We start from the raw sequence: 72,089 nt of genomic DNA on the forward strand, positions 1-72,089 counted from the left end.
GATTGTGGAGATCAGAATAAAACTAATTTGAACTGCTATTTCTGGTTTCTAGCTTTAAGCTCTTTGGGAAAATTTTAGGGGCTCCTAAATAGCATATTTGTAAATATAATTCTTGAATGACTTAATATGAAGTCTCTCTTTACCTAATTTAAGGTGTTTGAGAATGGTCAGGTGTGGGTTGGCCAATTGAACCAAAGCACAGATTCCACTCCAGTTGGCCAGTAATATCTTCAACAGTGGTCTTCTGCAATACCACCAGATATTTTGCCTGGCTATTATTAATGCTCATTGCTCATCTCAAAGGGTTGGCCTTCACTACATCCAGGTAAGTTTCCCTGAAATGTCAAATTTTCCCCAGGTATAGTTGGCCTTGAAAGAATGGAGCTGGTCAGTTTCAGGGGTTTTTGAAATAGACTCTTGCTTTTGAGATGAGCAACAGGGTGTTCCAAGTTGTCTTACTGACCTATCATGCATTTCATGCCCATGAAGTCTGAGATCCAGGACAGCACAAATAGGACCACTTGTGTGGCCTTTCTGCCACACAGTCATAGCAGTACTTAGAATGTGGACACAATCACCACAGTATTTACCTTGCTTATCCAGTCTCAATTTCAGTCCTGGTAGACTCAAAATTGGAAGTCATACACAGAGTGTCTGCTTCAAGACAGAAGTTGCAACCATACTGTAGGATTAACTAGAGGGTGGATTGAGGCCCTGGAGCCAAGCATGGTCACCATAAGGTCATTAAAACTGCAGTTCCCCATGCAGGATGTTTTCACAAGTCAATACCTGACAAACATTAGACACTTTTTTGGGCATTATGAAACTGAATCAATTTGATGAGAAGCCCCCTCCTTACTAGAAGGCAATCTCTCTCCCAACTAGAAGGGAAACCTGCTTTCCTGATAAACAGAAACCCCCAAGACTCCCTCCCTCCTGGTAGGAAATCTCTTAGGTGTAGCTTTTTTTTTTTTTTGGTAGGTTTTGGGGCTGAACTATGGGCCTGGTGCTGTCCTTCAGCTCAAGGCTAGTGCTCTACCACTTGAGCCACAACACCACTTCTGGTTTTCTGATTGGTTTATTGGCAAAAAGAGTCTCATGGACTTTTCTTGCCCAGCTTGGCTTTGAACTGTGATCCTCAGATCTTAGCCTCCTGAGTAGCTAGTATTACAGGTGTGAGCACCAACACCTGGTTTTTAATATTTTCTTTTTTTTCGGTTGTGAGGCATGAACTCTGGACCTGGGCATTGTCACTCAGCTCGCCAGCTCAAGACTAGCACTCTACCACTTGAGCCACAGCGCCACTTCTGTCTTTTTCTGCTTACATGGTGCTGAGGAATCGAAACCAGGTCCTCATGCATGCAAGGCAAGCACTCTTCCACTGGGCAAACTTCCCAGCCCTTCATCTGAGTTTTTAGTTAACTTACTTGCCAATGTTCAATTCTTCTAAGGCCTTTGTGCAGCACTGGCCTCCAATCAACACATAAACTCTTCCCTTTTCAGATAACATTTCTAGAACTAATTTTCCCATGCCATCTTACTAGAGCATTTAGTTTATGGGTTAAAAAAAATCGTTTTACAAACCTTTTTTTTTTTTTTTTTGCCAGTCCTGGGCACTGTCCCTGAGCTTCTTTTGCTGAAGGCTAGCACTCTACCGGTTGAGCCACAGTGCCACTTCCAGCCTCTTCTGTGTATGTGGTGCTGAGGAATAAAACCCAGGGCTTCATGAATGCTAGTTAAACACTTTACCAGCCCCAAAACTACATTTTTATTTATAGTAATCATAAGAATAAAACTGATTCATAAGCTGCTATTTGGTTTCTGGCTTTAAACTTTTTGGAAACTTTTGGGGAATCCTGAATAGCACCCATGTAAATATGAGATATGAGTGACCCTCTAGGGAATGGGTCTCTCGTTACCTAGTATAAAATGTTTGAGAATGGACAGGTGGGTGAAATGCTAGGGTGAAAGGGATGGCCAATTGAACCAAAGCACAGGTTCTTCTCTAGTTGGCCAGAAGTTCTCCAACACTGGTCCTCCACAATACCATCAGATATTTCCCCTGGCTATGGTTAGTGCTTACTGCTCATCTCTTCACAGGATCTGCCTTCACTCATCCTGAAAAGATTCCCAGAAATGCCAATTGTCCCCCCAACCTAGAGAGGCAAGAGGTATAGTTGGCCTTGGGAAGATGGGGTTTTTGTCTTAGATCCTTACTCTCGCGAACAGCAACAGCAGGGTCTTACAAGTTTCCCCAGCCTGTGTTTAACCAATAGATCATGCACTCCATGCCCTTGGGCGTCAGAGGTTCATCACAGTGGGAAGTGGACCATTTGTTTTTTGGCCTCTGTGCCACACAATCTTAACAGTAATGGTGGACAGAATATTAAATCCATTTCACCCAAGCATTTGTTTTGTTGTTGTTGGTTGTAGGACTTAACTCTGGGCCTGTGTGCTGTCCCTGAGTTTTTTAGCTCAAGGCAAATGCTCTACCACTTGATCCACAGCACCACTTCCAGTTTTCTGGTGGTTAATTGGAGACAAGGGTCTCAAGAGCTTTCCTGCCTGAGCTGGCTTTGAACCCCAACCTTCAGATCCTCAGCAGCTAGGATTACAGGTGCAAGCCATTGGCACCTGGCATTTAACCTAAATTTTAAGTCTACCCTGAAAGTCTGCTTCTGAAACAGTTTCCAATGCCATACATCTGTGGATCAGCTAGAGGATCGATCCAGGCCTCAGAGTCAAAATGGGTCAGCTGAAGGAGTTTAGTGAGTAGGACTTTTTGAGTTCTCCCTTCTGGATATAGGATTTAACACACACATGCAAGCACAGATATATAACTTTTTGTTTGGAGAAGTGCACATCATAGAGCTCAAAAATGAAAATCATTTATAGTGTTCTTAGATCTTTTTCAACATTCTCCTAGTGGATTATCAGGAACAGGTCTATGGATCCATTTTTCTTGGGTTTCTTTAGGTCTACAATTCTTATTCCCCCTTTTATCAGGTCTCTTGTGATTTCAGTTTTTGGTGCACTTAATCCTCCCTATTGTAAGTTTCTTGTGCAAATCCCCTTACTGGGGATTTGTCAAAGATGTCTTCCTCCAGCTCCCACATTTTTTTCTTGGGCCAGAGAATGAAAACGCAGGTCAAGACTCAAATTCTCTTTGTGCCTACGACATACTCAGCCCATGAAAATTCCCAACCAACAAGGTAATATGCTCTAGTCCAATTTTTCTTCTCATGGTCAATGCATGAGGTTACTTTTTATTGGGGTGCTTCCTTGGGCCCCTTCCTGACATTGCTGATAAACTTTCCATCTTCGGTTCATCATTAACCACAAGGGATGGTGTTTAACCCAAGCTTGAGCTACCTCAACCAAGTAGGATGTGTCTCCTCCTGAAGGGTTCTCAGGATCCCCTTGAGTAACAAGGATCCTGGACAAGTCCCCAAATTGTTGGGAATACTCCCATAGTGTACCCCAATATCCAAAGAAAGACCATCGACTTGAAAGAACTTTGCATGGCAAAATTTAGTTCTGTCAAAGGGCCTATTACTGACAGGAAGCCAAGTAAGCAAGCACTCTGAGTAGGAATCTGCCCAGGTTTTACCCTTAATGAGTTACTCCTTGTCTTGATCAGAAGTTGTGTTCACAGTCTTGCCCAATTGTCTATTTTGAAGCTCAGTGGCTATTTTCAAAGGGGTTAACAGTTTCAGAGCAACCAACTAAACCAGGACAACCAGGCCAGAAATTTTTAGAAAAATCTTACTCAGCTTGTGCTCTATGAGTTAATCTATGCCTTAATTCCCTAGAACGAGTCTAGTAACAGGATATACTTTAGTTAAAATAGCTTTTTGTAAGATGATGGCCACTCTTGGTTGCTTTACTTCAAGCAATCACTTTGAGAGAAAAAGATTCTAACTCCTACAGAGTCCATTCTCAGACAGAATTTATTGTCAGCAGCTCCCTCTTTGGAATGGAGGCTTTTGAGCTTCGAGGTGAAAACAGCTTATTCACATATTGCCTTGGTTCCCTTAGGCAAATTCACCTCAGCAGGTGGTTATGAAACCAACAGCTGTGTGTGGCTGCTTCATATAAAGAACCTGCCTTGATCTTCTGCTCCTATAGCTACTAGAAAGAGGAGGCATGTAGCTGTGGACTTAAGCACACATATTGAGCAAAGAGCACAGAGTGGGCTGCAGCATTTTCAGAGCTATAGATGAATCAGTCAGATCCTAGCTGCTTGGCTGACCACAGGGCACACTCTTGATGCCACATTTCTGAGGCAGAGCATTTCCAAGCTGCCAAGACACTATGGTAGGAAGAGGCCTGAAGGAGAATTCTTGGTGAGAAGGAAAAGGTAAAAGTTTGGATTTAGGTTTTAGAAAATGCAAGCCACTTTCTGAATTGCTTGAGGCAGCTAGCAGATCAACATGTTTTCTAGCCCTCTAATGAAGAGTATGAGAACACTTCCCACATCTTACAGTCAACCCTGCCTGCCTGGGAGTCTTCTATTCCCTCTTAAGGGAGTAAAGCAGTTTTTAAGAAGTCCTACACGGTGCTCATTACATTCTTCTGGGTTTAAAAAAATGGTAACACATTCTTGTTGAAACAATGTAGCACTAGATTCTTGTTTGAAGGATTTCACTTGTGGCTCTGCTACTTACAAGGCTTAATCTTAGTCAAAATAACTTGTCCGAGCCTAAATTTTTATTCTGTATAATGGAGAGCCTTATAGCATTGATGAACTTTGTGAATAGTTTACTACATGCTACAGAGGGGTATTTTTTTTCTTTGACCTCTCACCTTTTATCTATCTATAAGGTTGGTCTTCATTATTGTACTTCTATAACCCCATTTTATATAGAAAAACTGTAGCTTCAAGAAAAATTTAATACCCAGTAGTGTATAGAGAATTTTTACCCACATTGAATCTCCAAAGGGATGAGTGGAGATTCTGACTCAGACAAGCCCCATGAATAAGATAGGATAAAGAAAGTAATGAAGGCAAAGCAAGAGATGTTGTCATTAATCCTTTCCTGTAAAGCAAAGGAGAGGTAGAGTGTGGTAGCCAACCAGTGAAAGAGAGCAGAGTGGATCTAGGTATTGAAAGCAGTTTTATTTTTAAGAGCCAGCTTTAATTTAAATACACAGGTGTTATATAGATTGTCTTTGGTTTAAAAAATTAATAAAAATTATTCAGCAAATTGCTGAGAGATTCTATTAGTTTAAATTCTTAATTCTTGGACTGAGTAATTCACAAAATTAAGATCTTCGAGGTTCCTTGAGTATGAGACCATTTGGAGAAATCAAGAGTCAGCGGATCTGATCTATCTGGTAAGAAAGCATATCCTCTGGCTTTAGATCAACTTCTATCTCAGAACAAGAGGAAGAAAATAAACAACATTCTACAGAACTTAACAGCTTAAAGATACTGGATTGCTGCATTATTTTTTCATTGTTAGGTTCATACACGAAAATAAAAGCTGAGAATTCCTGGGCCCTTTGCTAGCCTAGAACTGGGTGCTTGTTGTTTTTGTTTTTTCCTAGTTCTTTAGAGATTCTAGTGAGAAGAATTGAGAAAATGCAGACATTAGCCTGGTTAGGATTCATCTTCAACCACAGAGCCTCATTAATGAATTTTACACTGCCCACTTCCAATCAGAGACCCGGCACACCGCACCTGGAGAACAAGGGCTGAGGTCCTGGGTCGGCCTGAAGCGCCCGCGGGCGCCCCTGCGCCAGAGCTTGGAGCGCCTGGTGGGAGCCATGGCCCTGCTGCCATGAGTCCGCACCCTGCCCCAGTGACCGCCATCTGCGCCCCGCGTGCCTGGCTCCGTGCGCTGCACCCGTCCGCTAGCAGCCCATTCATTTAGCGGCCTGCCGCTCTCCTCAGATGTGTCCAAGGCAGAGGGGATTGTTCCGGAACAATGCAATGCTGAAACTTGCGTTCCCACACCTAAGGTTTGTGGGCGCCATGCAAAAGGCATCCGCCAGGAAGGGAGGACGCGGGTCACCGGCCCAGGCGTCGGGGGAGCCCTTTCTGGCCACCCTTCCACCGGCCCGCGCGGTGGGTCGGCTACGGGCGAGGCTGGGACCCCGCCACCGCTGCCCGGCATCCCACCGCGTGCAGGGTGCCCAGCCAGGCATGGGGTGCCCAGCCCCGCGCCAGGTCGCCGAGGAGGGGCGTCTGGCCTGGCGCCTGCGACCCGCCCTGCCTTCCCTCTGGCCACTGCCTGCCGGACCGGCCCCTCCGGTGTGGCCTGGGCGGCCCATGGACACTGCCACCATGGCCCAGCCCCCTGCACGCCCTCCCCAAGGCCTGAAGGCCAAAGCTTCCCTCCCCCCAACATCTTCAGAATGGCACTATTGTCTATGTCTTGGGTTTGTTTTCTTTAAGAATTTTTCTGCTCTCTAATTCTTTTTTTAAAAAGTTTTTTCTTGTGAAAATACCTTACAGAGGGGTTAAATGACATGAGCATTGTTGTCTCCTCCTTTGTTTTTCCCCTACCATCTCTGCCTTCCCATCTCCAAGACTACACTCCCCCACCCCCATCCCACCTCCCCACACTTCACCCCCATCTCCCCATTTCACCTCCCCATTTCACCCCCACCTTCCCATTTCACCCCCACCTCCCCATTTCACCCCCACCTCCCCATTTCACCCCCCCTTCAAAAGTTGTAAAGTTTGTTTTTCAAATTAGCATCTTGTACATCTCATCTCACTGTAACCCTATTTAAACAATTTCTCTTTTTCCCTTCCTCTCCCCAAATTATACCAACATCAAATACAGTGAAAACAGGGGTTATACCCTGGGGGAAGGACAAAGCAAAAAAAAAATCACCTTATAAATACATTAGGAAAAAAGTTTTTTTTTTTTTTTTTTTATTTTATTTGAGAACATACTGTACAGAGGGGTTACAATTACATGGGCAGGATAATGCATACATTTCTTACCAAGCATTGCAGCCTCCTCCTTTGTTTACCCTTCACCTCCCTTCCCAGCCTCCCCCCTCCCCCCCCACCCAGTCATACCCCCCCTCCCCCCCACACACACCGACATTGTAGAGCTGGTTTTGACATGACATTTTGTACTTCTCATTGTTGCAACAGGTCCACCTGAATCCTTAAACGACTTGTTTAAAGCAGTTTTTTTGTTGGTTTTTTATTTTTTTCATCCCTTCCCATTTCCCCCTTAAAGCATGTTCTTTTGATTTTTTTGCATCCCTTCCCATCTCCCCACTAAAGCAGCTTTTCTTCAAAGCAAAGAGAGCAGTGAAAGAGACCCCTCAGCAAAAGGAAAAGCCAAAAGCTGATCCGAAGAAGCCGACATCCCTGAGGTATATGTAGAGCCCTTTGACTCTGCCCCTTAGGGCTTGTTCCTGGATTGATTGGTCAAGGGGAGGGCTTGAGCTGCATGGCATCTCGTGATTGGTTTCCCAGTCTCGGGGCATGAGTAGGAAGTTTCCTTATTAGATGCCACATCTCAGAGCACAAGTGGGGAAAACACTTTTGATTAGATGGTAGGTAGAGGGACACTCCCCAGACCATAGTCAGAAACAGCGCATGCATTAGCACCTGAAGTCTGATGGGAACAAGGTGTGTATTTTTTGCTGAGTCATTCATCCCCGCCATGTTTGAGCCAATTCCAACCATCACCTGTTATCCATAACTACCCAGCTGAAGTGGTTTAACTCCCTCTGAGTGGCACATCTACACTTGTTACTCACAGTGCGCTGGTCTCCCATGAAAGACTATGCTGACAGAGAGATTGAATGTCTGAATCGCTGTTTTGAAGCAGCAAAGCCCTCTGACTTAAACTTGCACACTTACCTTGAATGCCACTTGACTTCTACTTACAGAAGGCAGATTCAGTTCTGTTTTGAGCCAGCATGGTAAAATCTAGGGCAGAGAAATAACTGGACTGTATTTCTAAAGTCAGGTGGAGGAGGAGCCACCATTTCCGAGTGCTTGTATTGTCTTCATAGTCCTGCATTTTGATGTGGGAAGTAATTTCTCCTGAAGGTACATTCTGAGCTGAATTCAGGCCGAAGATCGTATTTGTGCATCTGTAAACATATACTTAGGAATCTAAACTGCAGATGAGGCAAGTTCTTAGTAGCAGAACAGTATGTTCAATATATAACTGGTAATGTTATTTTGGTGAACAAATGAAAGAAAAATCATAAAAGGACTGATAACTGACTTGTTGAGTGATGACCCTTTGTACAACTACTTAAAAGATAATATGTATGTATATATGTATGTATATATATATATATATATATATATATATATATATATAAGCAATACTATGTATTTTCTGTGAGTGCATATCCACAGTGTAGGTATCTTAAGGAAAGGAGAACTCAAATGGATTATAACAATGCAACTAGTAATGGTTTAGTCTCTTATCTGTTGAAACCCCAGAGGAAGACAGTAAAGGTATGAAGATTCCAAGAAGATGGAGGCATACCCCAACGTTAGGATGTAGCCCTCACTGTCTTGGCTCAAGGTGATGGCTAAAATGCCAGTAATCACTTCCAAGTTCCAGGAAGTGAGGTGAAGGAACAGAAAGAAGGAAATAAAGAAATACAGAACATGTGCAGACTGTCCTTTAAGACAATATTCTAGAAGCTATTAGGTAACATTTTTCTCTGTACTGTTATCTAAATATTATCACTATTGGGAAATGTTATCACTATTTTACTTAGCCTGGAGTTTGGTTAAAAGGACAGGTGTGTCTATTGATTCAGAAAGGAAGGGTGGATATTAGAGTAGGCAAGTGAGATGTTTTGCTATGTATATCAAGGGCTATCGACCTCACATGTAATGTTTTACTGTTTTGTAAGCAGAATAGATCCTGCATTTTGTGTACAACTAGAAAGTACTTTTAAGCTTAAGAAAAAGAGGAAACATATCTCAGATGCTACATATGTTATTATATTTTTAAAATGTGTATGATAGCACCCAAATTATAGCAAATTGACAATGTATTTTGTACAAAAGGGGTGATATCCCTGAGCCTTCTCTCATTACATTAAAAAACAGCTTCACACACTTAAGTGAGATATAGTTTTGAACCCAGGTTTATTGCTTACTGGCAATTTAAATTGTTTTCCCAACCTGTGGTTGGTTTTTTCTCTTTTTTTCAGTAATTGTGGTCAAATGCAAACAACTCAAAATTTATCATCTTTTTTACACTTTGTATTAGCATTACCTAGTTATATAAGTGGATTTCATTTTGATATATCCACATAGGAATACAATGTACCCTCATTATATCTACCCCTTCATCATTCTCCTTCTTCTCCTCTCCCAGGTTTTCTAATTATTTTGAGAATACAGCATAGTAGTAGTAAGTATATTTACAATATTGTACAAGTTCAATGTCCACACTCTTTTCATCCTCCAAGATTAAAATTCTATATTCATTAAAATAATTTTCCACTCTCCTCTGCTTCAAGGTCTCCATCAAGATGATTTTGCTTCTTGTCTCTATCAATTTGACTGTTCTATTAACTGAGATAAGTAGAATTATGCAATATTTGATATTTTTATGACTGGCTTTGAGGAGCCTGAGGCCTGAGTGACTCCATCTTGAGCTAGCTGTCATCTTCTGAAGTATGAGTTATGTAGCTCGACCATGAGCCTGGCCTGGGAATGAACAGAAGAAGCAATTCTTGGGCACTAGGAGCATAAACAATCCTTGAGAAAATCTCAGGCAGGCAGGTGCTGGAAGGCATGGTGAACCACCCCTCCCCCCCCCCTAGTCAGGCCACAGGTGGTGTTTGTTTAAGAAAGGAACCCTGCAGTTTAGCTGGAATCTCCTTGAGACTCCTGTGGTGCAAGCCAACCAGTTTAAAGTACTTCAGCCCTCTGATATAACCAACAACCTGTTTCTGCTTTGTGGTGTGCCAATCATACTATAGAATTGTATTATGATTTTCCTGCCATGTGTAATAATTTGTTGTAAGATGTTATGATGTGTACAAAGTCCCTGCTTTCCCTAAAAAAGTGTATAAAAAGTACTATAACTCTGGGCTGGGGTCTTTTAGCATCACCAGTTACTTGGTATGCAGAGGACCAAGCTCCAGATTGCAATAAAGACTCCTTTGCTTTTACATTGGTGAAGGTCTCTGATGGTCTTTTAGGTAAGAATTTCCAAATTTGGTTTTACAGCTTATTTCACTTAGCAGTGTCCCTAAGATTCATCCATAATATAGCATCTGTCACAACATAATTCTTTTTAAAGTTGAAGTAATATACCACTGTATGTATAAACCACAGTCAGTTTATCTATTCATTTGTTGATGGCCATTTGAATTGCCTCCATGTTTTAGTATTGTATAAAATGAATGTGAGTGTTCAAAGATTTCTTCAAGATCTTGCTTTTAGATCTTTAGAGTATAAGCCCAGAAGTGGAGTCATTGTATCATAGGACAATTCTCTTTTCTTTCTTTCTTTCTTTTTTGTCATGGGCTTGAACTCAGGGCCACATCACTGTCTCTGAACTTTTCCACAAGGCTAGTGTTCAACTACTTTAAACCACAGGTCCACTTCCTGTTTTCTACCCAATCTAGCTTTGAACCTAGATCCTTGGATTTCAGCTTCCTGTCCTGAATGGTTAGGAATATGGGCATGAATAATCCTGTTTTTAATTGGTTGAAAAGATGCCATACTGTTTCCCATAGAAAGGTTCCAATTTTACCACACTTTTGTCAGTATTGTTACTTTGTTTTTTGTAGTTATCATAATTCATCTGAAGTGGTCATATTCTTCATTGTTTTGCTTACACTTTCCTGGTGATTAGTGATGTTAAACACCTTCTTCATGTGCTTGTTAACACTTTAATTTTCTTCTCTGGAGAAACATCTGAGTTCTTTGCACATTGTAAAATCAGGTTGTTTGTTGTTGTTAGGATGATGTTCTTTGTATATTCTTGATGTGAACCACTCATCAAATATATGCTTGCAATGACTTTATCCCATTCTTTGTTGCTTCTTTGGACACTGATGATTGCATTCTTTGGTACATCCTGTTTTGTGTTTTCCTACAGTGACTGACCCTTCTCTGATGTCAGTTTCCAGTATGTCTTCTGGTCCTGTAACTATGAACCATCATATTGATTTGTACTCCTGTTTTTGTAACAGTGAACTAAAGCTATATAATAATGCTCTGGTTGCCTATTGGCTTCCATTTTTGGATCTCTTTCCCTCAGCTTTTAGTAAAAAGCTTTGGGGTATATTTACAACTTATTAGGTCCTAAAAACCCTGTAGAAAGTTGCAGCCATTAAATTTAGTTAGTTCTGATGGAAATATGTGACTTCCAATGTCTAAAATAGGGCAAATAAGTCATACAGATTTTTTTTTTAATTGCCAGTCATAGGGCCTGAACTCTGGGCCTGGGCGCTGTTCCTCAGCTCTTCAGCTCAAGGCTAGTGCTCTACCATATGAGCTACAGTGCCACTTCTGGCCTTTTCTGGGTATGTGGCACTGAGGAATCGAACCCAGGGTCTCATGCATGCAAGGCAAGCACTCTACCACTGAGCTGCCTTCCAATGCTTGATAGGATATGTACTCATTACCTTGCTCGTGTAACTGTAACTCCTCTGTACAGTATTTTTACAATTAAAAATATATTTAAAAAAAAAGATGAAAATTGAGAGCTTCGTAAAGTAGAAGCACACCAAAACTCTGGGTATATATTTTTCTTCATATGAGTATTTAGAATTGTATGAAGCTAGAAATTTAACCTACATGCAAGTTAATAACATTTTCATGGATGCTAGATGATTTGTGATACTCTTGGGTCAGAGACAAAAGGGACTTAATTTTTACAGCAATAGTGAAAGTTAGTGATGTGTGTGTGTGTCTATTTATATATTTGAAGTAAATCTCCCAGCCCTCAGTGCTAGTGAGTGAGGTAAAGATAGCCAGGTAAAACATATACAAACAATAGATTCTGAGTTTGAGCAACTGCGATCTATATAATGAGCAATAGGCATGCCTGAACTTTACTCTGGAGGATGACAATAGCTTAGATATAGCTTGTAAAAATATCTTTGTAAATATACTATAGAATAAAGAGCAGCTAGTGTTCACTTGGAGATATGCTAATACTTGAGACTGCTGTGGAATTGTTCTTTGTCTTTTGTTTCTTGAAAGTTCCTAGCTACCTAGACCAATACATATTTATCCTAATAAATACATAGCTCTCCTTAAAAATGAGGCATGACAATTTGTTGAGATTATTCTTTTCCTAGCCCTAAGCCTTAAGATGAAATAGGGACTTCAATCCAATCTAGAGTACAAATTCAACAAAAGAAATAGATGGAGTTCATATTTTACACATCTAGACACTTTTAGAGCCATTTTTTAATGCAGGCATGGAAGAAATTAAGGAAAAAATGGGACCACAAATATATTATATGAAGGTATTCTATGTATTTTAACAGTAATAAAGGATTACATTTCTGTTTTTTAGTGTGTGAATATTTACAGAGTACAGAAAACCAAAGTTTATTCCAGAGAGTATCATGGAATACAATGTAGCAAATTTTCTATATATTGCTTGTATATTTATAGAATTCCTCTGTCTGATGAATTTTGATAAACAGAGCACCTGTTTTACACTTTGAAATACATTTTTCTACCTACAGCATTCTAGACACTTTGCTGTCTACTAAATATAGAAAAGATTCATGCACAACCTTCACCTTCAAGGAGCAGTTCTCAGTATCCCAAGTAGCTTGTGTTTATCCCCACCCCTTTCCTCCCAGCTGTCAATCTAGGTGAGTGATGACTGAATTCTATAAGACAGAAAAACTCAGATAATTCACAGACATGCAGTTAGTATCCAATGGACCCTTCTTCACTTGGATTATTTATATATATATATATATATATATATATGTATATATATATATATATGTATACATACATATATATTTTTTTTGGTTGATCGATGGGCTTGAACTCTGGTCTTGGGAACTGTCACTGCACTCTTCAGCTCAAGGCAAGCACTCTACCGCTTGAGTCACAGTGCTACTTATAGTTTTCTAGTGGTTTATTGGAAATAAGAGTCTCATTGACATTCCTGCCTGGGGTGGCTTTGAACCATGATCCTCAGATCTCAGCCTCCTGACTAACTAAGATTACAGGTGTTAGACACCTGCGCCCGGCTTGGATTATATTTTATCACTATTTTTGGAGAACTTCAGCTTCCTTATTTGGAAACTGAGTTGTCGAGCTCACAGTGAGTACATGAATCTCATTATTTAGAATTTCATTTAACTTAACTGAAATTGGAAGAATTAATTTCTCAGACACTATTCACATTTGAGATTCAGTAGCTGCATGTAGCCAGTGGCTAGTCTGTTAGACAATACATATATAGAATATTTCCATTATCACAGATTTTCTGTTAGAACTGTTTTTGAGTTTTAACACCACGGTTAGACATTTCTGCCATGCATATATGCATATACATATTTTCCTACAACTTTGGGGTCATATATTTGTTTGATTATTCATTTGTTTATTGCCAAAATTGGAGCTTGAATTCAGGGCCTGCGCATTGTTCTCAGCTTTTTTTTTTCTTCTCAAGGCTAGCCACAGCTCCACTTCTGGCATTTTGAAGGTTAAATGGATTTTCCTGTGGGGCTGGCTTTGAACCATGATCCTCAAATCTCACCCTTTTGAGTAGGTAGGACTACAGGTGTGAGTGTACTTTATAACTTGACTTTTCATCGCATTATATCATGCATATATTTCCTATCTAATAACATCCTAAGAAATTGCACTGTTCTAAGAACATCATTTATAATGATTACATGGGAGTCCAGTGCTTATAAATACCATAGTTTATTGAACTGTGTCTACACTGAAAATCGTTGTTGTCTCCAAATTATTAAATGCATCATCAAAGTTGTTTTGAATTTTTCATTCTAGTATTTATTTTTTATAAATAGATAAGTATCTGCTAGTTTTTAGAAAGAACCAAATACAAAGTTTCTTCTTACATAATAATCCATCTTAACTTGGCTCATCTAAAAAAGTAAGTTACTCCTCCCTGTGAAGATATTCTTTTCCCAGCATGCAGTTCCAGTTTTGTACAATTTTATACATTTTACCCACTATAATGCCTTTTTCTAAAATCCCTCTTGCTATCACCCAGTTTTTGTAAAAAACTTTTTGAAGTTATTTCATTAATAGGAAGGCATAATTAACTAATACCAACTTAATGTAATCATTTCCATGGGTATTTGCATTTTAGCCTGGATCAAAACTTGATTCTAACAAGATTATACTTTAATGGAAGAATCAGAGCATCAATCAGGAGGTTGAGAGTACCCTCATGAACAAGTTTTATTATGCATTGTGTATTTTTGTTTTAAGATATGAAGGCTAAAGATTACCAGCTCATATAACCCTGGTTCCAGTGCCCTGCATCTTGTACATACATTTTTTTTTAATTTGGGGAGGGGCAGGGAAATAAAATTGCTGAAACAAGGATTCCAGTTGACCCACTGTAACAATGGAATGTACAAGACACTAAGATGAAAACGAACTTCACAACTTTGGGAGTAGGGGGAAGGAGGAGTTGGGGAAGTAGGGAGGGAAGGGACTGTAGAGGGAAAACAAAGGAGGGGGGTAACAATGCTCAATAGGAAATGTACTCATTACCTTACACATGTACCTGTAACAACTCTATACAATATCTTTAAAATAAATAATATATTTTTAAAAAGTTTACCAGCTCATACTTCCACAATGAACTTGCTATACACCTTAAATACTTCATATGGTCAAAATAGGAAACCAAAAAGAAAGCAACTTTCTATGTAGATTGTCATTTGATAAAAAACCAAGATGCCAAATGCTGTGCCCAGCGCACAGAAACCCAGAGTACAGTCATTAACCTCTAGAATGCTGAGTTGTCTTCTTTGGCTGGAAATCTATTAATTTTATTATAGACATTATGCAGAAATGTCCTGAAACAATATTCGTGGAGAATAAACAGTTCTACAAAATCAGGAAAATTTTATCAAGTCAAAAAGAGGAAAACAAGACAAGAAAAATTCTATTCCTGGTTATATAAAAATAGGATTGAACAAAAGTCTACCAATAGTCTGAAGAAGAGAACAATTATTTAAGTGAGTTGTTATTATAAATGTAATAATAGAGTGATATGCATGGTAAAATAAAACCTGATGATGAGCCATGAACTCTGTCTTGGGAGGTCAGGAAAATCCTTCTTGCACAGTGTCTTGATACATGGGAAGGGAGAAAAAAGTTTATGAAGTTTAGTAGTCTCCAAATAGTATGACCAAGGAATGCAAAGTATCAGGAACAGGGTAGCAATAAATCAAATTGGAGAGATGGAAATGGCCATGTAGCTTAGTGTTGTTGCACTTGCTTAATATGCACAAGGCCCTGGGTTCAATCCCCAGCACTAAACAGGAAGGAAGAAAGAGACAAAGAAAGATTTGTGAAGTGGACCTAGAACCATCATAGAAGTTTTATTCTCTACCCCGGATTTCATACTGTTAATTGCATATTATTACTGCATGGGAGACTTAAAAGTACAGTTGCCCAAGTCTCAGCCATTTGTATTTGAGTGGGTACAGATGTATCAACTTCAGCTGATATGATTGGGGGCAGCCAGGATTGAGATATCATGGTAGCGCATATGAGTTAGAACATGAAAAAAAAGTTCGTGAGCCTTTTATTTCTGCAAAAAAATAAATGCACATGGTATGTCAGCCTAATATGGATATAGTTTAGTCTGCATTTAAATGTACAAATATACCAATTTTGCAAACTTGGGTAAATTACCTATCTCTCTTTAAGACTTAGTTTCCTATTTTGGACTTGGGAGCCAATGAGACTATAGTGAGAGAGTGTTAATAAAGTGTTTTCTTGCTATACATTTTAAAATGTATTATAACTATCTTATTTGACTTGTTTATATAGTGTAAATTTGTACCAGGTGCTGAAGAGCAAAGCAGACAAGGATCAACTGTCCTGTCTTAGGTCTCTTGGATACGTGATGTCATTCCTTACATTCCAAAATTTTTGAAGTCAGAGTTGGACAAGAAGGCAGTTTTAAAACTTTTCCCTATGGAGCCTTAACATTTTTCAATATCACAGGGACTCTGGAAAGATGGAAAAATAAAATATAGAGAAAACAAAACAGTGCTTTTCAGCTGGCTTACTGTTTATCCTTTTGACCTATGATGACAAATTACCATACACTTTATTGGTTATAAACACTAAAATTATTTCTACATTCTGGATCCTGGAGGTCCAAGATTGCAATGCCAGCATAGTCAGTATTTTTTTTTTTCTGAGTAATGCTCTGTATTCAAGATCAGGAGTGAAATCTATTTGGTTTTGTTTATTTAAATCCCATTCATGAAAGCTTGCCACCATGACTTAATTACCATCCACATACACACAAAGGCCCACTTCTATAACATAACATTTGAGATAGGATTTCAACAAGTGAAACTGGATGAAGGGTGTAAATATATGCATTGTACTTATACTTTCATTTCCCCTCCCCCCCCATAAGATTGTGGATCTAAGAACAGTATGATCCAGACATTGAATGATCTTAAAGCTGACCTCTGGGCCACTCTATGATTTTGGAGTATTATATTGATCTGGCTTATTCAATTCTCTGTCTTCACTACAAGATTATTTGAAGAATACATAAGATAATTACACTGAGTAGTTATCTAGAGAATTATTTCATATTATTTACTTTTAATTTTTTGGTAGGTACTTGGGTTTGAATTCAGAGCCTTGCATTTGCGAGGCAGTCACCTTACCCCTTGAATCATGCCACATCCAGCATGCTTTGGTTGTTTTTGAGATAGAGTCTTGCATTTGTTTATTCCCAGGCTACCTGGATAGTGAACTTCCTACTTGGATGTCCAACACAGGTAGGATGACCAGCCACACATAGGCACACCCAGGTTTTATTGATTGGAATGGAGATCTCTTGTATGTTTTCCAGCTTGACCTTAAACTCCCACTATCCACAGGTCCATTTTCAGAGTAGCTAGGATTATAGGTATAAACCACCTCATTTGGTTTCTATTATTTATGTTTATGAAAAGTTTGAAAGCTATGAGAAAATCCCCTAGAGTTTACTAACCATATCCAGATTCTAGGTGATATACTCATGTTTATTGTGTTACAAACTGTGTTTTTCGTTCTGTTTTATATAGAGATATTTCACATCAAGAATAAAAATATTATTACTAATGCCAATTCAAACAGCTGTGACTATCTAATTTCTATGTGTGAATTTATGTTTTCTGGAAAAACATCCTCAGTACATCGGCCAAAAATCTGATAGTCCTAACAAGCAAATATTTGCTTCCAGTATGATCAGCAGATTGCAAATAGGGGTTCCATGCCTGTAGAGGAGACAGGTCAAAGGGGAATTCCTTGCTTGTGACCCTAAAATAATTCTGTCCTGTTCAAAATAGCAGAAAGGTAAAAATTTGTCAAAATTATTAAATGGGAACTTTCTCTTTTTTTTCCTTTTTTTTTGGGGGGGGGAGGGTCCGGTCGTGGGGCCTGAACTCTGGGCTTGGGTGCTGTCCCTCAGCTCTTCAGCTCAAGGCTACTGCTCTACCACTTGAGCCACAGCTCCACTTCCGGCTTTTTTCTTTTTGTTTATGTGGTGCTGAGGAATTGAACCCAGGGCCTCATTCATGCAAGGCAAGCGCTCTATCATTGAGCCACTTTCCCAGCCCTTGTATAGAATCTTGTATATACATTTTTCTAATTTGGGGAGGGGAAAGGGAATAACAAAATGCTGAAACAAGGACACAGGATGACCCATTGCAACGATGATACCCACAAGATTCTATATTGGAAATTAACTTTACTCCTTTGAGGGGGAGGTGAACCAGGTAGGGAAGGGAAGGAATAGTGGGAGAACAACAAAGAGGGAATAACAATGCTTGACAAGAAATGTACTCATTACCTTACTCATGTAAGTGTAACCCTTTGGACAGCATCTTTGCAATGAAGCAAAATAAAAACTTATTTAACAAAAAATAAAAAAAAAATAGAATCCTGTTTTTAAAACATGTAATGGTAGAAGAATACCACTAGATGGAAGTGAAATCCCACAATATATATGAAAAGGCCTATCTAGCTTAGTAAACTATGGAAACCACAGAGTTAGTGTTTTATAATCAACAAAGAGTCTCCAGACTTGGGTATTTGACTAGGACCAGGGACACTCAGAAGGAGCAGTCAGCATGCTGAATTTTGGGGGAAAGTCTTCTGTTTTTGGAATTTAGAGACTTGAAGCGTGGCTTTGCCTCTATTTCTTGCCTCATTTATCAGCAAAGGACATCTTTCAAGGATTGATTCATGTCCCCTGAGATATGTGTCCTTGGAGAAGTCTGTAACAAGTGAGTGAGGTGATGTGAGGTCCCTGAGACTGTATCAAGTCCTGTAGTGCTAGTGTCTTGAGGAGATGTGGCACTGAATGGCTCTGTCTCTGTCTCTGTCACAGGCATCAAAGTCCTTGTGAGGAAATTACAAGAAAGTGAACAGTCAGGAAGAGAGTCTAAAACAGATGACACTCTAGACTTCCTGGCTTCCAGAACTTTGACTTTAAAACTATTCCATAAATTTGTCTACCAATGCAAGATATCTGTGTTCTCCATGGCAGTGCAGGGAAACTAAATCACCAAACCAGCTCTCCCTGAGCAGGATCAGACTTAGGAATTGGCATGTAGTTTGGACATGTAGTTGCAGACTTGCATCTCTTCTTCCTGCTGCTGCAACCATGGTGAGGAAGCAGGACTCAGGTTCCATTCTCAGTGAGCTTGAAATCAAGAATGTTGCCTAGCAGTTGAAGGTGTAAGCCTGCTTAGTTTTTGGATAAGAATCAGAAAAACATCAACTAAATTGGATGCATTACTGGTATTGTTTGTAAATGTACATGTATTTTTTTTCTTCTGTAAGGCACTGAGAAGAACTTATTTATCCTAACATACTTTTCTCTACATGGCCCTCAGCACAGACTTTATAATGCCTCTCCTGACTTGTAAATGACATATCTACATACTCTGCGGAGTCAGGGTTGTGCCATTTCTTTGGATTCACAAAGCAAAGAGAAATCTATGTATGTAAAAATAGGAACTATTCTTTATTTGAGGAAATAAATTTATAATTTCAGTTTTCCCCATTTAGTATGATGGTGACAATAGTTTTGCCACATATCTTTTATTGGGCTGAGGTAATTTTTTTCTATCCATAGTCACTTGAGAGATTTTTAACAATCGCTTTTCTCTAATCCATGGCAACATTTAAACTTATTATCTTTATTTTCTGGTGCTTCTCTGTATGCAACTTGCCAAGAGCAATGACCACTACTGAGCCTCTACAACTACACACACCTGAGAAGAGCAGACCATCACCTGGTATGCAGTTGAGGGCAAATGGCCAGCAGGACTGATCAGCAACTTCACAATGTTCCAATCCTGAGAATGAAACCCTTCCATGCCCGGTTGTGTATCATGGGACTATGGTTCCTGAAGCTATACTTTGTCCTGTTTTGAGAGGAATTAATTCAAATCCTGGTGTTCTACAAGGCTTATGTATCTACAAGTGGCCAGTGCAGGTAGCTCATGCCTGAAAATCTACCTACACAGAAGGCTGAGATCCGCTGATCCCAGTTCAAAGGCAGCCCAGGAAAGGAAAGTGCAAGAGACTCTTTCCTACAGTTAACCAAAAAAAGGGCAGAAATGGAGATGTGACTCAGTGCTTACCTTGAGTACTAAAGCTCAGGGCCAAAGATCAGACCCTGAGTCAAAGTCCAAAGACAAACACACACAAACACACACAAAGTATAACAATGCACAAAAATTTAGTCATATATGAGTCTTCTTATGGTTGCACATTCTTAGTTGGGGGGTGGGGGAAATCAAAGCATAAGATTTCAGTATTTCTTTTGAGCTGTATCATTTGTAAGTCATATACAGGATTGAAGTTACAACCTATTGGGAATTTACCTGTGTTAGTTATCTCCCCTTCCTTATAACTGGCATTTAAGTTTGGAACTTTCTTCCAGTAATGGTATCTCAAAGATTTTGCTCATTCTTTTTGCATAAGCAAGCACCAAAAGAATAAAAGAAATAATTTACAAATAACATATTTATATGATGATTTCTTTGTTGCTTTGTATGTCCCTCCCCCACGGTATAACCCATGGTTTCACTGTATTTGATGTTGGTATAATTTGGGGAGGGAAAGGGAAAAAACAAATCATTTAAATAAGGATACAAGTGGACCCATTTCAACAATGAGAAGTACAAGTTGTTATGTAGAAAACAAACTTTACAAGTTTGGTGGGGCGGAGGGAGGAGGATGGGGTGGTGGGACTGGAGGGGGGAGGATGGGAAGGGATGGGAAGGGAAACAAAGGAGGAGGCTACAATGCTTGATAAGAAATGTACTCATTATATTGCCCATGTAATTGTAATCCCTCTGTACAGTATTTTCACAATAAAAAAAAAGAGAGGAAAAAAATAAATTGTTTAAATAGGGATATAGTTGGACACATTGCAATAATGAGATGTACAAAACATTATGTCGAAAAATGAAGTTTACAACTTTGGTGCTGGGTTTTTGGGGGTAGGGAGGACAGGGAAAGGAGGGGAGAGATGGGAAAGAATGGGAAGGGAAAACAAAGGAGGAGGCAACAATGCTTGATAAGAAATGTATGGTATTTTCCCAATAATAAAGTTATTAAAAATAATATATACCACATATATGGTATATATGTGCACATCAGAGGGAAACCAGGAGGAGGACAGAGAGACAGAGGCGAACAGGGGACAACATAAAACAATAGGACCTATCAGCTGCACGGGACATTGATCATAACAAACTAAGCAACTCAATGGAAGCAATGGAGGGAATGAGCAGGAAAGAGGGAACAGCTGACACTAAGCAAAAGGAAAGAAATGTACATATCACCCCATGCGTAAGAAATAATTGTATTGTCAAAGCCCATAGAATTCACAAACTTTATAAGCCACAATAAAGATAATTTGCCCCCACGAAGGTTAGAATGGGTTTGTGAGGAAAGTATCACTTACTTCGTGACTATAACAATCCTGTGAAATTTGTGAAATTTATGTAATTACTTAATCACAATAAAAATTCCTATAATAAATTTTAATAGAAGAAACTTTTTGTGTAACCCATACGAAAATGTCACAAACAGTGGCCAATAGCAACAAATATGCATGTTCTTCAGGCTCTAGATGGGGTAAGTGGAATATGAATTCCTCTGTACAACTCTGAACCAGCATTCAGTTACTTAGTAGATTCTGATGAACCTTAAGAGAAGACTTAATCTTGAGTGTTTGTTATACTGAGACATGAACACAGCTCTTGCTGGGTCCTGCTATGAGGTGTGGAGTCCTGGCTGTGGCTGCCCACATGGAATGCAGGCAGGACAAAGAGGGTCTAATACAGAGTTAATAACTTTTCCAGGAGCAGAATCTGTAGAAAGATTAAAAATAGATGTTGAAATTGTCTGACTACCTAACTGAATGTAACTGTGTTCTTGTTCATACTGTCTTATAGAAGAGAGAGAGAAATATTAAGAATGCTGCTGTTAGTTTGAAGAGTTATGCTGAAGGAGTATAATCCCATATTTATTATGAAAATGACAGTGTAAAATTTAGTTTTCTCTGCCATTTTTCACTTTCATTTAGAAATATTATTAATTAAGGAGAATTTTTTCCTCTGGGTTATTTTGTTATGATATAAGTGATCATAAGGAACTTAATTTATTAGGCCCTATATGAAGAACCTTATTTTTTTTTTATCACTTGTAGGGATTGAACTCAGGACCTGGGCGCTGATCCTGAGCTCTTTTGCCCAAGGAAAACACTCTGCCACTTTCAGCCACAGCACCACTTCCAATTTCTGAATGATTAATTGGAGATAAGAGTCACAAGGGGAAATTTCATCCTGGACTGGCTTTGAACCATGTCCTCAGAACACAGCCTCAAGAGTAGCGAGGATTACAGACATAAGCCACCAGAGTTTGTCTTATGAAGAACATCTCTAACAGTTGTTGATAACTTGCTCATCAAAAGTTAACTTTGTTTCAGTGATGTCAGATTAACTCGAGTAGGTATTTGATTTCCTTACCTAGATCAGACCACTGTAGTATTGGATAGAAGTCCTGAGAAACAATGGCAAATGAAGTCTGTGCACAGTATCTTTCTCTAGAATAACTAGAAGAGGGCCAATCAAACTAACCCTTCACCAAGACTCCCCTGGACACACATTTCAATTGAATTGGGCCTCTAGTGTTTCAAGTTGCAGGGTCAAGTACACCACATCCTCCCTGCAGATCCAGGCATCAGGGGAGAGGGGTCCTTCTACCCACTGCTGGAGCCAGCCTGGTATTTGTGGGTCTTTCCTCCAAACACAGAAGAAATTTAAGTCACTTTCTTCACCAGAGAGATGCCCTTGCCCTCTTCTTTGTTCTTCTCACATTGCTGCACCGACCTGCTGATTTGCATAGTGCTCCCCAAGGAGAACTTTCCAGCCCTAGTTTGACATAAACGCTCATCTTGACCTTGACTTCACTGATCAAATCTCCTGGATTCTCAGCTAAAATGAGGCTCTGTTCTTGGGTTCTGGGTCTCCTAATGCTCTGGATGACTGGTAAGGGCAGAGGGAGATGAGGATGGAAAAGGGGGTTGAGGGTGAGCCCTCAGGGCCACTGCTTCTTGTTTGTATTCTGTTCATGGGTTAGATGCACAGAACTTGTCTTCTAGAATGAGGCAAGTGAAGTTAATTATATGAGAGTGATGAACGTTCTAGATGGAACCAGTTCCTGAGCTTTGGTGACAACTATGACAACTGTGCAGTGGGTAGTATACATGAGATCTAGAACCTCATTTATTATTTTGATATTTGTATATGTTTTGAAATATTGAATAGTTTTAGGATAGAAGGGAAACCATGAAAAGGATGGGGAATTAATATATAACCACAGAAAAAATTATTTACCACATATAACCTTGTACTTTTCATTTATATTAATTTCAGGGTCCAATGGCGATATTATAATGACTCAGACTCCACTCTCCCTGGCTGTCACCCTGGGAGAGACGGTCTCCCTCTCCTGCAGGTCAAGTCAGAGCCTCATAGATAGCGATGGAGATAGCCTTCTGTATTGGTTCCTTCAGAAGCCTGGCCAGTCTCCACAGCGATTGATCTATTGGGCTACCAACCGAGAATCTGGGGTCCCAGACAGATTCAGTGGCAGTGGGTCAGGCACAGATTTCACACTGCAAATCAGCAGGGTGGAGGCTGAGGATATTGGGGTTTATTACTGCATGCAAGATATACGTTTTCCTCCCACAGTGATACAGTCCTTAACAAAAACATCTCTGTAGGGCTTGGCCCAGCTGTCCTATTTCAAAGCTTGTCTGGAGAGCAGCATAGCAAATTCTCTGAACTGAAGCAGTAATCTGAGTTTGGAGGACTTGACAGAAGATGTCATACCAGAGAGCTTGTCCAAGTGGGATCTTGGATTACTTCAGCTTCCAGGGACTCCCAGAACCAGAATGTATAATGTTACTGCAAAAGTCAATTTATCACTTATTACCAAATGTGAAAGACAAAGACAAAATCATCTACCAGAAGCATGCCATTTCTATAGATTGGATAGAATTACAGAGTCAAATCCCATGCATAATGACTCAAGAAGCAGTAGTAGCTAGGAATTGAAGAATGAGTCACAAAGCTAGGCTTAAATGTGAGATGGATTTTTGAAATAGGAATGTTACTGAATATCACCAAATAAATAGAATATGTTGGTTACATACAAAAAAATTAATTATATGTCTCAGATATTAAAAGCTTTTTGCTTAATCAACTCATGATTCTGAAAGTCCCATTATTATCATTTTTTATTTGTGAAAATACCATACATAGGGGTTACAATTACATGAGCAAGGTAATGAGTACATTTCTTAACAAGCATTGTTGCCTCCTCCTTTGTTTCCCCTTACTATCCCTCCCCTCCCCTCTCCCCACCCCCACAACTGTTGTAAACTTTATTTTTCAACATAACGTCTTGTACATCTCATTGTTGCAATTGGTCCACCCATATCCCTATTTAAACAATTTGTTTTTTCCTTCCCCTCCCCAAATCATACCACCATCAAATACAGTGAAAACGGAGGTCTCCTTGGCACAGGTTTATTTTTATTTAACAAAGCTACAAATTGAAGTGTGACACTGCATAATGCTATGTTCCATGTCTGTTTCCTCTGGTCCTCCTCTTATGGAGGCCTTTTCTCACCTGACTCTTACAGGTTAGAAGATTATGATCTTCCCTTCCAAAAATCTACCATTAACTGGCAAACAAGCCCCACAATGAGCAAAGGCTTCCCCTGAGACTTGAGTATGTATTGGATTTTCTCTCAGAATATGCACAGACCACTCAGACATCCAAAGCAGACCCCTGCTATTTCCCTCAGCACAGGTATCATCTTAGGAAAGGACCATACTTACCAGTTTCTCTATTACATTTAAGTTCTCCTAATCCCTCTGTCACTGATAAATTGAAAATATCTCTACTTCCCCTGGTGGTAAAACATGAAATAGCCTCATAGCCACAGCTGTGCTGGGAGAAGTTCTATACTTACTGAGTCCCAAACAGAAAGAAAACATTTATAAAATTATCCACTGACTATATCATGAGCTTTACTAGGTAAGCATTTGAATATCTAAAAGAACCACAAACCACACAGAGAGTCGGTTTTAGTGCCAGGGGCAGACAATACTATTGAACAAATGCTATTTCTGGCAATGCGCCCTCTCTGCTCCTGCCAACACCACTCCATGAAGCAAGGCGATGTCAGGTGAGACAGGGCTTATCCATGTGTGTCCTGATTGACCTGAAACTCTCCATATTCCTTCCTGAGTCTCCCTGAGTGATTAGGATTACACATAGGCAGTGTCTGTGGTAGAAACAGTCTTTTCATCTCAAATAGCTTATATGTGTATTTCACAGGATGTCACTATCTATCAATGTTACACCTTACATCTTAAATAAGAATCCTACTTTTAAACAGAGCTTTGAAGGCATTTTAGGAAAAGAATAAACACAAAACACTTTGCCCTGGTTTGCATGGCAGCTAGCCTGTGAGACATCATTGACACAGCGACCCTGAGATTCCTGTGTGCAGATCAGCTTCTTACTCTATGCACACAACAGATCTTTTTTAAAATAAGCTTTTTTATTTTGAAAATACTGTACAGAGGGTTTACAATCATATGAGCAAGGTAATGAGTACGTTTCTTATCAAGCATTGTTGCCTCCTCCTTTGTTTTTCCCCTACCATCCCTGCCCTTCCATCTCCACAACTACCTTTCTCTCTCTCCTCCCTCACCCCACGCCTAAATTATAAAGTTCATTTTTTGACATGGCGTCATGTACATCTCATGGGTTAACCTGTATCCCAATTTGAACAATTTATTTTTACCCTTTAGCTCCCCAAATTATACTAACATCAAATACAGTCAAAACAGGGGTTATACCATGGGGAGGGTCATACAAACTACAAGAAAATTATGTGGTACATGTTAAATAGTTTAGAAACCATTGCAAGGAAGAAAAAAAAACACCTGTGTCCCTGTCGTGGGGTTCATTTCACTGACCTTTTCTGCTTGTCTCAGATATATACTAGTTATTGTAAATAAGGGAACCCATGGGAATTATGTTTCTTTGGGCCTGGCTTACTTCACTTAATATATATTTTTCTAAGTCTTCCCATTTACTAACAAATGGGGCAATAACATTCTTTCTGGTGGAGGCATAAAATTCCATTTTGTATATATACCACTTTTTCTTGATCCATTCATCTCGTGAGGGGCATCTGGGTTGGTTCTGTACCTTAGGTATGGTAAATATGGCTGTATTAAAAACATGTGCTGGTAGCTTTAGTATTGTCTACACAACAGATCTTTATGTTTATGATTTCTACCTGAACCCAGGGCATAACAGTATTATTAAACAAATAATTTTTTTAATTTAATTTTATTTTTTTATTGTGAAAATACTGTGCAGAGGGGTTACAATAACATGGGCAAGATAATGAGTACATTTCTTATCAAGCATTGTAGCCTCCTCCTTTGCTTCCCCTTCCCATCCATCCCCACATCCCCCCACCCTTATTACACAAATTGTGAAATGTTTGATCTCCACTCTCATATCCACTCTTCTTTCCTCCTGAAACATAGCCATTCCTAAAATGTCTTGGTCTCAAACCAAGGTGTCAGGACGTTGTGTGCACCAGGAGTGGATGTTTATCAAAAGACAGGTCCACCTTCAAAGTTCCTCTAATTAAATGCAGGTGAATAGAAAGGCATGAGTTTTACAGTTTCATCATAGCTTCCTTTGGCTTCAGAAGTATCATATTTCAGGCCTCAGATACATCATAACTGGGGTCGAAGTTCGTGAATCTCTCAAATCTAGATCCACATGCAGTTCATTTAGTGAAGGATGATGAAGAGAACTCTGACTTTGGCAGGGACTTTCCCTGTGTGTGAGCTTCTGACTATGAGGATCAGTGTTATTTTGTGTACCTGCAGCAGCTGAGACTCACAATGATGAGAGGTTGATTCACTGTCATGTAAATGTCCTGCTAGTTGCTCCCCAGATGTGTCATCTTGCACTAGGGTGGACAGTGTCCCCACATGCTGGTCCTGATGTAGGAGCCTTCCTCACTGTGCTCTGCCTTCACAGTCTGTGGTAGTTTTTCCTTGCTTCCCATGCTAGGGATGTCTTGTCCATTCCTTGTGGCTTCATTGCCTTGCTCACCCTTTACTGTGTTTCCTTTCATCAAATCTGAATCTGCTGGGACCACAAGTTCTAGAACAGTTACTAAAAAATGTTCTGAACTGGAAGAGATGATAGCATAAAACATGAAGGTTTATGAAGCAGGAGAGACTGAAGTAGATGTGAGTTCTTGGTTTAGGGAACATCTTATCTTTGAAGGGGGTGTTTTGGGGCTTTGGATAGGAGACAGGAATTTTACCTGAGAGATTTGGAGACTGCTAGCTCAGAAATTCATGAAGATCACCAAGCTACATATATAGCCATGTCTTTTAAATCTTTCCAACCCTGCTGATTTTCATGTGCCCTGAGCACAGCCCACTGCCCTGAGAACTTCTTCAGAGGCTGCTCACACCCTATGCAGGAGAAGGTTCCAGTGACCAAAGAGCTTGCACATGAAGGCCCCTGCTCAGATCCCAGAGGTCCTGCTGCTCTGGCTCCCAGGTAAGAAAGAACAATGCTGGGAATTGCTCATCTCATATTAACAGAGCAGCTTAAGTCTTCCTGGAAGTACTTGGATAATATAATTAATTAAATGACTAGTCTTTTTAATGTTTCCAATGTCATGTGCCCATTGTGATGTCCAGTTGACCCAGTCGCCATTCCTGCCTGCATCTCTGGGAGAGAGAGTCCACATCACTTGCAAAGCCAGTCAGGTCATTAGCAATTATTTACATTCTTACCAGCAGAGAGCAAGGATAGCTCCAAAGCTCCTGATCTATTTTGCACCTACTTGGCAATCTGGGGTCCCATGGAGGTTCAATGGAATGGATCTGGCACAGAGTTCACTCTCAACATGAGCAGCCTGCAGCCTGAAGATTTTGCCACTTACTACTGTCAGCAGGGTAATTATTTACCTACCCCTGTGACACCAGTCATAACAAAAACCTCCCAGGGAAGCAAAAGTGAGAGCCTGGGCTGCCCCAGATGCTTATCCTGGTGCTTGCAACTGCTGACAGAACATCTCACATACAGCCCCCTTTTTAAGGTCACTGGAAAGCATTGGGAGATAGGTTCTGGAGTCAATTGCATACCTTAACTGTCTGTCCTCCTGCTCACCCCAAGCAGCACACACCTGACACTGCCTCTTCTGTGACTTTCAAAGAATACTGCTCTTTACTCATGTATGTTCCAGTCTGTCCTAAAATTCTGCAGTCAGTCAATAATGAAGCCATTCTAGATATGTCAGGGTTTTTAAAGGCAAGGAAAAATACCTTGTGAAAAACATTTTAAAAACAATTGTTTGAAGAAATATCATCGTTAAAATTTATTTGAAATCAATTTTAGATTGCCATGGAATAATTTTATTTGAAGTACAATATGATGTAATAATAATGTAATAAAAAAATAATGTAATAAACAAGTGAGTTCAGTACCTTAAACATTTCAATTCCCTGTCAGGGAATTTTTTTTCAGCAAATGTATTTTTTTAAATACTGATATCAACTCTCATGTTAAAACATGCAACATTTTAATCTGGTTCTCAGAAAAATAATTTATTTTGATACTGAGTATCATATTATTGTTTTACATTGCCATGGTCTCAACTTTTGAAAGAAAAGTGGAAAAATATGTTTTTAAATAACTTCAGAAAATATCAAGAAAAAATTAACTAAAACTTTGTATCATGTTTTGGAAGGTTTGAACATATTTTTCTTCAGGTGCTTGATCTTAGAAGTGTTATTCAGAGGGCAGATATTCAAAGCACCCTTGGCTTCTGGCCTAGTTCACATAAATCCAAACTAAAGAATGGAAATAAATATACGAGAATAAATAAAATACATTTAAGACACTTGTGGAGTCATGTACTAGGTACAGCTACATAGTGACCCATATTATATGTATATTTTTCAGAGTAATCAGAAGTGACTTCCATTTATCATACAGACATTCTGAGAGTCATAAGTTCACATTTAGTAATTAACATGCACTCTTACACATGGAAATGTATATGGAAGGGAGGAGCTGGATTGGGAGGGATGGTTCAGAATGATGAAAGGTTGATAGGTAAAGATGAATTGTATTTATAATCTTGTAGGTTTAGTGGACATCATTTTATACAGCTATTGATAGATATTAAAAGTAGAATAAAGATAAGAGATGTGTATGGAGTTCTCACTTGTCCACACTCTCACCTCTGTCCAAGTTCCTTGCATATTGTGGATCGATAGGATTGAGTCCCTTCCACCTTCCAATCTTACATGTGATTAGAAGAGGTCTCATCTCATTCAGAATATAAACAGGAAAGCAGAGAGGGAGAGCAGTGATGGGAAATTTATTTCCTGAAGAGACTGTGGTGATGGGAGCCCACAGCTGATGACCCAGTGAAGTCACCGCCCAACTCTCAGAATATATCCAGGAGGGCATTGCCCAAGACCAGGTACACACATGCCTCTTCCTATTAGCAACTTGTAACCATAGCAAGAGTCTCCGTTCATGGAAAATGAGATGAAATATGTAAGGGGCCATTCTCAAATAGAAATATTTCTTGACAAAAGGAAGCAAACACAACTAAACATGTATGTAGTATTATTTTCTTTCCTACTCAGAATGTGTTCAGAATTCAGGATCATCAAAAGCATCCCTGAGAGCATGTTACAAATAGAATATTACAAAACCACTTCACACCTACTGAGTGTTAATCTTCCCTTCAGCAAGTTAACAACTAATCTCTGTATGGATTAGGAAGTATTTAGAAGAAGAAAAGTGTCATTGGTAGAGAGATGCTTTGAACTCCTCAATTAGCCTATTAAGAGCACTTCTATTTAAACCAAATTTCTCTCTCTCTCACACACACACATGTGTGCACTCAAACATGACACACCTGTGTCAGTCCTTTAACAAAGTAGCTGACATAAACTCTGAATAAAGAAGAGTTTGTTTAACTCATAATTTTAGATGCAGAACGTCCCTGATGCTGTATCTTCATCTCTCTTTACTCTGAAGACTCTCTTACATGTGGTACAATATATTGTGTTAATAAAGAGAGAACCAATTGTAATTTGAGCTGGCCAAGCTTATGGTTGTCTTCCTTTGATAGCAGGTGACTATTATGAGAACTGCTTCACTGCATGAGAGTACCTTTAACTCTTTGGTGAGCAGTGGTATAATCTCCAATCCAATAATATAATCACTTCCCACAAGTCACCTCTTCCGTTGGCCAGGTTCATCCATTGGGGCAGCAGTACAAACATCCTGCATGTGCTCTTCCTTCCTTCAGGTGAAGTAGAGACTAAAATCTCTGAGAAAAATAAATAGAGACTGGTTAAATTAGATTGGGACTGGAGACATTCAGAGATTTTATGTTAATATAAGATAATCAACATTACATATATATATATATATATATATATATATATATATATATATATATACCATTTCAAGTAGTTACACAAAGTGGTCTCACCTCAGTATGTCAATTTATAAGTACATTATATTTTGATCCTTTCACCCTTCCATTAATCTCCAGAGGAAACTTTAAGAAGTCCTTTGATCAATTTGCTGTACAAATACATTGTAGAAGAATGACAAGATAAAAACTGTTACATTGAATTCACACTTTCAAGTGCAATAATTTCTCCCATTATGTTAAAAGACCATTAGGGTACTTACTACTTATAAGAGAAAATTTTGTTATCCTTGTCAATTCTATACCCTACATCTTAATATGAAGATCCTGGCAAATAGAGGTGCTAGCATCCCTAAGAGATAACTTGGTAACTATGGTATGCCTCTTCATCTAGCTCAACTCTGTGCTTTTATTGGTCAAGTATTTTGAGAATCAGTGCTGCTAATGCTTGACACTGTGTCTTTCTCTAGACTAGATGAAGGAGGAATGAAGTACCCAGGTACAATGTCCATTCCTTTCCTAGAGTCTCTCCTGGACATAAAGCTGCATATCATTGGGCCTCTGATGCTGTTTTAGGGTAGTGGGGTGAAGTGCACCCTGTTTTTCCCTCAGTTCCAGATATTATAAATGGAGTCCTTCATTCCATGCTGCAGGCATCATGGATTTTATTGGTTGTCACCAAGTTTAGAACACATCTGCTGCTACTTTTCTCAGAAGAGCGAGCCTTACCTCCCCTTGACTCTTCTCACACTGTTGCCCCAACCTGGCTATTTGCATACTGCTTCCTAAGGAGGACCTTCCTTTCTAAGTCTGAGATAAAGGCTCAGCTCTGAACTTGTCTTGACCTGTCAAAACTCCTCATTTCATTCCTAAAAATGATATGGATATTTAAAAAACAATGGGGAAAAGGAAAAATTAAAAAATGCAAAATATAAGAATATATATAATATATTGTAATTCACTTATGAAAACATGTAAGGAATAGTTAGCATTCACTTTATCCATATTAGAGTAATATATGATGTATTACACAATAATATATAGCAATGTATAAGTAGAGAAATAAAAATTATATTTTAATAGGTAGTACAGATTTAACAAATATGATTAATTCACAGTTAACAAATAGGCATACTTATACATAATTGGTATATGTTTATATGGGTCAACTATAAAACATGTGCCTTAATTTATATATTAATTCTATGCATAGATACACATCTATATATGTATACAGATGTGTACAAATGGATGCATCTGTATGTGTATATAGATGTGTACATATGGACATATAAATGTCCAAATGTAGCTGCATAAACATGTAGCTAAAATACAGAGAGAGAGAGATTATCACAATTCCAATGAAACATAGTATATGATTTGCAGAGACTGTCTTAAAGAAAGACATGTAAGAACACACAGCATGTAGACTTTTGAGGAAACAAGTATATATGGCTCAATAATCTTTCTTTCTTTCTTTCTTTTTTTTTTGGTCCAGTCATGGAGCCTGAACTCTGGGCTTGGGTGCTGTCCCTCAGCAATTCTGCTCAAGGCTAGCACTCTACCACTTGAGCCACAGTGCCACTTCTGGCTTTTTTCTTTTTGCTTATGTGGTGCTGAGGAATCGAACCCAGGGCCTCATGCATGCAAGGCAAGCACTCTACCACTGAGCCACCTTCCCAGCCCTCAATAATCTTCTTTCTATACTCATATTTTCTTTGAAAGGTTCAAGGAAACAGAAAAAATTCTGATGATCTTTTATGATGGTTCTCTAGGTTGGATTGCTTGGAGATGAAAAAATATACTTCTGGACCTGGCTATGAGAGATTCTTTAGGGAGAATTGACTAAGAGATAAGACCCACACTATTATACACAGCCCCTTTCAAAGGACTGAATTTTAATCAAAAAAGATGTAGCCACCAAGTAGAACATATCCTCTGTTTCTTGCGTGCCATGTTGTAAGCTTCACTAAACTCTGCTCACATGGTAGACTAGACTTTATGATCTAAGAGTTGCAATCAAGTACTCTGCCCTTTATTTTGCTTTTACTGAGGTCTTAGCCACAACAAGGAAAAGCTAAGTAACACATCTTCATAACTTAGGCCCTAGCTTACTTTCTAACCAATGATGGAAGATGAATTAGGCACCAGAAGCATTTGGGGTCCCCAGCACTGAATTGAGAGAAATGACTATTTGTAGTGGTAATAATATGTTGAGGTAGATACACTTCAAAGTCAGAGTTTCAGTGTGGGAATGTATGTATTAGTGAAGCAAAGTCATTAAACATGAATCCATGAACTCATGGACTGGATTTATCCTCAGGAGTGTGAGATGTGGATGTAAACAGCACAAGAAAGCTGCAGGCCAGGAGGAGGATTCTGAGTACTCATGACTGGGTGCTATAATCTCAGAGCAGGAGAAAAGGGACAGCTCTTCTCTGCAAGAGATCACTGAATAGAGAATCCCAGTAGCCAGGGTTCAACCTACTGGCACCATCTTCAACTCCAATCTTGGAAAGGGTTCCAGAACTTCTGCCTTGACTTCTTAAAGTTTGTGAACAAATCCCTATCCTGAGATAAATCATCTTGTGCTGAGCACACTTCACAACTGTGACTAAGAACAGTGACAAATCTACAGGGAGAGCAACAGGGTCCTTTCCTTCCAATTAGAATACTTTCCCAGCAGACAGAGTCCAGAAAGCCAACATTAGCTATCTTGCAAGCCATCAGTACTCAAGCCACACAAGCACAAGGTGAGCCACTGGTTCTCCCCACCTGTACCATGTCATGCAACAAATAGTGATTAATTTTTCTGCACCACTTCAGCCCTCCACATGCAGTCAGTGATTAATATTTAGTAAAATACCAGGGTTTGGCATGGAGAGATTTGGGAATCTCTGTGCAGCTTTTGCTTCTTGTTTCTCTATCTTCACCTGTGTGGACTTACTAGCTCTTATTGGTCAAATTATCACTGGCAACACACACACACACACAAACACACACACACACACACACAGATATAGACAGAGATATATTCACACACCACGCGCATAAAACTCCCATCTTATCTGAATTTTATCCATAGAAAAGTTAAAAACACATCTCAAAATGTAATTTATATCTCTTCCTGAAAAAAGAATGCTGGGGTCCATTTAGCTTAGCATCATCTTAGATGGTCATATGTACATAGCTTTTTTTTAGCTTTTCTGCTTTTCTGATAAAAATATCCTAGATGTATCCTAATTATTGCAAATGAGGGAAACCTGAATCCTAAGATATGGACACAAGAGGTCTTTCTTTGTTGTTGTTTTTAATGTTCTATATGATTTTTTTCTTTTGTATGTTCTTCTCCCTATGGTATATACGCTGTTTTCACTGTACTGAATTTGTTACCCTGAATTTTGTATATACATTTGTCTAATTTGGGGAGGGGAAAGGGAATAACAAAACGCTGAACAAGGACACAGGATGACCCATTGCAACGATGATACCCACAAGACTCGATATTGGAAATGAACTTTACAACTTTGGGGGGGAGGTCTGAGGGAGGGAAGGGATAGTAGGAGAAAAACAAAGGAGGGAGTAACAATGCTTGACAAGAAATGTACTCATTACCTTACTCATGTAAATGTAACCCCTTTGTACAGCATTTTTACAATAAAGTCAAATTAAAATTTAATTAATAAAAAATTTTAAAAATCCTGGTTTTAAAACATTTAATGTTAGAATAATACCACTAGATGGCAGCGAAATCCCACAGTATATATTAAAAGAGCTATCTAGCTAAGTTTTCTATGGAAATCACAGAGTTTAGTGTTTTATCATCAACAAAGAGTCTCCAGGCTTGGGTACACTCAGAAGGAGCTGTCAGCAGGCTGAATTGTGGGGGAATGTCTTCTGTTTTTGGAATGTAGAGACTGGAAGCTTGGCTTTGCCTCTTTTTCCTGCCTTATGTATCAGCAAAGGCCACCTTTCAAGGATACGTGTCCTTGGAGAAGTCTGTAACAGTGAGTGAGGTGATGTGAGTTCCACGAGACTGTAGCAAGTCCTGTAGTGCTAGAGTCTTGAGGAGATGTGGCCCTGGATGGCTCTGTCTCTGTCTCTGTCACAGACATCAAAGTCCTTGTGAGGTCATTACAAGAAAGTGAACAGCCAGGAAGAGAGTCTAAAACAGATGACACTCTAGACTTCCCGGCTTCCAGAACTTTGATTTTATAACTATTCCATAAATTTGTCTACCAGCGCAAGATATCTGTGTTCACCATGGCATTGCAGGGAAACTAAGTCACCAAACCAGCTCTCCCTGAGCAGGATCAGCCTTAGGAATTGGCATGTAGTTTGGACATGTAGTTGCAGACTTGCTTCTCTTCTTCCTGCTTTTCCAGCTATGGTAAGGAAGCAGGACTCAGGCTCCATTCAAGAATGTTGCCTATCAGTTGAAGGTGTAGGCCTGCTTAGTTTATGGATCAGAATAAAAAAAAATCAACTAAATTGGATGCATTACTGGTATTGTTTGTAGATGTACATACACTTTTTCTTCTGTAAGCGACTGAGAAGATCCTTTTTATCCTAACATTGTTTTCTCTACATGGCCCTTCGCTCAGACTTTATCATGCCTCTCCTGACTTGTACATGACATACCTATATACTCTGGGGTGTCAGGGTTGTGCCATTACTTTGGATTCACATAGGAAAGAGAAGGTTATCTAGGTAAAATAAAAAAGCAGTATGTATGTATGCATTTGTGCATTTCATTTTTTATTTTTATTATAATAGTGTTCCTTGTAGAGATGTTTCATCTCCTTGGTTATGCTTATGTATTCTTACTTTTGAGGAAATACTTTCATAATTTCAGTTTTCCTCATTTAGTATAATGTTGAGAATAGTTTTGCTTCATATTTGGGGGGGGGGGGCTGAGGTAATTTTTTTCTATCCCTTGTCAATTGAGAGATAATTTATCAATCACTCTTCTCCAATTCATGGCAACATTTTACCTTATTATCTTTTTATATTTTCTGGTGCTTCTCTGTATCCAACTTGCCAAAAACAATGACCACTACGGAGCCTCTACAAGTGCACCACACCTGGGAAGAGCAGACCATCACCTGGTATGCACTTGAGAGCAAATGGCCAGCAGCACTGATCACCAATTTCACAATGTTCCAATCCTGAGAATGAAACCCTACCATGCCTGGTTGTTTGGCAAGGAAAGCTATACTTTGTCCTGTTTTGAGAAGCATAAATTCAAATCCTGGTATTCTACAAGGCTTATGTATCTACAAGAGGCCAGTGCGGGTGGCTCATGCCTGAAAAGCTACCTAAACAGAAGGCTGAGACCTGCTGATCCCAGTTCAAAGCCAGCCAAGGAAAGGAAAGTGCAAGAGACTCTTTCCTCCAGTTAACCAACAATTACAGAAATGCAGATGTGGCTCAGGTGGAAGAGTGCTGACCTTGAGTACAAAAGCTCAGGGCCATGGCCCAGACCCTGAGTTCAAGTCCCAAGACACACACACACACACACACACACACACACACACACACACACACACACATACATACACACACACACAAACACACACAAAGTTAAAAAAATGCATAAAAATTTAGTCATATATGAGTCTTCTTATGGTTGCTCATCCTTGGGGCGGGGGAAATAAAAGGGTTTCTTTTGATTTATATCATTTTGATTTATATCATTTCTTTTGATCTATATCATTTAGAACTCATATACATGATTGAAGTTACAACCTAATGGGAAATTACCTCTGTTAGTCATTTCCCCTTCCATGTGATTGGCATTTAATTTCTATTTGGAACTTTCTTTCAGTCCTGGTATCTCAAAAAGTATGCTCATTCTCTTTGCGTAAGCAAGCAGCAAAGGAATAAATGAAATAATTTACAAATAACATATTTATAAGATGATTTCTTTGTTGCTTTGTATGTCACTTCCCTATGGTGTAACCCATGTTTTCACTGTATTTGATGTTGGTATAATTTAGGAAGGAGAAGAGAAAAAAAAACCAAATTGTTTAAATAGGCATACATGTGGCCCCACTGCAATAATGAGATTTACAAGACGTTTTGTCAAAAAATGAAATTTGCAACTTTGGTGCTGAGGGGGAATAAGGTGGGTGGGTAGGATGGGGGGAAAGTGGAGGAGAAAGGAATGGATGGGAAGTGGAAACAAAGGAGGAGGCAACAATGCTTGACAAGAAATGTACTCATTTTTTTTCTTTCATGCATTTGTTTCTAACACATTTATAAGATTATCTCTTTGTTGCTTTGTATGTCCCTCCCCCACAGTATAAACCCTGCTTTCACTATATTTGATGTCAATATAACTTGTGGAGGAGATGGGGAAAAACCAGTTGTTTAAGGATACAGGTGGACCTGTTGCAACAATGAGAAGTACAAGTTGTCATGTCCAAAACGAGCTTTACAACGTCGGTGCGGGGGTAGGGGGGTGAGGGGAAAGGGAGGGAAGGAGAAGGATTGAGATTGGGGGGAAGGGGGAGGCTGGGAAGGGATGTGAAGGGTAAACAAAGGAGGAGGCTGCAATGCTTGGTAAGAAATGTACACATTTTCCTGCCCATGTAATTGTACCCCTCTGTACAGTATGTTCACAAATAAAATAAAATTAAAAAAAAAGAACTGTACTCATTACCTTGCTCATGTAATTGTACCCCTCTGTATGGTGTTTTTACAATAAAAACATATTTAAAAATAATATATACCACATATATGGTATATATGTGCACATTAGAAGGAAACTAGGAGGACGACAGAGAAACAGAGAGAAACAGGGGAAAACATACGACAGTGGGATCTATCAGCTGCACTGGACATTGATCAAAGTGAACTAAGCAACTCAATGGAAGCAATGGGAGGGAGGGAATGAGCAGCAAAGAGGGAACAGCTGACACTAAGCAAAAGGAAAGAAATGTATATATCACCCCATGTGGAAGAAATAATTGAGTTGTCAGAGCTCATAGAATTAACAAACTTTATGAACCATGATAAATATAATTTATCCCACACATTCTTGTGTTTGTGACTATAAGTATCACTTACTTTGTGACGGTAAGTATTACCATCCTGTGAAATTCATTTAATCACTTAATCACAATAAAAATTTGCTACAAAATAAGTTATTTTAATAGAAAAAATCTTTTTGTGTAACCCATAAGAAAATGTCACAAACAGTGGCCAATAGCAACAGATATGTATGTTCTTCAGGCTCTGGATGTTGTAAGTGGAATATTTAATCCTCTGTACAACTCTGAACCAGTTTTCAGTTTCTTAGTAGCTTATTATGAAGCTTTAGGGAAGACTTAAGCTTGAGTGTTTGTTATACTGAGACATGAACACAGCTCTTGCTGGGTCCTGCTATGAGGTGTGGAGTCCTGGCTGTAGCTGCCCACATGGAATGCAGGCAGGACAAGGAGGGTCTAATACAGAGTTAATAACTTTTCCAGGAGCAGGCTCTGTAGAAAGATTAAAAATAGATGTTGCAATAGTCTCACTAACTAACTGAAAATAACTGGCATTCTTGTCCATTCTGTCTTATAGAAGATAGAGAAATATTAAGAATGCTGTTGTTAGTCTGGTGAAGAGTTATGCTGAAGAAGTGTCATTCCATATTTACTGATTGTGAAATGGACTATGGAAACTTTAGTTTTCTCTGTCATTTTTCTCTTTCATTTAGAAATGTTATTAGTTCACCCTCTGTAAGGAGGATTTTATGCTTTGGGTTATTTTGTTTTGACACAAGTGATCATAAGAACTTAATTTATTAGGCCCTCTATGAAGGACCTTTTTTTTTTTTTATCACTTGTAGGGATTGAACTCAGGACCTGGGTGCTGATCTTGAGCTCTTTTGCCCAAAGCTAACACTCTACCACTTCCAGCCACAGCACCACCTCCAATTTCTGAATGATTAATTGGAGATAAGAGTCACAAAGGGAACTTTCAGCCTGGACTGGGTTTGAACCATGTGTTCAGAACTCAGCCTCCACAGACATGAGCTACCAGTGTCTGGCTTATAAAGAACATCTCTAACAGTTGTTGATAACTTGCTAATCATAAGTTAACTTTGTTTCAGTGATGTCAGATCAACTCAAGTATGTATTTGATTTCCTAACCTAGTTGTAACCACAGTGGTATTGGATAGAAGTGTTGAGAAACAATGGCAAATGAAGTCTGTGTACAGTATCTTTCTCTAGAATAACCAGAAGAGGGCCAATCAAATTGACCCTTCACCAACACTCTCCTGGACACACATTTCAATTGAATTGGGCCTCTAGTGTTTTAAGTTGACAGGGTCAAGTACACCACTTCCTCCCTGCAGATCTAGGCATCAGGGGAGAGGGGTCCTTTTACCCACTGCTGGAGCCAGCCTGGTATTTGTGGGTCTTTTCTCCAAACACAAAAGAATGTTTTTTAATTTAATTTAATTTTATTTGTGAACATACTGTACAGAGGGGTTAAAATTACATGGGTAGGATAATGCATACATTTCTTGCCAAACATTGCAGTCTCCTCCTTTGGTTTACCCTTCACATCCCTTCCCAGCCTCCCACTACCCCCCAATCCCAATCCTTCTCCTTTCCCCCCTTACGCTCGCCCCCCCCCCCCCCCCCCCGCCCCCCCGCCGCACCGACGTTGTAAAGCTCGTTTTGGACATGACAACTTGTACTTCTCATTATTGCAACAGGTCCACCTGTATCCTTAACTGGTTTTTCCCCATCTCCTCCACAAGTTATAATGACATCAAATATAGTGAAAGCAGGGGTTATACTGTGGGGGAGGGACTACAAAGCAACAAAGAGATAATCTTATAAATGCGTTAGAAACACATGCATGAAAGAAAAAAACATTAAAATACATATCTGAGGGTTCATTTTCCTGACATCACATTATCTGACCTTTTCCGCTTGACTCATACATATACTAGATATTGCAAATAAGGGAAACCATGGGACCTATGTTTCTTTGGGCCTGGCTTACTTCACTTAATATAATTTTTTCCAAGTTTTCTATTTCCTAACAAATGGAGCAATGTCATTCTTTCTGATGGAAGCATAGAATTCCATTGTGTATATATACCACATTTTCTTGATCCATTCATCTACTGAGGGGCATCTGGGTTGGTTCCATATCTAAGCTATGGTAAATAATGCTGCAATAAATATTGTTGTGCTGGTAGCTTTAGTGTGGTCTTGTTTGTAAACATTTGGGTAAATGCGCAAAAGTGGGATTGCTGGGTCATAGGGGAGTTCTATGTGGAGTCTTTTGAGGAACCTCCATACTGCTTTCCAAAGTGGTTGAACAAGTTTACATTCCCACCAACAATGAAGTAAGGTTCCTTTCTGTCCACATCCCCTCCAGCATCTGTTGTTGTTAGAGTTCTTGATTTTTGCCGTTCTAACTGGGGTGACTTGATATCTCAATGTTGTTTTGATTTGCATTTCTTTTATGGCTAGGGATGTTGAACATTTCTTCATGTGTCTATTGGCCATCCTTCTTTCTTCTTCAGAGAAGTTTCTCTTTAAGACTTTCGCCTACTTATTTATTGGGCAGTTGTTTCTTTGAGGATTTGTTGTTGGGGGTTTAATTTTTTGAGTTCCAAGTATATTTTAGATATGAGACCCTTGTCCGTTGTAGGGCTAGTAAAGATCCTCTCCCAATCCATGGGCTTTCTATTGATCTTGCTAGCTATGTCATTTGCCCTGCAGAAGCTCTGCAACTTTATTCAATCCCATTTGTCCAACCTTTCTTTGATTTGTTGCAAACACAAAAGAAATTTAAGTCACTTTCTTCACCAGAGAGATGCCCTTGCCCTCTGCTTTGTTCTTCTCACATTGCTGCACCCACCTGCTGATTTGCATAGTGCTCCCCAAGGAGGACTTTCCAGCCCTAGTTTGACATAAAGGCTCATCTTGACCTTGACTTCACTGATCAAATCTCCTGGATTCCCAGCTAAAATGAGGCTCTGTTCTTGGGTTTGGGGCCTTCTAATGCTCTGGATGACTGGTAAAGGCAGAGGGAGATGAGGATGGAAAAGGGGGTTGAGGGTGAGCCCTCAGGGCCACTGCTTCTTGTTTGTATTCCGTTCATGGGTTAGATGCACAGAACTTGTCCTCTAGAATGGGGCAGGTGAAGTTAATTATATGAGAGGTATGAACATTCTAGATGGAACCCGGTCCTGAGCTTTGTTGACAACTATGACAAGTGTGTAGAGGGTAGAATACATGAGATCTAGAACCTCATTTTTGCTTTTTAATATTTGTATATATTTTGAAATATTGAATGGTTTTAGGATAGAAGGAAAAACCATGAAAAGGATTGGGAATTAATATATAACCACAGAAAAAATTATATACCAGATATAAGATTGTACTTTTCATTTATTTTAATTTCAGGGTCCAGTGGCGATATTGTAATGACTCAGACTCCACTCTCCTTGGCTGTCACCCTGGGAGAGAAGGTCTCCCTCTCCTGCAGGTCTAGTGAGAGCCTCATAGATAATGATGGAGATAGTGCCCTATCTTTGTACTTGCAGAAGCCTGGCCAGTCTCCAAAATTGCTGATCTATGGGGCTTCCATCCTAGCATCTGGGGTCCCAGGCAGATTCAGTGGCAGTGGGTCAGACACAGATTTCACACTGCAAATCAGCAGGGTTGAGGCTGAAGATATTGGGGGTTAATAATGCATGCAAGGTATAGATACTCCTCCCACAGTGATACAGTCCTTAACAAAAACATCTCTGTAGGGCTTGGCCCAGCTGTCCTATTTCAAAGCTTAGCTGGGGAGCAGCATAGCACATTCTCTGAACTGAAGCAGTAACCTGAGTTTGGAGGACTTGACAGAAGATGTCATACCAGAGACCTTGTCCAAGTGGGATCTTGTATTACTTCAGCTTCCAGAGACTCTCAAAACCAGAATTTATAATGTTACTGCAGAAGTCAATTTATCACTTATTCCCAAATGTGAAAGACAAAGACAAAAACATCTACCACCAGCATGCCATTTCTATAGTTTGGAGAGAATTACAGATTCAAATCCCAGGCAGAATGACTCAAGAAGCAGTAGTAGCTAGCAATTGAAGAATGAGTCACAAAGCTAGGCTTAAAATGAGACAGATTTTAAAAAATAGGAATGTTACTGAATATCACCAAATAAACAGAATATGTTTGTTAAATATAAAGCAAATTAATTATATGACTCAGATGTTAAAACCTTGTTGCTTAATCAACTCATGATTCTGAAAGTCCCTTTATTATTTTTTAATTGTGAAAATACTATACATAGGGGTTACAATTACATGAGCAAGGTAATGAGTGCTCTTCTTATCAAGCATTTTTGCCATCTCCTTTGTTTCCTCTTACCATCCCTTCCCTCCCATCTTCACCCCAGACCATAGTTATAAAGTTCATTTTTCGACATAACATCTTGTATATCTCATTGTTGTAATGGGTCCCCCTATTTCCCTATTTAAACAATTTGTTTTTTCTCTTCCCCTTCGCAATTTATACCAATATCTAATAGTGAAAACAGGGGCCTCCTTGGGACAGGCCCATTTTTTTTAAACAAGGTACAAATTGAATTATGACTCTGAATAATGCTTTGTTCCATGGCCGTTTCCTCCAGTCATTCTCTAATGTTGGCTCTTTCTCACCTGACTCTTACAGCTTAGAACAATATGTTCTTCCCTTCCATAAACCTACCATTAGATGGCAAACAACCCTCACAATGAGCAAAGGCTTCCACTGAGACTTGAGTGTGTATTGGATTTTCTCTCAGAAAATGCACAGACCACTCAGACATCCAAAGCAGACCCCTGCTATTTCCCTCAGCACAAGCATCATCTTAGGAAAGGACCATCCTTACCAGTTTCTCTATTACATTTAAGTTCTCCTAATCCCTCTGTCACTGATCTAAAATATCTCAACTTCCACTGGTGGTAAAGAATGAAATAGCCTCATAGCCACAGCTATGCTGGGAGAAGTTTTATACTTACTGATTCTTAAACAGACAGAAAACATTTACAAAATTATCCACTGACTATATCATGAGCTTTACTAGGGAAGCATTTGAATATTTAAAAGAACCACAAACCACACAGAGAGTTGGTTTTAGTGCCAGGGGCAGACAATACTATTGAACAAATGCTACCTCTGCCACTGCTCCCTCTCTGCTCCTGCCAACACCACTCCATGAAGCAAGGCTATGTCAGGTGAGACAGGGCTTATCCATGTGTGTCCTGATTGACCTGGAACTCTCCATATTCCTTTCTGTGTGAGTGATTAGGATTACACATAGGCAGTGTCTGTGGTAGAAACAGTCCTTTCATCTCAAATAGCTTATATTTGTATTTCAGAGGATGTCACTATCTATCAATCTTACAAATTATATCTTAAATAAGAATACTACTTTTAAACATAACTTTGAAGGCATTTTAGGAAAATGAGTAAACACAAAACACTTTGTCATGGTTTACATGAGAGCTAGCCTGTTAGAGATCAGTGACACAGTGAGCCTGAAACCCCTGTGTGCAGATCAGTTTCTTACTCTATGCACAAAACAGATCTTTTCTTTTTAAATAAGATTTTTCTTATTGTGAAAATACTGTGCAGACGGGTTACAATCACATGAGCAAGGGAATCAGTATATTTCTTATCAAACATTGTTGCCTTCTCCTTTTGTTTTTCCCTACCATCCCTGCCTTCCCATTACCACAACTACATTTCCCTTTCCCCTCCCCCACCACATTCCCCAAATTATACCAATATCAAATACAGTGAAAACAGGTGTTATACTGGGGGAGAGGGACATATAAAGCAACAAAAAATTACGTGGTACCTTATAAATACATTAGAAACAATTGTAAGAAAGAAAGAAAACTACTTGTGTTCCTATCTTGGGGTTCATTTCACTTAACATCATGTTATCTGACCTTTTCTTCTTGTCTCAGATATACACTAGTTATTGCAAATAAGGGAAACCATGGGACCTATGTTTCTTTGGGCCTGACTTACTTCAGTTAATATAATTTTACCCAAGTCTTTCCATTTCCTAACAAATGGGGCAATGCCATTCTTGCTGATGGAGGCATCGAATTCCATTGTGTATATATACCACATTTTATCCATCCATTCATCTATTGAGGGACATCTGGGTTGGTTCCCTATCTTATCTATGGTAAATAATGCTGCAATAAACATAGTTGTGCTGGTAGCTTTAGTATGGTATACAGAAGAGATCTTTATGCTTATGATTCCTACCTGAGGCTCAGGGACTAACAGACTTATTACATAAATTGAGAAATGGTTGATCTCCAACCTCTTATCCACTCTTCTTTCCTCCTGAAACACAGCCATTCCTAACATGTCTTTGTCTCAAACCCAGGTGGGGGGTGACTTTGTGTGTACTAGAAGTGGATGTTTATCAATAGACAGGTCCACCTTCAAAGTTCTTCCCATTAAATGCAGGTCAATAGAAAGGCATGAGTTTTATAATTTCATCATAGCCTGGTTTGGCTTCAGAAGTCTGATATTTCAGGCCACAGAAACATCATCACCAGGGTAGAATGGTGAATCTCTCAAATGCAGATCCACATGCAGTCCATTTAGTGAAGGGTGCTGAAGAGAACTCTGACTTTGGCAGGGACTTTCCCTGTGTGTGAGCTTCTGACTTTGAGGAGCAGTGTTATTTTGTGTACCTGCAGCAGCTGCTTGGACTCACAATGATGAGAGGTTGATTCACTGTCATGTAAATGTCCTGCTAGTGGCTTCCCAGATGTGACATCCTGCACTAGGATGGACAGTGTCCCCACATGCTGGTCCTGATGTGGGAGCCTTCCTCACTGTGCTCTGCCTTCACTGTCTGTGGCAGTTTTTCCTTCCTTCCCATGCTAAGGATGTCTTCTCCATTCCTTGTGGCTTCATTGCCTTGCTCACCCTTTACTGTGTTTTCTTTCATCAAATCTGAACCTGGGGGCTTGGAACGTGGCTCAGTGGTAAAGCACTTTCCTTGCATGCATGAGTCCCTAGGTTCGATTCCTCAGCACTTCACAAGCAGAAAAAAAATGCCAGAAATGGTGCTGTGGCTCAAGTGGTAGAGCGCTAGCCTTGAACTGAAGAGCTGAGGGACAGCACCCAGGCCCAGAGTTCAGGCCCGAAATCGGACCCCCCCCTCAAGAAATCTGAACCTGCTGTGACCTCAAGTTTTAGCCCAGGTACTAAAAATGTTATTTAGGAACTGGAAGAGATGATATTGTGAGAACATGAAGGTTTATGAAGCAGAGGAGATTGAAGTAGATGTGAGTTATTGGTTTAGGGAACATCTTATCTTTGAGGGGGGTCGTTTGGGGCTATTGATAGGAGACAGTAATGTTACCTGAGAGATTTGGAGACTGCTAGCTCAGAAATTCATGAAGAGCACCAAGTTACATATATAGCCATATCTTTTAAATCTTTCCAACCCTGCTGCTTTTCATGTGCCCTGAGCACAGACCACTGCCCTGAGGACTTCTTCAGAGGCTGCTCACACCCTATGCAGGAGAAGGTTCCAGTCAGCAAACAGCTTGGACATGAAGGCCCCTGCTCAGCTCCTGGGGCTCCTGCTGCTCTGGCTCCCAGGTAAGGAAGAACAATGAGGAGGATTACTCATCTCATGTTAACAGAGCAGCTTGAGGCTTGGTGGAAGTACTTGGATGATATCATTAGTTAAGTGACTAATTGTTTTAATGTTTACAATGTCAGGTGCCCATTGTGATGTCCAGTTGACTCAGTCATCATCCTTGCCTGCATCTCTGGGAGAGAGTCCACATCACTTGCAAAGCCAGTCAGGTCATTAGCAATTATTTACATTCTTACCAGCAGAGAGCAAGGAAAGCGCCAAAGCTCCTGATACATTTTGCACCTACTTTGCAATCTGGGGTCCCATGGAGGTTCAATGGAAGTGGATCTGGCACAGAGTTCACTCTCAGCATCAGCAGCCTGCAGCCTCAAGATTTTGCCACATACTATTGTCAGCAGGGTAATTATTTACCTACCCCTGTGACACCAGTCACAGGGTGAGAGGCTGGGCTGCACCAGATGCTTATCCTGGTGTTTCCAACTACTGACAGAACATCTCAGATGCAGCCCCCTTTGTAAGGTCACTGGAAAGCATTGGTAGATACGTTCTGGAGTCAATTGCATACCTTAACTGTCTGTCCTCCTGCTCATCCCAAGCAGCACACACCTGACACTGCCTCTTCTGTGACTTTCAAAGAATACTGCTCTGTACTCATGTATGGTCCAGTCTGTACTAAAATTTTGCAGTCAGTCAATAACAAAGCCATTCTAGATATGTCAGAGCAGGTTTTTAAATGCAAAAAAAAACCTTTTGAAAAACATTTTAAAAACAATTTTTTGAAGAAAAATAGTCGTTAAAATTTATTTGAAATCAATTTTGTATTGCCATGGGACAATTTTATTTGAGGTACAATATCATGTTTGGGGATGCTAAATAATTAAATAAACACGTGAGTTTAGTAATTTAAACATTTATCTATTTCTTGTCATGGAATTTTTTTCAGCAAATGTATTTTTAAATACTCATTCCAACTCTCATATTAAAACATCCAACATTTTAATCTAGTTCTCAGAAAATTAATTCATTTTGATACTGAGTAACATATTAATGTTTTACACTGCCATTGTCTAAACCATAGAAAGTAGAGTTGAAAAATATGTATTTAAATAACTTCAGGAAATATCAAGAAAAAATTAACTAATACTTTGTATCATGTTTTGGAAGGTTTGAACATGTTTTTTTTTTCTGGAGCTTGATCTTGGAGGTGTTATTCAGAGAGCCGATATCAAAAGCACCCTTGGCTTCTGGCCTAGTTAAAATAAATGCAAACTGAAGAATGGAAAGAAATATATGTGAATAAATAAAATGCATTAAGACACTTGTGGAGTCATACACTAGGTACAGTTACAGAGTGACCCATATTATATCTATATTTATCAGAGTAATCAGAAGTGACTTCCATATATCCTACAGACATACTGAGAGTCGTAAGTTCACATTTAGTAATTAACATGCATTCTTACACATGGAAATGTATATGGAAGGGAGGAGTTGCATTGGGAAGGATGGTTCAGAATGATGAAAGAGTGATAGGTAATGATGAATTTTCATAACCATGAATGTTTATGGACATCATTTTGTAAAACTAGTGATGGAGGGGCAACATGACCTGGTGCCAGCCAGATCGATGAATAAACATACCCCTTACCTGAAAAAAACAAATACAATGTAAGACAAAAGATTTGTATGGAGGGGGCTGGGAAGGTGGCTCAGTGGTAGAGCACTTGCCTTGCATGCCTGAGGCCCTGGGTTCGATTCCTCAGCACCACATAAGCCAAAAGAAAAAAGCTGGAAGTGGCGTTGTGGCTCAAGTGGTAGAGCGCTAGCCTTGAGCTGAAGAGCTGACGGACAGCGCCCAAGCCCAGAGTTCAGGCCCCACTACCGGACCCAAAAAAAAAAAAAGAGAGATTTGTATGGAGTTCTTTTGTCCACACTCTCACCTTTGTCCAAGTCCCTTCGATAGGATTGAGTCCCTTCCCCCTTCCAATCCTATATGTGATTAGAAGAAGCCTCATCTCATTCAGAATCTAAGTAAGAAAGCAGAGAGGGAGAGGAGTGCTGGGAAATGTATTTCCTGAAGAGACTATGCTGATGGGAGCCCACAGCTGATGACCCCGAGAAGTCACCCCCTAACTCTCAGAATATATCCAGGAGGGCCTTGTCCAAGACCAGGTACACACATGCCTCTTCCTATTAGCACCCTGTAACCATAGTAAGAGTTTCAGTAAGTCTCAGTTCATAGAAAATGAGATATTATCATGAAATATGTAAGGGACCATTCTCAAATAGAAATATTTCTTGTCAAAAAGGAATCAAACACAACTAAACATGTAGTATTATTTTCTTTCCTACTCAGAAAGTGTCCAGAATTCAGGATCATCAATAGCATCCCTGAGAGCATGTTACAAATAAAATATTACAAAACCACTTCACACCTGAGTATGAATCTGCCTTTCAGCAAGTTAACAAGTAATCTCTATAAGGTTTGAGAAGTTGTATTTAGAAGAAGAAGAGTATCACAGGTAGAGAGCTGCTTTTTACTCCTCAATTAGCCTATTAAGAGCACTTCTATTTAAACCAAATTTCTCTGTCTCTCACACACACCTGTGCGCACATACACATAAACATGACACACGTGAGTCAGTCCTTCCCTATAACAAAGAAACTGGCCTAAACCCTGAGTAAAGAAGTTTGTTTAGCATACAGTTTTAGATGCAGAAAGTCCCCGATGCTGAATCTTCATCTGTCTGTACTCTGGTGAGGCCTGTCTTGCATTTGGTACAAGATGTTGTGTTAATAAAGAGAGAACCAGTTGTAATTTGTGGTGACCAAGCATATGGTTGTCTTCCTTTGATAGCAGGTGACTATTATGAGAACTGCCTCACTGCATGAGAGTATCTTTAACCCTCTGGTGAGCAGTGGTATAACCTCCAATCCCATAATATAATCACTTCTCACAAGTCACCTCTTCCATTGGCCAGGTTCATCCATTGGGGTATCAGTACAAACATCCTGCATGTCCTCTTCCTTCCTTCAGGTGAAGTAGAGACTGAAATCTCTGAGACAAATAAACAGAGACTGGAGACATTCAGAGATTTTATATTAATTTAAGATAATCAAAATTATATATATACATATATATCATTTTAAATAGTTACACAAAGTGTTCTCAACTAAGTATGTCAATTGATAAGAACACTATATTTTGATCCTCTCACCCTTCCGTTACTCTCCAGATGAAACTTTAAGAAATCCTTTGATTAATTTGCTGAAAAATACATTGTGGAAGAATGATAGGATATTTAGTGAATTTAAGAAACTGTTACAATGTAGGGGCTGGGAAGGTGACTCAGTGGTAGAGCGCTTACCTTGAATGCATGAGGCCTTGGGTTCGATTCCTCAGCACCACATAAGCAAAAAGAAAAAAGCCGGAAGTGGTGCTGTGGCTCAAGTGTTAGAGCACTAGCCTTGAGCTGAAGAGCTGAGGGACAGCGCCCAGGCGCAGAGTTCAGGCCCCAAGACTGGACCCCCCCCCAAAAAAAAAACTTACACTGTAATTCTATGCTTCCATCAGAAAGAATGACATTGCCCTATTTGTTAGGAAATGGAAAGACTCAGAAAAATAGTATATTAAAATATAAAATTAAATAAAATAAAATATATAATATAATATATAATTAGATAAAATATAAAATAAAATTAAAATATTATATTAAAATATTATAAAGTGTAATAAGCCAGGCACAAAGAAATATAGTTCCCATGGTTTCCCTTATTTGCAATAACTAGTATATATCTGAGACAAGCAGAAAAGTTCAGATAAGATGATGTTAAGTGAAATGAACCCCAAGATAAAAGTACAAAAGTGTTTTTTTTCTTTCTTGTTATTGTTTCTAATGTATTTATAATGTACCTGGTGATTTTTTTGTTTCTTTGTATGTCCTTCCCCCACGGTATAACCCTTGGTTTCACTATATTTGATGTTGGCATAATTTGCAGAGGGGAAGGGAAAAACAAATTGTTTAAGTAAGGATACAGGTGGACCCATTGCATCAATGAGATGTACAGGATGCTATGTTAAAAAAGGAACTTTACAATTTGGCGGGGTGGGTGGGGTAGGTGAGGGGGAGTGTAGTTGTGGAGATGGGAAGGAAGGGATGGTAGGGGAAAAACAAAGGAGGAGGCAACAATGCTTGATAAGAAATGTACTCATTAGCTTGCTCATGTGATTGTAATCCCTCTGTACAGTATTTTCACAATTAAAACTTATTAAAAATTACATTGAATTCATACTTTCAATTGCAATAATTTCTACCATTAGGTTAAAAGACCATTAGGGTCCTTACTGCCTGTAAGAGAAAATTTTGTTATGCTTGTCAATTCTATACCCTTCATGTTAATATGATTATCCTGGAAAATAGAGGTGCTAACCTTTGTAGCTAGCATCCCTAAAAGATAACTTGGTAACTATGGTATGCCTCTTCATCTAGCTCAACTCTGTGCTTTTACTGGTCAACTATTTTGAGAATCAGTTCCAGATATTATCAGTGGAGTCCTTCTGTCCATGCTACAGGCATCATGGATTTTATTTTTTATCACCAGTATTTTGATTGGAAGGGGTGTGGGGGGGGAACTCCCAGTCTATTAAAAATGTAGTCAGTTTTGGCTCACCCCAACAACACACACAAATTTGTGAACACACTCATACCTACTGCATATCAATCTGTATTTTTAAGAAGTTAACAAGGATCCATACAAGGTTTTAGAAACTAGGCTTTAGGAGAAGTCGATTTCTGCTAAGGAGATCTTTAAATGGCAAAATTATTTAAACACAGACAAATATTTATCAATTATATGATCTCAGGCCTGAGAATAATAATGATATTTAGAAATTTGAGGATATATCAAGATTAAATATTATTGAAAATATTGCCTACAATCCCCAGAAATGGGAGAAGTAGATTTAAGTTGAGGTTTTACTGGCCAATTTTTATCAAGAAGCTATCTCAAGAGAAATCTAGGCATTGGGGTAATCTCCTATAGTCATGGTTACCAAGGCAGTACAGATAGGTGGAACATGGCCTTGTCTGTATCTTCTAAACAAAACTAAAATGCAAAAGTTTAGGAGTAGTGCTCATTTTAGAGGACTTGCTTAGTTACCTCAAAGCAGTGTTGAATGTTCAGAATACAAACACTTCAAAAATGTGTTTCCTTGTTGGATATTTTATGACCGGAATTTCTCTATGTACATTGACTTCTAGATGTTGGTCATGATCTCTATAATACTCTGCCTCTTTAGTCACTGAGGAAGATCAAACAAAATCCAATTTAGAGGCAAACTGAGTGATCTGCAGCACAACAGTTAAAGGAGCTCCAGCAGGATCATCACCAATTAAAAGCTGATATATATAACTGTTAGCAGTGGTTTACCAGTGGTTCATTGCATACTATTTTTGTTAAAAACCAATTGCATAACTATGGATATTTAAAAAACAATGGGGAAAAGGAAAAATAAAAAGTCTGCAAAATATAAGAATATGTAGAATATATTGTAATTCACATATGGAAACATGTAAGGAGCAGTTAGCAGTCACTTTATCCAGATTATTTATAACATATAATGTAATATACAATAATATATAGCAATGTATAAGTAGAGAAATAAAAATGATATTTGAATAGGTAGTACAGATTTAACAAATGTGATTCATTCACAGTTAACAAATAGGCATACTTATACATATATTGGTATGTGTTTATATGGGTCATCTATAAAACGTGTGCCTAGATTTATATATTTATTGTGTGCATATATAATCTATATGTACATATAGATGTGTACATATGTACATATAAATGTCCAAATGTAGCTGATAAACATGCAGCTACAATGTACACACCGAGAAATTATCACATTTCCAATGAAACATAGTTTATCCTTTGAAGAGACTGTCTTAAAGAAAGACATGTAAGAACACATAGCATGTAGACTTTTGAGGAAACCATGTATATATGGCTCAGTAGTCTTCTTTCTATACTCACTATATTCTTTGAAAGGTTTAAGGAAACAGAAAAAATTCTGATGATCTTTAATGATGGCCTCTAGGTTGGATATACTTCTGGACCTGGCTGTGAGAGATTCTCTAGAGAGAATTGACTAAGAGAGAAGCCCCACCCTATTATACACAGCCCCTTCCAAAGGACTGAGTTCTCATCAAACCAAAGGGGAAGGAAGATGTAGCCACCACGTATAAGATTTCCTCTGTTTCTTGGGTGCCATGTTGTGAGCTTCACCAAACTCTGCCCACATGGTAGACTAGACTTTATGATCTAAGAGTTGCAATCAAGTACTCTGCCCTTTATATTGCTTTTACTGAGGTCTTAGCCACAACAAGGGAAATCTAAGTAACACAGCTTCATAACTTTGGCCCTAGCTTACTTTCTAACCAATGATGGAAGATGAATTAGGCACCAGAAGCATTTGGGGGTCCCCAGCACTCAATTGAGAGAAATGGCTACTATTTGTTGTGGTAATAATATGTTGAGGTAGCTACTTTTAAGTCAGAGTTTCAATGTGGGAATGTATGTATTAGTGAAGCAAAGTCATTAAACATGAATCAGTCCATAAACTCATGAATTGGATTTATCCTCAGGAGTGTGAGATGTGGATGTAAACAGCACAAGAGAGCTGCAGGCCAGGAGGTGGATTCTGAGCACTCATGTCTGGGTGCTATAATCTCAGAGCAGGAGGAAAGGGACAGCTCTTCTCTGCAAGACATCACTGAATAGAGAATCCCAGTACCAAAGTTCATCCTACTGGCTCCAACTTCTACTCCATTCTTGAAAAGGTTCCCAGAACTTCTGCCTTAAGATTTCTCAATAGTTTGTAAACAAATCCATATCCTAAGATAAATCATCTTGTGCTGAGCACACTTGACAACTGTGACTAAGAACAGTGACAAATCCACAGGGAGAGCAACAGGCTCCTTTCCTTCCAATTAGAATACTTTCCCAGCAGACAGAGTCCAGAAAGCCAACATTAGCTAACTTGCAAGCCATCAGTACTCAAGCCACATAAGCACAAGGTGAGTCATTGGTTCTCCACACCTGTACCATGTCATAGAACAAGTAGTGATCAACTTTTCTTCACCACTTCAGCCCTCCACATGCAGTCAGTGATTCATATTTAGTAAAATAATACGTTTGGCATGGAGAGATTTGGGGATCTCTGTGCAGCTTAGGCCTCTTGTTTCTCTATCTTCACCTGTGTGGACTTACTAGCTCTTATTCTTCAAGTTATCACTGGCAAACCACTGACACACACACAAACACACATCCACATATACACACTCAGATACAGACAGACAGATACACACACACACACACACACAAATCTACCATCTTATCTGAATTTAATCCATAGAAAAATTAGAAAGGATACATGAAAATATAATTTATAATTCTTCCTGAAAAAGAATCCTGGGGTTCATTTAGCTTAGCATCATCTTAGATGGTCATATGTACATAGTTTTTGAGATTTTCTGCTTTTCAGATAAAATTATCCTAGATGTATACTAATTATTGCACATGAGGGAAACCTGAATCCTAAGATATGGACACAGAGGACTTTCTTTGTTGTTGTTTTTAATGTATTGTGTGATTTTTTTTGTTTCTTTTGTATGTTCTTTCCCCCTGTGGTATAACCAGTGTTTTCAATGTACTGGTTTTGGTACCCTAAATATTGTATGTACATTTGTCTAATTTGGGGAGGAGAAAGGAAATAACAAAACGCTGAAACAAGGACACAGGATGACTCATTGCAACGATAATACACACAAGACTCTATATTGGAAATGAACTTTACAACTTTGGAGGGGGGGAAGGTATGAGGGAGGGAAGGGAGAAAAGGGATAGTGGGAGAACAACAAAGGAGGGAGTAACAATGCTTGACAAGAAATGTACTCATTACCTTACTCATGTAAATGTAACCGTTTGTACAGCATCTTTGCAATAAAGTAAAATTAAAAATTAATAAAAAGTTAAAAAAAGAATCCTGGTGTAAAAGCATGTACTGTTCGAATACTACCACTAGATGGTAGTGAAACCACACAAGACATATAAAAAGAGCTATTTAGGGCTAGGAAGGTGGCTCAGTGGGAGAGCGCTTGCCTTGAATGCATGAGGCCTTGGGTTGGATTCCTCAGCACCACATAAGCAGAAAAAAAAGCCGGAAGTGGCGCAGTGGCTCAAGAGGTAGAGCGCTAGCCTTGAGCTGAAGAGCAGAGGGACAGCGCCCAGGCCCAGAGTTCAGGCCCCATGACTGGAACCCCCCCCCCACCAAAAAAAAAAGCTATCTAGATTAGTAATCTAGGGAAACTAGAGCGAGTGTTTTATCATTAACAAAGAGTCTCCAGGCTTGTGTATTTGACTAGGACCAGGGACACTCAGAAGGAGCTGTCTGCAGGCTGAATTGTGGGGGAAAGTCTTCTGTTTTTGGAATTTAGAGACTGGAAGCTTGGCTTTGCCTCTATTTCCTGCCTTATTCATCAGCAAAGACCATGTTTCAAGGATTGATTCATATCCCCCTGAGATATGTGTCCTTGGAGAAGTCTGTAACAGTGAGTGAGGTGATGTGAGGTCCTGAGACTGTAGCAAGTCCTGTAGTGCTAGTGTCTTGAGGAGATGTGGCACTGGATGGCTCTGTCTCTGTCTCTGTCACAGGCATCAAAGTCCTTGTGAGGACATTACAAGAAAGTGAACAGTCAGGAAGAGAGTCTAAAACAGATGATACTCTAGACTTCCCGGCTTCCAGAACATTGATTCTTAAAACTATTCCATGAATTTATGCACCAGCCCAAGATATCTGTGCTTTCCATGGCAGTGCAGGGAAACTACGTCACCAAACCAGCTCTCCCTGAGCAGGATCAGCCTTAGGAATTCACATGTAGTTTGGACATGTAGCTGCAGACTTGCTTCTCTTCTTGCTGCTGCTTCAACCATGGTGAGGAAGCAGGACTCAGGTTCCATTCTCAGTGAGCTTGAATTCAAGAATGTTGCCTAGCAGTTGAAGGTTTAAGCCTGCTTAGTTTTTGGATCAGAATCAGAAAAGCATCAACTAAATGGGATGCATTACTGGTATTTTTTGTAGACGTACATGTATTTTTTTTCTTCTGTAAGCAAATGAGAAGATCCTTTTTATCCAAACATTCTTTTCTCTATATAGCCCTCAGCACAGACTTTATAATGCCTCTCCTGACTTGTAAATGACATATCTACATACTCGGGGGAGTCAGGGTTGTGCCATTATTTTAGATTCACATAGCATATAGAAGTTTATGTAGGTAAAATAAAGAAGTATATGTATTTATATATTTGTTTGTGCATTTCATTTATTCAGTTTTATTATTATAGTTTTCATAGTACAGATGATTTATCTCCTTGGTTATGCTTATATATTCTTATTTTTGAGGAAATAATTTCATAATTTCTTTTTCCCTATTTAGTATGGTGTTGACAATGGTTTTGCCACATATCTTTTATTGGGCTGAGGTGATATTTTTTTCTATCCCTAGTCACTTGAGAGAATTTTATCAAGCGCTTTTCTCCAATGAATGGCAACATTTAAAGTTATTATCTTTTTATATTTTCTGCTGCTTCTCTGAATCCAACTTGCCAAGAACAATGACCACTATTGAGCCTCTACTACTGCACCACACCTGAGAAGAGCAGACCATCACCTGGTATGCAGTTGAGGACAAATGGCCAGCAGAACTGATCAGCCACTTCACAATGTTCCAATCCTGAGAATGAAACCCTACCATGCCTGGTTGTGTGGCAAGGGACTGTGTTTTGAGAGGTATACATTCAAATCCTGATATTCTACAAGGCTGATGTAGCTATAAGAGGCCAATGCAGGTGGCTCATACCTGAAAACCTACCTACACAGAAGGCTGAGATCTGCTGATCACAGTTCAAAGCCGGCCCAGGAAAGGAAAGTGCAAGAGACTCTTTCCTCCAGTTAGCCAACAAAAGGACAGAAATGGAATTGTGGCTGAGGTGGTTGCTCATCCTTGGTGGGGGGTATGAAAGGATAAGATTTCAGTATTTCTTTTGAGCTATATCATTTATAACTCATCTACAGGATTGAAGTTACAACCTATTGGGAAATTACTTGTGTTAGTCATCTCCCTTTCCATGTGATTGGCTGTAATTTCACTTTGAAACTTTCTTCCAGTAATGGTATCTGAAAGAGTTTGGAAAGGAATAAAAGAAATAATTTACAAATAACATATTTATAAGATAATTTCTTTGTTGCTTTGTATGTCCCTCCCCCAAGGTATAACCCATGATTTCACTGTATTTGATGTTGGTATAATTTGGAGAGGGGAAGGGAAAAAACAATTTGTTTAAATAGGGATACAGATGGACCCATTGTACTAAAGAGATGTACAAGACGTTATGTCGAAAAATGACCTTTACAACTTTGGTGCTTGGGGTGGGTAGTGAGGGCAGGGGTCGAGGGAACAGGAATAGGGGAGATAGGAATTGATGGGAAGAGGAAAGAAAGGAGGAGGCAACAATGCTTGATAAGAAATGTACTCATTAACTTGGTCATGTAATTGTAAACTCTCTGTATGGTATTTTCACAATAAAACACTTATTTAAAAATAATATATAGTACCACATACATGGTATATAAGTGCACATCAGAGGGAAACTAGGAGGAAGACACAGAAACTGAGGGAAATGGGAAAACATACAAGAGTGGGACCTATCAGCTACACTGGACATTGATCAAAATGAACAAAGCAACTCAATGGAAGCAATGGGAGGGAGGGAATGAGCAGGAAAGAGGGAAAAGCTGACACTAAGCAAAAGGAAAGAAATGTATATATCACCCCATGTGGAAGAATAACTGTATTGTCAAAGCTCATAGAATTTACAAACTTTATAAACCATGATAAAGATAATTCACCCCACGAATGTTAGAATGTGTTTGTGACTATAAATATCACTTACTTTGTGACTATAAGTATCACAATCCTGTGAAATTTGAGAAATTTATGTAATCACTTAATCACAATAAAAAACCCTATAATAAATTTTAATAGAAGAAAATTTTTGTGTAACCTATAAGAAAATGTCACAAACAGTGTCCAATAGTAACAGAAATGTATGTTCTTCAGGCTGAGTGGAATATGAATTCCTCTGTAAAACTCTGAACCAACATTCAGTTTCTGAGTAGATCCTGATGAAGCTTAAGAGAAGACTTAATCTTGAGTACTTGTTATATTGAGACATGAAAACAGATCTTGCTGGGTCCTGCTATGAGGTGTGGAGTCCTGGCTGTGGCTGCCCCCATGGAATCCAGGCATGACAAGGAGGGTATAATACAGAGTTAATAACTTTTCTAGGAACAGACTCTGTAGAAAGATTAAAAATAGATGTTGCAATAGTCTGACTACCTAAATGAATGTCACTGGTGTTCTTGTACATACTGTCTTATAGAAGAGAGAGAAGAATATTAAGAATGCTGTTGTTAGTCTGGTGAAGAGTTATGCTGAATAAGCGTCATCCCATATTTACAGATTGTGAAAATGCCTATGTAAAATTTAGTTTTCTGGGGCTGGGAAGTGGCTTCGTGCTAGAGTGCTTGCCTTGCATGCATGAGGCCCTGGGTTTGATTCCGCAGTACCACATAAGCAAAAGAAAAAAAGCCGGAAGTGTTGCTGTGGCTCAAGTGGTAGAGCACTAGCCTTGAGCTGAAGAGCTGAGGGACAGCACCCAGGCCCAGAGATCAGGACCCACGACCGGACACAAAACAAACAAACAAACAAACAAATAAATAAACTTAGTTTTCTCTGACATTTTTCTCTTTCATTTAGAAATGTTATTAGTTTACCCTCTGTAAGGAGGATTTTATCCTCTGGGTTATTTTGTTTTGACACAAGTGATCATAAGGAACTTAATTTATTAGGCCCTCTATGAAGAATCTTATTTTTTTAATCACTTGTAGGGATTGAACTCAGGACCTGGGCACTGATCCTGAGCTCTTTTGCCCAAGGCTAACACTCTACCACTTTCAGCCACAGCACCACTTACAATTTCTGAATGATTAATTGGAGATAAGAGTCACAAGGAGAATTTTCTGCCTGGACTGGCTTTGAACCATGTCCTCAGAACTCAGCCTCCAGAATAGCTAGGATTATAGACGTGAGCCACCAGTGTCTGGCTTATAAAGAATATCTCTAACAGGTGTTGATAACTTGCTAATCTTAAATTAACTTTCCTTCAGTGATATCAGATTAACTGAAGTAGGTATTTGATTTCCTTACCTAATTTAAACCACAGTGATATTGGATAGAAGTCTTGAGAGACAATGGCAAATGAAGTCTCTGTACAGTATTTTCTCTAGAATAACTAGAAGAGAGCCAATCAAATTGACCCTTCACCAAGACTCTCCTGGACACACATTTCAATTGAATTGGGCCTCTAGTGTTTTAAGTAGACAGGGTCAACTCCCTGCAGATCCAGGCATCAGGGGAGAAGGGTCCTTCTACAAACTGCTGGAGCCAGCCTGGTATTTGTGGGTCTTTTCTCCAAACACAGAAGAAATTTAAGTCACTTTCTGCACCAGAGCGATGCCCTTGTCCTCCACTTTGTTCTTCTCACACTGCTGCACCCACCTGCTGATTTGCATAGTGCTCCCCAAGGAGGACTTTCAGGCACTAGTTGGACATAAAGACTCATCTTGACCTTGACTTCACTGATTAAATCTCCTGGATTGCCAGCTAAAATGAGGCTCTGTTCTTGGGCTCTGGGTCTCCTAATGCTATGGATTACTGGTAAGGGCAGAGGGAGAAGATAAAAAAAGGGGGTTGAAGGGGAGCCCTCAGGGCCACTGCTTTTTGTTTGTATTCTGTTCATGGTTTAGATGCACAGAACTTGTCCTCTAGAATGGGGCAGGTGAAGTTAATTATATGAGAGTGATGAACATTCTGGATGGAACCCGGTCCTGAGCTTTGTTGACGACTATGACAACTGTGTAGTTGGTAGTATACATGAGATCTTGAAACTCATTTATGCTTTTTAATATTTGTATATTTTTTGAAATATTGAAAGGTAGGATAGAAGGAAAAACCATGAAACGATTAGGAATAAATATATAACCACAGAAAAAATTATATTACCAATATAACCTTGTGCTTTTCATTTATTTTAATCTCAGGATCCAAAGGCGATATTATAATGACTCAGACTCCACTCTCCCTGGCTGTCACCCTGGGAGAGAAGGTCTCCCTCTCCTGCAGGTCAAGTCAGAGCCTCTTACATAGCGATGGAGATAGTGCTCTATTTTGGTACTTGCAGAAGCCTGGCCAGTCTCCCAAACTCCTAATCTACTGGGCTTCCAACCGAGCTTCTGGGGTCCCAGGCAGATTCAGTGGCAGTGGGTCAGACACAGATTTCACACTGCAAATCAGCAGGGTGGAGGCTGAGGATATTGGGGTTTATTACTGCATGCAAGCTATAGATACTCCTCCCACAGAGATATAGTCCTTAACAAAAACATCTCTGTAGGGCTTGGCCCAGCAGTCCTATTTCAAAGCTTGTCTGGGGAACAGCATAGCCATTCTCTGAACTGAAGCAGTAATCTGAGTTTGGAGGACTTGACAGAAGATGTCATACCAGAGACCTTGTCCAAGTGGGATCTTGGGTTACTTCAGCTTCAAGGGACTCCCAGAACCAGAATTTATAATGTTAATGCAGAAATCAATTTATCACTTATTCCCAAATGTGAAAGACAAAGACAAAAACATCTACCAACATCATGCCATTTCTATAGTTTGAAGAGAATTACAGAGTAAAATCTCTTGCAGAATAACTCAAGAAACATTAGTAGCTAGCAATTGAAGAATGAATCACAAAGCTTGGCTTAAAAGTGAGAAAGATTTTATTTAATAGGAATGTTACTGAATATCACCAAATAAATAGAATATGTTTGTTAAATATAAAGCAAATTAATTATATGATTCTGATGTTAAAACCTTGTTGCTTAATCAACCTATGATTCTGAAATTCCCATTAGTATTACTTTTTAATTGTGAAAATACCATACAGAGGAGTTAACAATTACATGAGCAAGGTAATGTGAACATTTCTTATCAAGCATTGTTGTCTCCTTCCTTTTTTCCCCTTCCCATCCCTGCCCTCCCATCTTCCCCTCAACCCCCAAAAATTATAGAGTTCATTTTTTGACATAACGATTGTATATCTCATTGTTGCAATGGGTCCACTTATATCCCTACTTAAACCATTTGTTTTTTTCCCTTCTCCTCCCCAAATTTTACCAACATCAAAGACAGTGAAAACAGGGGTCTCATTGGCACAGGCCCATTTTTTTTAACAAAGCTACAAATTGAAGTGTGACTCTGCATAAGGCTATGTTACATGTCTGTTTCCTCTAGTCCTCCTCTAATGGAGGCTCTTTCTCACCTGCCTCTTACAGGTTAGAAGAATAGGTTCTTCCCTTCCAAAAACCTACCATTACATGGCAAACAAGCCTGACAATGAGCAAAGGCTTCCACTGAGACTTGAGGATGTACTGGATTTTCTCTCAGACAATGCACAGACCACTGAGATCCCTGTGTGCAGATCAGGTTCTTACTCTATGCACACAACAGATCTTTTTTAAAAATAACTTTTTTTTATTGTGAAAATACTGTACAGAGGGGTTACAATCACATGAGCAATGTAATGAGCACATTTCTTATCAAGCATAGTTGCCTCCTCCTTTGTTTTTCCCCTACCATCCCTGCCCTCCCATCTCCAGAACTACATTTCCCTCTCTCCTCCCCCACTCCACGCCTAAATTATAAAGTTCGTTTTTCAACATAGGTCATATACATCTCACGGGTTAACCTGTATCCCAATTTAAACAATTTATTTTTTGGGTCCGGTCGTGGGGCCTGAACTCTGAGCCTGGGTGCTGTCCCTCAGCTCTTCAGCTCAAGCCTAGTACTCTACCACTTGAGCTACAGCGCCACTTCCAGCTTTTTTTCTTCTTTCTTATGTGGTGCTGAGGAATCGAACCCAGGGCCTCATGCATGCAAGGCAAGCACTCTACCATTGAGCTACCTTCCCAGCCCTAAACATTTTTTTTCCTTTTCGCTCCCTAAAATATACCAACATCAAATACAGTGAAAACAGGGGTTATACCATGGGGAAGGGGCTTACAAAGCTACAAGAAAATTACATGGTACCTTATAAATACATTAGAAACCATTGCAAGGAAGAAAAAAACCACTTGTGTCCCTGTCGTGGGGTTCATTTCACTGACTTTTTCTGCTTGTCTCAGATATATACTAGTTATTGCAAATAAGGGAACCCAAGGGGCCTATGTTTCTTTGGGCCTGGCTTGCTTCACAGATATATTTTTTTCCAAGATTTTCCATTTCCTAACAAATGGGGCAATATCATTCTTTCTGGTGGAAGCATAGAATTCCATTTTGTATGTATACCACATTTTCTTGATCCATTCATCTACTGAAGGGCATCTGGGTTGGTTCTGTATTTTAGGTATGGTAAATAATGCTGTATTAAACACATGTGCTGGTAGCTTTAGTATGGTCTACACAAGAATCTTTATGTTTATGATTCCTACCTGAGGCTCAGGGCATAGCAGTCTTATTACACAAATTGTGAAGTGGTTGATCTCCACTCTCATATCCACTCTTCTTTCCTCCTGAAACATATCCATTCCTAAAATGTCTTAGTCTCAAACCCAGTTGTGGGGGGACGTTGTGTGCACCAGGAGTGGATGTGTATCAAAAGACAGGTCCACCTTCAAAGTTTTTCTCATTAAATGCAGGTATATAGAAAGGCATGAGTTTTACAGTTTCATCATAGCTTCCTTTGGCTTCAGAAGTCTGAGATTTCAGGCCCCAGATACATCATAACCAGGGTCGAAGTAGGTGAATCTCTCAAATCCAGATCCCCATGCAGTTCATTTAGTGAAGGTTGATGAAGAGAACTCTGACTTTGGCAGGGACTTTCCCTATGTGTGAGCATCTTGGCTGTGAGGAACAGTGTTATTTTGTGTACCTGCAGCAGCTAGGACTCACAATGATGAGAGGTTGATTCACTGTCATGGTAATGTCCTGCTAGTGGCTCCCCAGATGTGACATCCTGCACTAGGGTGGACAGTGTCCCCACATGCCGGTCCTGATGTGGGAGCCTTCCTCACTGTGCTCTGCCTTCACTGTCTGTGGCAGTTTTTCCTTGTTTCCCATGCTAAGGATGTCTTCTCCATTCCTTGTGGCTTCATTGCCTTGCTCATCCTTTACTGTGTTTCGTGTAATCAAATCTGAATCTGCTGGGACCACAAGTTCTAGAACAGTTACTAAAAAAAATGTTATGTAGGAACTGGAAGAGATGATAGTGTAAGAACATGAAGGTTTATGAAGCAGAAGAGACTGAAGTAGATGTGAGTTCTTGGTTTAGGGAACATCTTATCTTAAAGGGGAGCTTTTGGGGCTATTGATAGGAGACAGCAATGTTATCTGAGATATTTGGAGACTGCTAGCTCAGAAATTCATGAAGATCACCATATCTTATATAGCCATATCTTTTAAATCTTTCCAACCCTGCTGCTTTTCATGTGCCCTGAGCACAGACCACTGCCCTGAGAACTTATTCAGAGGCTCCTCACACCCTATGCAGGAGAAGGTTCCACTCAGCAAATAGATTGGACATGAAGGCCCCTGCTCAGCTCCTGGGGCTCCTGCTGCTCTGGCTCCCAGGTAAGGAAGAACAATGCTGGGGATTACTCATCTCATATTAACAGAGCAGCCTGAAGCTTCGTGGAAGTACTTGGATAATACTACTAATTGTTTTAGTGTTTCCAATGTCAGGTAGCCATTGTGATGTCCACTTGACCCAGTTGCCATCCCTGCCTGCATCTCTGGGAGATAGACTCCACAGCACTTGCAAAGCGAGTCATATCATTAGCAATTATTTACATTCTTACCAGCAGAGAGCAAGGAAAGCTCCAAAGCTCCTGATGCATTTTGCACCTACTTGGCAATCTGGGGTCCCATGGAGGTTCAATGGAAGTGGATCTGGCACAGAGTTCACTCTCAGCATCAGCAGCCTGCAGCCTGAAGATTTTGCCACTTACTACTGTCAGCAGGGTAATTATTTACCTACCCCTGTGACACCAGTCATAACAAAAACCTCCCAGGGAAGCAAAAGTGAGAGCCTGGGCTGCCCCAGATGCTTATCCTGGTGCTTGCAACTGCTGACAGAACATCTCACATACAGCCCCCTTTTTAAGGTCACTGGAAAGCATTGGGAGATAGGTTCTGGAGTCAATTGCATACCTTAACTGTCCGTCCTCCTGCTCATCCCAAGCAGCACACACCTGACACTGCCTCTTCTGTGGCTTACAAAGAACACTGCTCTGTACTCATGTATGGTCCAGTCTGTCCTAAAATTCTGCAGTCAGTCAATAATGAAGGCATTCTAGATGTGTCAGGATAGGTTTTTAAAAGTAAGGAAAAATAGCTTGTGAAAAACATTTTGAAAATTATTTTTTAAAAAACATAGTCTTTGAAATTAATTTTAGATTGCCATGGAATAATTTTATTTGAAATACAACATGATATTTGGGGATGCTAAATAATGTAATAAACAACTGAGTTCAGTACCTTAAACATTTATCAATTTCTTGTCAGGGAATTTTTTTTCAGCAAATGTATTGTTTTAAATACTGTCATCAATTCTCATGTTAAAACATGCAACATTTTAATCTAGTTCTCAGAAAATTAATTTATTTTGATACTGAGTATCATATTATTGTTTTACATTGCCATGGTCTAAACTTTTGAAAGAGGAGTGGAAAAATAAGTTCTTATATAACTTCAGGAAATATAAAGAAAATACTAACTAAAACTTTGTATCATGTTTTGGAAGGTTTGAACATATTTTTCTTCAGGTGTTTGAACTTAGAGGTGTTATTCAGAGAGCAGATATCAAAAGCACCCTTGGTTTCTGCCCTAGTTCACACAAATCCAAACTGAGGAATGGAAATAAATATATGTGAATAAATAAAATACATTTAATCCATGGACTTTCTATTGATCTTGCTAGATATGTCTTTTGCCATGCAGAAGCTCTGCAACTTCATGCAATCCCATTTGTCCAACCTTTCTTTGAGTTGTTGTGTTTCCAGGTCTCTATTAAGAAAATTTCAGCCTGCTCCAAGGAGACCTAGGCTTTCTCCTATTCCATTCTGTAATGTCTTCAGAGTGTCTGCTTTGACTCCGAGGTCTTTGATCCATTTGGAGTTGATTCTGGTGCAGGGTGATATATAAGGATCCAGCTTTAGTTTTCTACAAGTAGTTAACCAATTTTGCCAGCACCGTTTACTGAAGAGGCTGTCTTTCTTCTATTCTATTTTTTTTTGGCTCCATTATCGAGGATTAGATGGCTATAGGTCTGTAGGTTCATTTCTGGGTTTTCAATTCTATTCCATTGGTCCTGAGGTCTGTTCTTGTGCCAGTACCAAGCTGTTTTGATTACTATGGCTTTAGAGTAGAGTTTGAAATTTGGTATTGATATTCCTCCAGCAGTGTTCAATAGAAAGCCCATGGATTGGGAGAAGATCTTCACTAGCCATACAACAGACAAGGGTCTCATATCTAAAATATAATTCGAATTCAAAAAATTAAATCCCCCAACAACAAATCCTCAAAGAAACAACTGCCCAATAAATAAGTGGGCTAAAGACTTAAAGAGAAACTTCTCTGAAGAAGAAAGAAGGATGGCCAATAGACACATGAAGAAATGCTCAATCTCTCTAGTCATAAAAGAAATGCAAATCAAAACAACATTGAGATACCACCTCACACCAGTTAGAATGGCAAAAATCAAGAACTCTAATAACAACAGATGCTGGAGGGGATGTGGACAGAAGGGAACCTTACTTCATTGTTGGTGGGAGTGTAAACTTGTTCAACCACTTTGGAAAGTAGTATGGAGGTTCCTCAAAAGACTCCACATAGAGCTCCCCTATGACCCAGCAGTCCCACTTTTGGGCATTTACCCAAATATTTACAAACAAGACCACACTAAAGCTACCAGCATAACCATGTTTATTGCAGCATTATTTACCATAGCTATGATATGGAACCAACCCAGATGCCCCTCAGTAGATGAATGGATCAAGAAAATGTGGTATAGATACGCAATGGAATTCTATGCCTCCATCAGAAAGAATGACATTGCCCCAGTTGTTAGGAAATGGAAAGACTTGGAAAAATTATATTAAGTGAAGTAAGCCAAGCCCAAAGAAACATAGGTCCCATGATTTCCCTTATTTGCAATATCTAGTATATGTCTGAGTCAAGCAGAAAAGATCAGATTAGGTGCTGTTAGGAACATGAACCCTAAGATATGTATTTTAAATGTTTTCTTTTCTTTCATGCATTTGTTTCTAATGCAATTATAAGATTATTTCTTTGTTGCTTTGTATGTCCCTCCCCCACAGTATAACCCCTGCTTTCACTCTATTTGATGTCGTTATAATTGGTGGAGGGGAAGGGGAAAAACAAGTCGTTTAAATAAGGATACAGGTGGACCTGTTGCAACCATGAGAAGTACAAGTTGCCATGTGGAAAAGGAACTTTACAACTTGGCGGGTGGGTGGGGGGGGGGTGGGGGGGGGGAGGATTGGCTGGGGAAGGAGGGAGGATGGGAAGGGATGGGAAGGGCAAACAAAGGAGGAGGCTACAATGCTTGATAAGAAATGTACTCACTATCTTGCCCATGTAATTGTAACCCCTCTGTACAGTATTTTCACAATAAAAAAATAAAAATAAAATAAAAAAATACATTTAAGAACCTTGTGGAGTCATTTACTAGGTATAGCTACATAGTGTCCCATATTTTATCTATATTTATCAGACTAATTAGAAGTGACTTCCATATGTCCTACAGACATTCTAAGAGTCATAAATTCACATTTAGTAATTAACATGCATTCTTACACATAGAAATGTATATGGAAGGGAGGAGTTGGATTGGGAGGGATGGTTCAGAATGATGAAAGACTGATAGGTAAAGATGAATTGTATTTATCACCTTGTATTTTTAGTACATTTTGTACAATTAGTGATAGATATTAAAAATAGAATAAAGACAAGAGAGGTGTATGGAGTTCTCACTTGTCCACACTCTCACCTCTGTCCATGTTCCTTGCATATTGTGGATTGATAGGATTGAGTCCCTTCCACCTCCCAGTCTTATATGTGATTAGAAGAGGTCTCATCCCATTCAGAATAAAAACAGGAAAGCAGAGAGGGAGAGGAGTGCTGGGAAATGTATTTCCTGAAGATACTATGCTGTTGGGAGCCCACAGCTGATGACCCAGTGAAGTCATCGCCCAACTCTCAGAATATATGCAGTAGGGCATTGCCCAAGACCAGGTACACACATGTCTCTTCCTATTAGCAACTAGTAACCATAGCAAGAGTTTCAGCAAGTCTCCCTTCATGGAAAATGAGATGTTTTCATGAAATATTTAAAGGTCCATTCTCAAATTGAAACATTTCTTGAAAAGGAAGCAAACACAACTAAACATGTATGTAGTATTATTTTCTTTCCTACTCAGAATGTGTCCAGAATTCAGGATCAACAAGAGCATCCCTGAGAGCATGTTACCAATACAATATTACAAGACCACTTCACATGTACTTTGTGTGAATCTGCCTTACAGCAAGTTATCATGTCATCACTGTAAGGTTAAGAAGTTGTATTTAGAAGAAGAAGAGTATCCCAGGTAGAGAGATGCTTTTTACTCCTCAATTAGCCTATTAAGAGCACTTCTATTTAAACCACATTTCTCTTGCTCTCTCTCTCACACACACCTGTGTGCACACACACACAAACATGACACACCTGTGTCAGTCCTTTTCTTTAACAAAGTAACTGACCTAAACTCTGAATAAAGAAGAGTTGGTTTCACTCACAGTTTTAGATGCAGAAAGTCCCCGATGCTGAATCTTAATCTGTCTGTTCTCTTGTGAGGCCTGTCTTGCACATGGTACAAGATGTTGTGTTAATAAAGAGGGAACCAGTTATAATTTGAGCTGGCCAAGAATATGCCTGTCTCCATTTGATAACAGGTGACTATTATGAGAATTGCCTCACTGCATGAGAGTATCTTTAACCCTCTGGTGAGCAGTGGTATAACCTCCAATCCCATAATATAATCACTTCTCACAAGTCACCTCTTCCATTGGCCAGGTTCATCCATTGGGGCAGCAGTACAAACATCCTGCATGTGCTCTTCCTCCCTTCAGGTGAAGTAGAGACTAAAATCTCTGAGACAAATAAACAGACACTGGTTAAATTAAATTAAGACTGGAGACATTTGGAGATTTTCTCTTAATTTAAGATAATCACAATTATATATGTCTATAGATATATAGATTTATATCATTTCAAGTAGTTACACAAAGTGGTCTCCACTAAGTATGTCAATTTATAGGTACAATATATTTTGATCCTCTCACCCTTCGGTTACTCTCCAGAGGAAACTTTAAAAATCCTTTGATTAATTTGGTGTACAAATTCATTGTGGAAGAATGACGGGATATTTAGTGAATTTAAAAAACTGTTACATTGAATTCATACTTTCAAGTGTAATCATTTCTACCATTAGGTTAAAAGACCATTAGGGTACTTACTACCTGTAAGAGAAAATTTTATTATGCTTGTCAATTCTATATTCTTACATCTTAATATGAAGATCCTGGAAAATAGAGGTGCTAACATTTGTAGCTAGCATCCCTAAGAGATAACTTGGTAACTCTGGTGTGCCTCTTCATCTACCTCAACTCTGTGCTTTTATTGGTCAACTATTTTGAGAATCAGTTCCAGATATTATCAGTGGAGTCCTTCTTTCCATGCTACAGACATCTTGGATTTTATTGGTTATCACCAGTATTTTGATTCTTGGGGGGGGGGGGAACTCCCAGTCTATTAAAAATGGAATTAGTTTTGGGTCACCACAACAACACACACAAAATTTATGACCACACCCATACCTACTGCATAGCAATCCGTACTTTAAGCAGCTAACAAGGATCCATACAAGGTTTTAGAAATTAGGCTGTAAGAGAAGTCTATTTTTGCTAACTAGGTCTTCAATTGGCAAAATTATTTAGACACACACAAATATTTATCCATTATATGATCTCAGGCCTGAGAATAATAATGATATTTAGAAATTTGAGGATATATCAAGATTAAATATTATTCAAAATATTGCCTACAATCCCCAAAAGTGGGAGAAGTAGATTCAAGTTGAGGTTTTACTGGCCAATTGTTATCAAGGAGCTATCTCAAGAGAAATCTAGGCATTGGGGTAATCTCCTATAGTCATGGTTACCAAGGCAGTACAGATAGATGGAACATGGCCTTATCTGTATCTTCTAAACAAGACTAAAATGAAAAAGTTTAGGAGTAGTGCTCATTTTAGAGGACTTGCTTAGCCACCCCAAAACAGTGTTGAATATTCAGAATACAAACTCTTTAAAAATATGTTTCCTTGTTGGATATTTTGTGACCAGAATTTCTCTATGTACCTTGACCTCTAGATGTTGTTCATGATCTCTATGATTCTCTGTCTCTTTAGTCACTGAGGAAGATCAATCAAAATCCAATTTAGAGGCAAACAGAGTGACCTGCAGAAAAACAGTTAAAGGAGCTCCAGCAGGATCATCACCAATTAAAAGCATGAATAGTTGATATATATATAAGTGTTACCAGTTGTGTACCAGTGGTTCGTTGCATAGTGTTTTTATTAAAAACCAATTGCATAACTACGGATATTTAAAAAAACAACGGGGAAAAGGAAAAATAAAAAAGTCTGCAAAATATATGAATATGTAGAATATATTGTAATTCACATATGGAAACATGTAAGGAAGAGTTAGCATTCACTTTATCCATATTATAGTAATGTATGATGTAATATACAATAATATATAGCAATGTATAAGCAGAGAAATAAAAATGATATTTTAATAGGTAGTACAGATTTAACAAATATGAGTAATTCACAGTTACCAAATAGGCATACGTATACATTTATTGCTTTGTGTTTATACGGGTCGTCTATAAAACATGTGCCTAGATTTATATATTTATTATGTGCATATATACATCTATATGTACATATAGATGTGTGCATATATACATATAAATGTCCACATGTGGCTGCATAAACAGCTACATGCAGCTACAATACACATACTAAGAAATTATCAGGGATCCAATGAAACATAGTTTATCCTTTCCAGAGACTGTCTTAAAGAATGACATGTAAGTTAGGGAAATGAAACCTAAGATATGTATTTAAATGTTTTTTTTTCTTTCATGGGATTTCTTCTAACACATTTATAAGATTATTTCTTTGTTGCTTTGTATGTCCCTCCCCCACAGTATAACACATGCTTTCACTGTATTTGATGTCGGTATAATTTGGGGAGGGGAAGGGGAAAATTAAATCGTTTAAATAGGGATTCAGGTGGACCTATTGCAACAATGAGATGTGCAAGTCGATGTGTCGAAAAGGAAATTTACAACTTTGGTGTGGGGGAAGGGAGGGAGGATTTGGTGGGGGTGTGGTGGAGGATGAGAAGGGATGGGAAGGGGAAACAAACGAGGAGGCTACAATGCTTGATAAGAAATGTACTCATTATCTTACTCATATAAATGTAACCTGTCTGTACAATATTTTTACAATAAAAAAAGAAAGACATGTAAGAACACATAGCATGTAGACTTTGAGGAAACCATGTATATATGGCTCAATAATCTTCTTTCTATACTCATTATTCTCTTTGAAATTTTAAGGAAACAGAAAAAAATCTGATGATCTTTTATGATGGTTCACTTGGTTGGATTGCTTGGAGATGAAAAAATATACTTCTGGACCTGGCTGTGAGAGATTCCCTAGAGAGAATTGCCTGAGAGAGAAGACCCACCCTATTATACACAGCCCCTTCCAAAAGGCTGAGATCTCATCAAATAAAAGGGGAAGAAATATGTAGCCACCAAGTAGAACATTTCCTCTGTTTCTTCAGTCCCATGTTGTGAGCTTCACCAAATTCTGCCCACATGGTAGACTAGACTTTATGATCTAAGAGTTGCAATCATGTACTCTGCCCTTTATATTGTTTTTACTGAGGTCTTAGCCATAACAAGGGAAATCTAAGTAACGCATCTTCCTAACTTAGGCCCTAGCTTACTTTCTAACCAATGATGGAAGATGAATTAGGCACCAGAAGCATTTGGGGTCCCAGTCACTGAAATGAGAGAAATGGCTATTATTTGTAGTGGGAATAATATGTTGAGGTAAATTTTTTAAAGTCAGAGTTTAAATGTGGGAATGTATGTATTAGTGAAGCAAAGTCATTAAACATGAATCAGTCCATGAACTCACAGACTGGATTTATCCTCAGGAGTGTGAGATGTGGATGTAAACAGCACAAGAGAGCTGCAGGCCAGGAGGTGGATTCTGAGCACTCATGACTGGGTGCTTTAATCTCAGAGCAGGAGGAAAGGGACAGCTCTTCTCTGCAAGTGATAACTGAACAGAGAGACCCAGGAGACAGGGTTCATCCTACTGCCTTCATCTTCAAATCCACTCTTGGAAAGATTTTTAGAACTTCTGCCTTAAGACTTCTCAATAATTTGTGAATAAATCCATATCCTAAGATAAATCATCTTGTGCTGAGTGCACTTGACAACTGTGATTAAGAATAGTGATAAATCCACAGGGAGAGCAACAGGCTCCTTTTTCTATTAATTAGAATACTTTCCCAGCAGACAGAGTCCAGGAAGCCAACATTAGCTACCTTGCAAGCCATCAGTACTCAAGCCACATAAGCACAAGGTGAGTCATTGGTTCTCCACACCTGTACCACTGTCATACAACGAATAGTGATAAATTTTTCTTCACCACTTTAGCCCTCCATATGCAGTCAGTGATTCATATTTAGTAAATTACCAGGGTTTGGCATGGAGAGATTTGGGGATCTCTGTGCAGCTTAGGCCTCTTGTTTCTCTATCTTATCCTGTGTGGACTTAGTAGCTCTTATTCTTCAAGTTATCATTAGCAAACCACTGACACACACACAAACACACACCCACATATACACACTCAGATACAGACAGACAGATACACACACAAATCTACCATCTTATCTGAATTTAATCCATAGAAATGTTAAGAGTTTATAACTCTACCTGAAAAAAGAATCCTGGGGTTCATTTAGCTTAGCATCATCTTAGATGGTCATATGTACATAGTTTTTGAGCTTTTCTGCTTTTTAGATAAAATTATACTAGATGTATACTAATTATTGCAAATGAGGGAAACCTGAATCTTAAGATATGGACACAGAGAACTTTCTTTGTTGTTTTTAATGTAATGTTTGATTTTTTTGTTTCTTTTGTATGTTCTTCCCCTCTATGGTATATCCCCTGTTTTCACTTTAGTAATTTTGGTACCCTGAAACTTGTATATACATTTGTATAATTTGGGGAAGTGAAAGGGAATAACAAAATGCTGAAACAAGGACACAGGATGACCCTTTGCAACGATGATACCCACAAGACTCTATATTGGAAATGAACTTTACAACTTTGGGTGGGGAGGTGTGAGGGAGGTAGGGGAGGGAAGGGATAGTGGGAGAACAACAAAGGAGGGAGTAACAATGCTTGACAAGAAATGTACTCATTACCTTACTCATGTAAATGTAACCATTTGTACAGCATCTTTGCAATAAAGTAAAATTAAAAATTAACTAATAATAATAAAGAAATAGAATCCTGGTTCTAAAGCATGTAATGTTAGAATAATACCACTAGATGGTAGAGAAACCCCACAAAATATATTAAAAGAGCTATCTAGCTTAGTAATCTAGGGAAACCACAGAGTTAGTGTTTTAATCATCAACTTTCTCTAGCCTTGGGTATTTGACTAGGACCAGGGACACTCAGAAGGAGCTGTCAGCAGGCTGAATTGTGGGGGAAAGTCTTCTGTTTTTGGAATTTACAGACTGGAAGCTTGGCTTTGCCTCTATTTCCTGCCTCATTTATCAGCAAAGGCCATCTTTTAAGGATTGATTCATGTCCTCTGAGATATGTGTCCTTGGAGAAGTCTGTAACAGTGAGTGAGGTGATGTGAGGTCCCTGAAACTGTAGCAAGTCCTGTAGTGCTAGTGTCTAGAGGAGATGTGGCACTGGATGGCTTTGTTTCTGTCTCTGTCACAGGCATCAAAGTCCTTGTGAGGACATTACAAGAAAGTGAACAGTCAGGAAGAGAGTTCAAAACAGATGACAGTCTAGACTACCCTTCTTCCAGAACTTTGATTTTAAAACTATTCCGTAAATTTTTCTACCAGCGCAAGATATCTGTGTTCTCCATGGCAGTGCAGGGAAACTAAGTCACCAAACCGCTCTTCCTGAGCAGGATCAGCCTTAGGAATTGACATGTAGTTTGGACATGTAGTTGCAGCCTTGCTTCTCTTCTTCCTGCTGCTGCAACCATGGTGAGGAAGCAGGACTCAGGCTCCATTCTTAGTGAGCTTTAATTAAGGAATGTTTCCTAGCAGTTGAACGTGTAATCCTGCTTAGTTTTTGGGTCAGAATCAGAAAAACATCAACTAAATGGGATGCATTACTGGTATTGTTTGTAGATGTATAGGTATTTTTTGTTCTGTAAGGAACCAAGAAGATCCTTTTTATCCCAACATTCTTTTATCGACATGGCCCTCAGCACAGACTTTATAATGCCTCTCCTGATTTTTAAATGACATATCTACATACTCTGGGGAGTCAGGGTTGTGTCATTAATTTGGATTCACATAGCATAGAGAAGTCTATGTAGGTAAAATAAAAAAGAAGTATGTTTGTATACATTTGTGCATTTCATTTATTTATTTTTATTATAATAGTTTTCATTGTAGAGATGCTTCATCTCCTTGGTTAAGCTTATATATTTTTACTTTTGAGGAAATAATTTCATAATTTCAGTTTTCCCCATTTAGTATGATGTTGACAATAGTTTTGCTACATATTTTTTGGGGGGGACTGAGGTAATTTTTTTCTATCCCT

At 39.1% G+C, this 72,089-nt stretch overlaps 2 gene segments (V, D, J or C); both read left to right on the forward strand.

Moving 5' to 3' along the window:
- Window positions 1-22,645: 22,645 nt before the first annotated feature.
- LOC122114106 lies at window positions 22,646-23,717 on the forward strand. The segment is given in 2 exon segments: window positions 22,646-22,728; window positions 23,116-23,717. Coding segments are annotated over 2 exon segments (399 nt in total).
- A 16,497-nt stretch (window positions 23,718-40,214) lies between these two features.
- Window positions 40,215-58,457, forward strand: LOC122114170. The segment is given in 3 exon segments: window positions 40,215-40,295; window positions 40,685-40,771; window positions 58,141-58,457. Coding segments are annotated over 3 exon segments (453 nt in total).
- The last annotated feature ends 13,632 nt before the right edge of the window (window positions 58,458-72,089 follow it).

Source organism: Dipodomys spectabilis, unplaced genomic scaffold (assembly GCF_019054845.1).
Source record: "Dipodomys spectabilis isolate Male_0828 unplaced genomic scaffold, ASM1905484v1 ptg000106l, whole genome shotgun sequence".
Classification (NCBI taxonomy): Eukaryota; Metazoa; Chordata; class Mammalia; order Rodentia; family Heteromyidae; genus Dipodomys; species Dipodomys spectabilis.